Source organism: Heptranchias perlo, unplaced genomic scaffold (genome assembly GCF_035084215.1).
Source record: "Heptranchias perlo isolate sHepPer1 unplaced genomic scaffold, sHepPer1.hap1 HAP1_SCAFFOLD_90, whole genome shotgun sequence".
NCBI classification, from domain to species: Eukaryota; Metazoa; Chordata; class Chondrichthyes; order Hexanchiformes; family Hexanchidae; genus Heptranchias; species Heptranchias perlo.
Genome location: NW_027139940.1, coordinates 603,139 through 675,227, shown reverse-complemented (window position 1 = coordinate 675,227; position 72,089 = coordinate 603,139). Strand labels below are relative to the sequence as shown.

General features: G+C 44.5%; 3 protein-coding genes across 3 annotated transcripts in view; 1 reads left to right on the top strand and 2 right to left on the bottom strand.

The window, feature by feature from the left end:
* Positions 1-31,530: 31,530 nt before the first annotated feature.
* LOC137319821 (probable G-protein coupled receptor 139) lies at positions 31,531-36,220 on the bottom strand. The gene is made up of 2 exons (XM_067981742.1): positions 36,163-36,220; positions 31,531-32,429 (listed from the first exon to the last, which is right to left on the bottom strand). Exons 1-2 carry the CDS (start codon positions 36,218-36,220, stop codon positions 31,531-31,533), a joined length of 957 nt encoding a protein of 318 aa, XP_067837843.1.
* Positions 36,221-52,852: 16,632 nt separating this feature from the next.
* Positions 52,853-53,725, top strand: LOC137319820 (probable G-protein coupled receptor 139). Its single transcript, XM_067981741.1, has one exon. It carries the CDS (start codon positions 52,853-52,855, stop codon positions 53,723-53,725), a length of 873 nt encoding a protein of 290 aa, XP_067837842.1.
* Positions 53,726-68,382: 14,657 nt separating this feature from the next.
* Positions 68,383-72,089, bottom strand: part of LOC137319819 (probable G-protein coupled receptor 139) — a 3,722-nt gene continuing 15 nt past the window's right edge. The window contains exon 2 of the mRNA XM_067981740.1: positions 68,383-69,281. Coding sequence (XP_067837841.1) covers positions 68,383-69,281 — 899 coding nt within the window. The remainder of the gene's footprint in view (positions 69,282-72,089) is intronic.

Here is a 72,089-nt window from a genome sequence, read left to right as displayed (position 1 = left end):
TTGCTTTTACACAGATTGAGGCAAAGTTTATTGTTGTGATTGGAAACACGAATAATATCTGGGAGTCAATTCGATATTTTGGGCTGTTAGTAACTGAACAAAATTTAATCATCAGTGAGAAATAATCACACAAAATAATAATTTCAAAAGAACATTTCAATATGTGGCAGTAAATGAGACCAAATGGCCATTAAAAGTTAAATAGACACTTCCGTTCCGAGTGGGACACGTTTTCCCCAGTGTCTGAATCGACTGAGGCAGGACTCAAATCGGCAATCTTCTGATAACATCACGATTAACACCGAAAACAGACGCCTTATCCAATGGGACACATGAGCACTCTGCCGTTCCACACACTGATGATCCTTAATCTTAATAACCAGTGATTGAACAATGTGATTGGATTTGTTTCAGCTCCATTTTCTGCACGGTACATTTCTCAGCGGCTCGTTGGTCTCGGGCGATGATTCTCGCTTTGAGGGATTCCACTGATCGATCTCATTTCAGCGCTGCAGAAGGCACGATTGACTGAGATCCAGAGCATCTTTTCGTTCCAGAGAACGGGTTGCAGAGAGTTTGTCGTCGCAACACACGTAGAGAGGAGAAAATGTCTCAAGATAGTGCGCAGATTGAAGGTGAAAGCGAATTTATCCGAATTCAGGCGGTGTCATGGGGGCAGAAAGCAAAGTGGTTCTGCATTGGCGGGAATTGAACCCGGGTCTCCCGCATCGAAAAGGAGAAATGTCATTCACTTGACACAATGAAGGGAGTGACATTCATTGTGGGAACATGGAGACAGTCTGGTCCCACTCACTGCAGAAATCTCCATGTCACAGCGAACTGGTTCTCCTGCAACCAGTGCAGCCTCTCTTCGGGCTTTTACTGTCACCACTCGTCACATCCTGCCAATTGGATTACAGACCCATTTTCCCTGCAGCGCTTATCACGTTCCCCAAACCAGTGAAAGGTCTCCGGTCGGAACAGGGCGAGAACATTTTGAAAACGTTCTCCATTAAAATGAGTAAATATGAATAATGGAACAATTCTCTTTGTGATTAAATTTGAATAAAATCCAACCTCTCCCAGCCCCGGTATATTTGCTCTGACTCTATACGGTTCTGTACACTCAAATCCAAATCAGTGCAAAGGGATATAGACAGGTTAAGTGAGTGGGCAAGAAGGTGGCAGATGCAGTTTAATGTGGGGAAATATGAGGTTATTCACTATGGTAGGAAGAATAGAAAAAACAGAATATTTTGTAAATGGTGAGAAACTATTAAATGTTGGTGTTCACAGAGATTTGGGTGTCCTGGTACAAGAAACACAGAAAGTTAATATGCAGCTCCATCACACAATTAGATAGAGAGGTCCTGCAAGTACAGCAAGCAATGGAGAGGGTTAAATGCCCAATTTGAACTCCAGTCAGCAAAGTCTGAGAAAGTGCGAGATCCCGTGGGAAAGAAGCGAGAAAGGAGCGTCAAGCGGTGGCCAGACGCCAAAATATCTGGGGGAGAAATTATCTGCGTCAGTGATGGGTGAAGGTTTGGACATGAGAAACGTTTTCAGAGATAAGAGAGTCCAGACGGTGAGGCCAACTTGACGGGTCAAGTGTCTGGAACGTCCGGAGAACAATCAACAGATGAAGCTGGGATACGCATGCGCGAGAGAGGGAGGTGGCCTGCGTGACCACAGGCGTTCCCGCACTAAACACCAGAACGAAAATACACACTTCTTAACCTCGAGTGACGCAGGCGTGCTTATGTATTAACCCTATGTGAACCATATGAATTAATCAGTATAAAGGTGGCCTAGGAACGTAGGAACAAGAGTAGGCCATTCATCCATCGAGCCTGTTCCCCCATTCAATCAGTGTCATACCTTTGCCAAACCAAAATCTGTCAATCTCTGTTTCGAAATATTCGCCAGTTGTGGCTGGATCTATCCTTGACCCTCCTATTTCCCGTCTCTATGCGGACCCTCGGTGATATCATGCGAAAATACAATATCAGATTCCCTGTACATGGTGACGAAACCCACCTCAAAATCACCAGCACCTCTATCAAGCCCTCCACTTTCCGATTGGTCACACCGCTTGTCCGATATCAAATACTGGATGAGCAAAAATTTCATCCAACACAACATTGCGAAGACCGATGCCATTGTCTTTGGTCGGCGATGCAAACCCAGATCCCCAGCACCGACTCCATCCCTCTCTCTGGTCACTGTCTGAGGGTGAACCAGACCATTCACAGCCTCCATACCATAGTTCACACTGAGTTGAACATGCGAGCACATCTCAGCTCCTTCACCAAAACCACCTACTTCCACCTCGTCATCCTGCCACCTGTCTCAGCTCATCTGCTGCTGAAACCGTCATCAATGCCTTTTTTTACCTCTAGGCTTGACTATTACAATGCTCTCCTGGCCGGCCAACCGTCTTCCATCATCCACAAAGTTGAGCGCATCCAAACCTCTGCTCCCGATATCATAACTCGGGCCAAGTCCCATTCACCCATCACCCCCTGTGCTCGCTGACCAACATTGGTTGGCGGCCGGGAATGCATCGATTTTAAAATTCTCATTCAAATTTTCAAATCGCACCATGGCATCGCCCCTCCCTCCCTATCTGTGTAACTTCCTGCAACATTACAATCCTCCGAGACCTCTGCACTCCTCCAATTCTTGCCCCTTGCGCTCCCCGATTTTAATTATTCTAATTTTGGCTGCCGTGCCTTCAGCTGCCTCGGCTCTAAGATCTGGAATTCCCTCCCTAAACCTCTCTGCCTCTCTTTCCTCCTTTAAGACGCTCCTTAAAACCTACCTCTTTGATCAAGCTTTTGGTCACCTGTCCGAATATTTCCTTATGTGGCTTGGTGTTAAATATTGCTTGATAACGATCCTGTGAAGCAACTAAGGACATTTTTACGTTCAAATCGCTATCAAAATAAATATTGTTGTTGTTTTATCCTTCACAGTTCATGCATCAAACCGTAATGTCACACTTCATATATCAAACCGTGATGTCATATGCCACATATAATGCAGTGAGATCACAATTCATACATCATATGGTGATGTCACACCTCTTACATCATATGGTGAGATCACACTTCATACATCATATGGTGATGTCACACTTCATACATCATTCACTGTGACAAGTAAGGGCATCAAAAGTTGGAGCTCGCTGGATGACGAAAGAGACAGAGATTAAAATGAAACAGAAAAAAGTGGATTATAACGAATGAAAGGTTCATAATACAGTAGAGAACCAGGCTGAATACAGAAAGTACACATGAGATATAAAAAAAATGGCATAAGAGAGGCAAAGAGAGAGTATGAGAACAGATTTGCGACAAAAATAAAAGTTCTTTACAAACATACAAGAAGTGAAAGAATAGTCCCAGGAGTTTGGGACCGATCAGAGACCAAAGTGAAGATCTTCCAATGAAGACAGAAAGGACGCGTACTAAATGAATAGAACGCATCCGTCTTCACTACAGAAGAGGATGCTGCCAATGTAGCGGTAAAGGAAGAGGTAGTAGAGAAATTGGATAGGATAATAAAAGATGAAGAGGAGATACTAAAAGGTTTGTCAGTCCTCAATGTAGAAAAGTCACCCGGTCTGGATGGGATGAATCCGAGGTTGCTGATGCAAGTTAGGTTGGAAATTGCGAAGGCTCTGACCACAGTTTTCCAATCCTCCTTAGATAGGGTAGTGGTGCCAGATCTCTGGAGAATTGGAAATGTGAAGCCCCTGTTCAAAATACAGGAGAAGGATAAACCCGGCAACTACAGGGCATTTAGTTTAACGTCGGTGGTGGGCACACTGAAAGCGACAGTAATTCACGACAAAATTCATTGGCAACTGGAAAATTTGGGTGAATAAGTGAATGTCAACACGGAGTTTCTAAAGACAAATCGTGTTCGACTAACTTGAGTTATTTGATGAAGTAAAGGAGACGGCTGATGAGGATTTGAAAAGAAACATACAATAGACTTGTTAGCGAAATTGAAGCACATAGGATTAAAGGAGCAATTTCTGCATTGATACGAATTTGAAACGGAACATAAAACAGATAGTATGAGTGGCCGGTTGTTTTTAATACTGCAGGGAAGTGTGCAGTGGTGCTTCCCTGGAACTGGTGTAGGGACAAGTGCAATTACTGATGCATATTAATGATCTGGACCCGGATACACAGGGCATAATTTCAAATGTTCAGAAAGTCGGAAATGTAGTAAACAGTGAGGAGGATAGTAACAGACTTCAGGAGGACATAGATAGAAAGGTGACATGGTGAAAACTCATAAGACTTTGCAGGACAAGTTGAGAAGTGTGTTAAGGAGACATGCAGGATCCTTGGATTTATGAATAGATGCAAAGAGTATAAAAAAAAGAAAGTTTTGCTAAACCTTTATAAAACCAGCCTTTAGGACTCAACTGGAGTATTGTGGTATATTCTGGGCAACACACTTTAGGAAGGATGTCAAGGCCTCAGAGCGGGTAGAGAGGAGATTTGCAAGAATGATACCAGGGATGTAATACTTCAGTTCCGTGGTGAAACTGGAGAAGCTGAGGTCGTTCTCCATAGAGCAGGGAAGGTTAAACAGACCGTTGATAGAGGTGTTCAATATCATGAAGGGTTTTGATAGAGTGAATAATGAGAAACTGTTTCCAGTAACAGAATGGTTGGTCAGCAGAGCACTCAGATTTGAGGTAACTGCAAAAGAACAAGATGCATCATGAGGAAAATAAATACGCAATTTTTGTTATGATCCAAAATGGTGGAAGCAAATTCAATAATAACTTTCAAAAGGGAATTGGATGAATAATGGAACTGGACAATTTTGCTTGGCTATTTGGCAGGAGCAGAGGAGTGGGACGAATTGGATAGCTCTTTCAAAGAGCCGGCATCGGCACGACAGGCCGAATTGCCTCCTTCTGTGCCGTGTCATTCTGCGATTCTATGATTCTTCGCTAAATAACAATCATGGAAAATGAAAGAGATCTGTCGGATTGACAATAAATTGCAGCAGTCGCAACAATGCCCGGTGACCGTGAATGGAGTAAATATGTTGGGATGAATTAAATGGTCAATATTGAGATGATATATTGAGGTCACCCTGTCACTTCATAAATTATTGCTGCGACCGCACTTAGAATACTGTGTACAGTACTGGTCACTACTGTGGGAAAGTGATACTCCAGCTATTGATTGGATACAGAAGAGGGCAACTGGAACGAGTGAGCGGATGGAGGGATTGGGTTATGAGAAGCGCTTAAGTAAATTGGACATGTTCTCAGTGGGAAAGAGAAGGTTGAGAGCTGATATGATTTCCATTTTTAGATCTTAAAGGGACCAGATAATGTGGACCATGATCAGCTATTTCACCTTGTCCAGACCAATAGTACCAGAGGACATGGCCTGCGCTTGAAGGGTGGGAAATTCAAAACTAATCTGCAGAAATTATATTGCGGTGTGCGAGACGTATATCTATTGAACAGACGGTGGAAGCAGTCAGTATTGATTCATTCAAATGCAAATTAAACAGATGTCGTTCAGAAAATAGTATTTCGTTGTACAGTATGGGAATACTTCGAGACGTCACATGCGGTAAGTGCAGCACATTTAGGGTGAAAACGTAACTTTGGACCGACAGTTCCCAAATCTCCGCACCACGAGGGTTTTCCCCGTGTCATTTCTGGGTCTGCTGGAAACTAATTGATAGAGATTGATTGCACAAATCCTTTATTATTGTATCAGGATGGTAGAAGGGCAAGTGATGGACCTTGCTCTCTTGTCTTCCTGTAATTCTTAGTGTCATTTGGTATCACGCTGCAAGCCCGCGACTTTCACATTTATTTTCCATTCTTTCCAAAGTTACTGAGATTATATTCTGGTCATTGTATCGTTAGATTATACCTTTCTGCCGTGCCTGCGAACATTGTTGGTGTCGCAGCTGTAAATATAATCTGTTTGTTCAATGATCTGTTTGATGTCAGTCACCATGGAATACAATTCTCCCAGGAGAGGTTTACTCCACAATAAAAAAGGCGTTTAATTCACCACCTCAGCTCAAAGTGTGAGGAGAGCATCGCCTCCAGCATCAACTGGAATCATCAGTCCATCAACAAACTAAACTAATGGATTCGTTCCTGATAATAAAATACCTGATACTCTGGACACTTTACGATTTCCAAAAGATTTACTATCCCGTCCTCGCTGCTATTGGTGTTCCAGGTAAGTCCCTTTATCCAGCTATTAATTCTGTAAACAACGTTTTACTGTTCTTGTTATTTACTATCCCCTCGTCGCAGCATTTGTTCTCCCTGGTAAGGCTTCATATCCAGCAATTAACTCCAGAATCCATGTTTCATTGTATTTCTGTTCGTGTTATTTAATAACACCTCCTCGCTGCTGTTGGTGTCCCTGGTAAGTCTCGACAATCTGTGACTGATTCTGTGACCGATGAACAACTGTATTACTCGTCATGTTATGTACATCATGACATCCAGAGAAACGGTTAAATTAAGTGTCCTTCTCCCACTGTGATTGGCATAATACCGCGCTCCTCTTACTGTGATTGGTAGAATACCGCGCTCCTCTTACTCTGATTGGTATAATATCGCGCTCCTCTTACTGTGATTGGTATAATGTCGAGCTCCCCTTACTGTGTTTAGTAAAATACCGCGCTCCTCTTATTGTGTTTGGGATAATGCCGGGCTCCTCTTCCTGTGATTGGGATAATACAGCGCTCCTCTTACTGTGATTGATATAAAACCGCGCTCCTCTTACTGTGTTTGATATAATACCGCGCTCCTCTTACTGTGTTTGATATAATACCGGGCACCTCTTACTGTGTTTCGGATAATACCGCGCTCCTCTTCCTGTGTTTGGTATTACACCGCGCTCGTCTTGCTGTGTTTGGTGCAATACTCGAGCTTCCTCGCTGCGATTTTTGGACAGTCTCACATTCATTGTTCTCAGCTGAATGAATAGTCCTCCCTTATTTCCCGCTGTTTGCTCCACGTGATTCAAAAACTCTTTGAGGTTCTGAAATCAGCAATTTCATGAACGATTCCCTGCCTTCATCAAATTACTGTCTTTGGTCTCCACTGAAACCTGTGTCAGTTCACAAATTCTCAGCATGAGTTTGCCAGGGTCTTTAACTCCAGCTCCATGTTGTTCGGGTTGTGGGAGGAATGATTCAGTTCCCGTCAGCTGCCTCACTTCTCCCCATCTCCCTCACTGCACCAGTGTCACTGCCCCAGGATACCGAGGGAAGAAATGCAAGTGCAACATGTATCAGGATCAATTCTTAATTTTATTATATTGCAGTGGATCTATCTCCAATCATTGCTGTGAAATAACCATTTAGTCCCAGACCAGTCTGACACGGTTCAAAGGATCTATCAGCGAGTCTCACGCTGATTTTAGTCACAGAGTCATAGAGTTATACACAGAACGGATAGAGGCCCTTTGGCCCATCGTGTCCGCGCCGGCCATCAAGCCCTGTCTACTCTTATCCCATATTCCAGCATTTGGTCTGTAGCCTTGTATGCTATGGCATTTCAAGTGCTCATCCAAATGCTTCTTGAATGTTGTGAGGGTTCCTGCCTCCACAACCCTTTCAGGCAGTGAGTTCCAGACTCCAACCACCCTCTGGGTGAAAAAGGTCTTCCTCAAATCCCCTCTGAACCTCCCGCCTTTTACCTTGAATCTATGCCCCCTTGTTATAGAACCCTCAACGAAGGGAAAAAGCTCCTTAGCATCCATCCTATCTGTGCCCCTCATAATTTTGTACACCTCAATCATGTCCCCCCTCAGCCTCCTCTGCACCAAGGAAAACAAACCCAATCTTCCCAGTCTCTCTTCATAGCTGAAGCGCTCCAGCCCTGGTAACATCCTAGTGAATCTCCTCTGCACCTTCTCCAAAGCGATCACATCCCTCCTGTAGTGTGGCGACCAGAACTGCACACAGCACTCCAGCTGTGGCCGAACCAATGATTTATGCAGCTCCATCACAACCTGCTTGCTCTTATATTCTATGTCTCGGCCAATAAAGGCAAGCATCCCATATGCCTTCTCCACCACCCTATCCACCTGTTCCGCCGCCCTCAGGGATCTGTGAACTTGCACACCAAGATCCCTCTGACCCTCTGTCTTGCCTAGGGTCCTCCCATTCATTGTGTATTCCCTTGCCTTGTTGGTCCCTCCAAAGTGCATAACCTCGCACTTTTCCGGGTTAAATTCCATTTGCCACTGTTCCGACCTTCTGACCAACCCATCTATATCGTCCTGCAGACTGAGGCTATCCTCCTCGCTATTTACCACCCTACTAATTTTTGTATCATCAGCGAACTTACTGATCATACCTTTTACATTCATATCCAAGTCATTAATGTAGACCACAAAAAGCAAGGGACCCAGCACCGATCCCTGTGGTACCCCATTGGCCACAGGCTTCCAGTCACAAAAACAACCTTCGACCATCACCCTCTGCCTTCTGCCACTAAGCTAGTTTTGTATCCAAATTGCCAAGGCACCCTGGATTCCATGGGCTCGTACCTTCTTGACCAGTCTCCTGTGCGGGACTTTATCGAAGGCCTTACTGAAATCCATGTATACCACAACCACTGCGTTACCCTCATCCACACGCCTAGTCACCACCTCAAAAAATTCAATCAAATTAGTCAGACATGATCTTCCCTTGACAAAGCCATGTTGACTATCCCTGATTAATCCTTGCTTCTCCAAGTGGAGACTAATTTTGTCCTTCAGAATTTTTTCCAATAATTTTCCTACCACTGATGTTAGGCTCACTGGCCTGTCGTTCCCCGATTTTTCCCTACTCCCCTTCTTGAATAATGGTACTACATTAGCGGTTCTCCAGTCCTCTGGCACATCCCCTGTGGCCAGAGAGGTTCTGAATATATGTGTTAGAGCACCCGCAATCTCCTCCTTTGCCTCACACAGTAGCCTGGGATACATTTCTTCCGGGCCTGGGGATTTATCCATTTTTCGGCCTGCTAAAACCGCCAATACCTCCTCCCGCTCGATGTTAATATGTTCGAGTATATCACAGTCCCCCTGCCGTATTTCTATGTCTACATCGTCCTTCTCCATAGTGACAACAGATGCAAAAAAATCATTTAGAACCCCTCCGACATCTGCAGGCTCCACACACAGATTGCCATTTTTGTCCCTAATGGGCGCTATTTTTTCCCTAGTCATCCTCTTACCCTTAATATACTTATAAAACATCTCAGGATTTTCCTTTATTTTGCTCGCCAGTGTTATTTCATGGCCCCTCCTTGATCTCCTAATTTCTTTTTTAGTTATCCCCCTGCACTTTTTGTACTCCTCTAGGGCTTCCTCCGTCTTTAGCCTTTTGTATCTGCCAAAAGCCCTCCTTTTTTTCCTAATCTATTCTCGTATATCCCCTGACAGCCAAGGTTCCCTGGAGTTCTTGGAACCACCCTTGACATTTACGGGAACATGTTGCCATTGTATGGTCTCAATCTCCCTTCTGAAATACTCCTATTGCTCCGATGCGGATTTTCCTACAAGCAGCTGATCCCAGTCCATTTTGGCCACATCCTGCCTTATCCTATTAAAATCGGCCTTCCCCCAATTTAGAACCTTTATTTCCGGCCCCTCCCTATCCTTTTCCATGACCACCTTAAATCTCACCGAATTATGGTCACTGTCACCAAAGTGCTCACCTACTAGCACTTCTTCCACTTGGCCGGCCACATTCCCTAGAATTAGGTCCAGTACCGCCCCCTCTCTTGTCGGACTTTCTATATGCTGGCTCAAAAAGCTCTCCTGGATGCACGTTAAGAATTTTTTACCCTCTAAGCCTTTTACACTCTGAGTATCCCAGTTAATATTGGGGAAGTTGAAATCCCCCACTATTATTACCCTATTATTTGCACAATTTTCTGAGATTTGCCTATATATCTGTTCCTCTATCTCCCGCTGACTGTTTGGGGTTCTATAGTACACTCCCATCAAAGTGCTTGCCCCCTTTTTGTTTTTAAGCTCCACCCATATGGCCTCATTAGAGGAACCTGCTAATATATCATCCCTCCTTATGGCAGTAATTGATTCTTTAATTAATATTGCGACCCCCCTCCTCTTATACCTCCCCCTCTGTCTCGCCTGAAGATTCTGTAACCCGGAATATTTTCTACCATCTCCTGCTAATCCTCAATACAAATGATTTCATTTCATTTTTTTCCTGTTTATTATGTGGATATGTAACCACACGATTCTTACTGGACTGCGATGAATCATAAATTAATTCCCTAATTTATTCTCCCACATTCCCTGTTTCAATTCGTGAAACTATTTGATGATCACCAACAGGTGAAACCCAGAATCCCAGCGCTGCTCCTGTGTTCAGATCTTTAATGTTTTAATGTTGTCAGACTGTTTGAAATCACTGATCATTCTTACAAACGTTATTTGCAATATAACTGGACAGTCGGTCTTTGAAATTAATTCCAACTTGCACATTGCCCACACTGGATGTGAAGGTTCTGATTTTACGAATTATTCCATTACTGGTTGAAGTTACTGTAAACGATCAACTTAAAGTCCTTAATAATTTCTCTCCTGTCCTTGCCTCATGCCCACTGTCACTTTACAAAGCAACCGTTCCACACCCCATACTTGGTTTAAGGAACAGTGACTGTCCTATTCTGTTTAAAGAATATTTTTTGGTACATTTTCTATACCGGTGATTATATGTTATCCAATAGCCCCTGGTTCTGTGGTGTGACAAACGGTGCTCTATTCTCGCAGATATGGACAGGCATTGAATTCCTTCATTATCTTCTGAGTCCGGGTGTCCCATTTGTCCTGATTCTGTTGCTCAATGCTTTAACTGTCAGACACATTTTAGTGGCCAGCAGAGCCCGCAGGAGACTCCGGGGTCACAGCAATAGGGAGAGTCCCAGTGACCCAGAGATGGAGAATCGAAGGAAATCCATCATTTTACTGTTTGTTGTCTCGGGGAATTTTATCCTGTTATGGGCGCTGTTTCTGGTGTTTGTCGTTTCTCTGCGAATGTGGTTTATGGGGTATTCCTCTGAATATCTCCCTACATTCGTACAAGAAATGGGATTCATTCTTCAGCTTCTGAGCTGTTGTACAAACGCCTGTATTTATGCAATAACACAGACTAAATTCAGAGAGCAATTGAAGAATGTGGTGAAATATCCATTTATTGTAATTGTCAGGTTAATTAAATAATTTACAGAATGGAAGACTTCCTGACATTAGATACTTACTTGGGCGCTTTACGATCCATCCTCTCCCCTGAATATCTATTCTCCCAAAATGACGCACTGTGGTTACTGCATACACAACCCACAAGATGTCCACTTTCATATTCCCAAGTAACTAGGCGTGGACAATAAAGGAGCCTTTTCATCTTCATCCATATTCTGCAGAATTTTTCTTTCAAATGTGGTCTGGGATTAACATGGAATCAACAAATGTGTACAGTACATAAGCATACCATTCGGCCCATCCTGCCCCTGCCGGCTCTTTATAAGAGCAATCCAGTTCGTCGCATTTCCCCACACTTTCCCTGTCGCCCTGCAAATGTTTTCCCATTAATTATTTACCAAATTCCACTTTGAAAGCCACGGTTGAATCTACTTCCACCACCCTTTCACGCAACGTATTCCAGTTCACAATTACTCGCTGTGTAAAGACGTTTTCCCTCATGTCGTCGGTGGTTCTTTTGCCAATCACCTTAATTCTGTGTCCCCGGATTCTCAACTCGTCCACCAATGGGAACAATTTCTCTTCATTTACTTCATCTATAACCTTCATGATTTTGAATACTTGTGTCAAATCTCCTCTTAGCCTTCTCTGCTCGAAGGAGAACAACCTCAGCTTCTCCAGTCTATCCGCATAACTGTAGTCCCTCATCCCTGGAACCATTGTATTAAATCTTTTCTGCACCCTCTCCAAAGCCTTCACATCCTCCCTAAAGTACGGTGCCCATAATTGGACACAATTCTAAAGTTGTGGCCGAACCAGTGTTTTATAAATGTTCAACATAACTCACTTGCTGTTGTACACTATGCCTCTATTTTTAAGCCCAAGGTCCAGTATGATTTTTTAAACACTTTCACAACCTGTCCTGCTACCTTCAAAGATTTGTGTACATGTACCCCCAGGTCTCTCTGTTCCTGCACCCCCTTTCGAATTGTAACATTTAGTTTATATTGCCTCTCCTCATTCTTCCTGCCAAAATGTAATCACCTCGCATATCTCTGCGTTCAATTTCAGGTGCCATGTGTCCGCCATTGCAGCAGCCTGTCTATATCTTCCTGAATTCTATTACGATCCTCCTCACTGTTTGTTACACTTCCAAGTTTGTGTCTTCTGCAATTTGAAATTGTGCCTGTACACCCAAGTTCAAATCATTGATATATGTCAACAAATCAGTGGTCCTAGTGCTAACCCCGGGGGAATATCGCCACATTCCTTCCTCCAGTCCGAAAAACAACCGTTCACCACAACTCTCCGTTGCCTGTCACTGAGCCAAGTTAGTATCCATGCTGCCTCCGCTCTTTTATTCCGTGGGCTTCAATTTTGCAATTTTCAAAAGTTGACCAAAGTTTATAATGAGTTCAGGAGAGACACTAACAGAGAGAAATGTAAGATGGAGCTCACAGTCCTTGTGATACTCGGATGAAGACGTCATTTCGGACAGTTCTCTGCCATGCGTTTCATATCATCAGTGAGTGTGGTTTGCAGGGTAGAAAACTCACGAGTTTCAGTAACAAAGGCACTGTCATCAGCAGAAAGTAATTTCCATAATCTGGTCTCGGGGAGTTTATGTACAGATTGAAAAGGATAGATGCTGGGACTGATCCCTGAGGGAAACCATTGATTTGGTATCTCCGTGGCATGGTGCAGTCGGCCATGTGCACTCTGAAACTTCGGCAGGGGGTCTAATTGGTTCGTCCGAACACGGAGACAGATTGAGAACTGTGGCGTTGCAACATGTGAGGAAACCGGAATAGATGCAGGACAGAGGAGAAAAGAGAGAACGAGGAACCGAGCCAAACTAGATAATAACAAGCAATCACGGAACTGAGCTCGAAAACCTGGAAAGCAGAGGATGGGACACAAATATCTTAATGTCCTGGGGCTCAGATGATGGCGTTTGATTGTGTCTATCTTTAAACTCGCTGTCTCACTGTGCAGGTATTTAAAGTGTATTATAGGATGGTGTGAGTGTGACGAGGGTCTGAGACGATGTGTACCGAGTGGGAGTAGCACCCTGTGCGGGGTGAGCATTGCACTCTTTATTTTCTCTCTCCCCTCTTTCTTTCATTCTTTCTCCACTTTCTCTTCTCTTCATTTCACTGTCTTTTCATACATCTTTCGTGTTTCTTGACCTTACTTTCTGTCTCCAGCTCCGTTCTCAGTATTCTGTTTTACTGCTTCCATTCCTCCCCATCCTATTTCCCTCGCCTTGCCACTCTCTTTTCATCTATCTCTCTCTTTACACTTTTTCGCTCTTTCCTTTATGTCCTCAACTCTCCCATTTTTCTCTCTTTAATTTTCTCTCTTTGCACTCTGTCTCTCTCTCTGACTCTGTTTTTCTCTCTCTGTCTCTCTCTGTCTCTCTATCTCTGTCTCTTTCTCTCTGCCTGTCTCTATCTATCTATCTATCTATGTCTCTCTCAATCGATCTCTATCTCTGTTTCTCTCCGTGTCTCTCACTCCCGGTGTCCCTCTCTCTCGCTGTATGTCTGTATTTCTCTGTATCTTTGTCTTTCTCTCTCTCCCGTTCTCACTCTGTGCATCTCTCTCTCTCTCTGACTCTGTTTTCTATGTGTCTCTCTCTCCATCTCTGTCTCTCTCTCTCTGTCTCACTCTGTCTCTGTCTTTGTGCCTCTCTCACACTCTCTCTCTATCTGTTTCCGACCCTCTATCTGACTCTCTGCATTTCCCTCTCTGTCTCACCGTGCCTCTCTCTGCCTCTCTGCCTTTGGCTCTCTCTCTCTCTCTCTCTCTGTGCCTCTCTCTGTGCCACTCGCTCTGTGCCTCTTTCTCTGTACCTCTCTCTCTGTCTCTCTGTCTCTTTCTCTATCTGTGTGTCTCTCTCTCACACTATCTGACTCTTTCTCTATCTCTCTCCCTGTCTCTGTGCGTGTGCCTCTCTCTGTGGGTCTCTGTGCCGATTTGTTTCTCTCTCTCTCATTCTCTGTGTCTAGCTCTCTCTCCCTCTTTTTCTCTGTCTACCTCTCTCTCCCCGTATGTATCTCTCTCGCGCTATGTCCCTCTCAATCTATGCCTATCTTTCTCTCTGACACTGTCTCTCACTGCCTGCCTCCGCTTCTGTCTATCGGTCTCTCTCTCTGTCTCCCTATCTCCCTTTCTCTGTTTCTCTCTCAGTTTCTCTCTGTGATTCTTCCCCTTTCTCTCCCTCTCTCTCCCTCCCCCTCTCTCTCTAACTGTCTCTGTGTGATTCTCTATCCGCCTTTCTCTCTCTTTCTCTCTCTCTCTCTCACTCTGTCTCTGTGTGATTCTCTATCCGCCTTTCTCTCTGTGTCTCTCTCTCATTGTCTCTGTGTGATTCTCTATCCGTCTTTCTCTCTCTGTCTCTCTGTCATTGTCTCTGTGTGATTCTTTATCCGCCTTTCTCTCCCTGTCTGTCTCTCTCTCTCACTGTATCTGTGTGATTCTATATCCGTCTTTCTCACTCTGTCTCTGTCTCTCTCTCACTATCTCTGTGTGATTCTCTATCTGCCTTTCTCTCTTTGCCTCTGTGTCTCTCTTTCTCCGTGTCACTCTGTTTTTTCTCACACTCTCTCTCTGACCCACAATCTGTCTCGCTCTCTGCTTCTCTCTGCATATGCCTCTATCTCTCTCTGTCTCCGTCTCTCTCTATATCTGTGTGTGTATGTCCGTGTGTCCCCGTGTCTGTCTGTCTCTCTCTCTCTCTTTCTCCCTCTCTCTGTCTCTCTCTCCGTGTCACTTTGCCTTGCCTCCCTAGCTCTCTCTCTCTTTGTCTTTCTTTCTCTCCCTATCTTTCTCTCTCTATGATTCTCTGCCACTCTCTCCACCTCTCTCTCTCTCCCTGTCTCTCATTCTATTTCCCTCTCACTTTCTCTTCCTCCTTCAACCAGGGAACAGGTTATTCTAGATTGAGCATTAGCAATGAAAAGGCGTTGATTAATAATCTTGTTGTGCAGGTTCCTTTAGGGAAGAGTGGCCATAACATGATTGAAGTCTTCATTCAAATGGAAAGTGAAGTAGTGCAATCCGAAACAAGGCTCTTAAATCTAAAGAAAGGAAACTACGAAGGTATGAGGAGTGAGTTGGCTATGATGGATTGGGAAGATTCATTAAAAGACATGACGGTGGATAGGCAATGGCTGATGTTTAAGGAATGAATGCATGAATTGCAACAATTATACATTCCTTTCTGGCGCAAAAACACGAAATGAAATGTAGGCCAACCATGGCTAACAACAGAAATTAAGGATAGCATTAGATCCAAAGAGGAGTCATATAAAGTTGCCAGAAAAAGTAGCAAGCCTGAGGATTGGGAGCAGTTTAGAATTCAGCAAAAAAGGACCAAGAGATTGATTAAGAAGGGAAATTAGAGTATGAGATTAAACTTGCAAGGAACATAAAAGTGGACTGTAAAAGCTTCAACGTGTATACAAAAAGAAAATGATTAGTGAAGACAAATGTAGTTCCCTTACAGTCAGAAATGGGAGAATTTATAATGGGGGACAGGGAAATGGCACAGCAATTAAACACATACTTTGGTTCTGTCTTCGTGGAATACGACACAAAAAACTTCCCAGAAATGCCAGGGAACCAAGGGAATAGTGAGAGGGAGGAAATAAAGGAAATTGGTATTCGTGAAGAAATAGTGCTGCAGGAATTAATTGGACTGAAAGCAAATAAATCTCCAGGGTCTGATAATCTGAATCCCGAGTGCTAAAAAAGGTAGCCATGGAAATAGCGGATGCATTGGAATCATAGGATCATAGAAAACAGGGGCAAGAGGAGTCCATTCGGCCCTTCGGGCCTGCTCCGCCATTCATAATGATCATAGCTGATCGTCTAACTCAGTAACTTGTTCCCGCTTTTTCCCCTTATCCCCTGATCCCTTTAGCATTAAGAAATATATCTATCTCCTTCTTGAATATATTTAATGACTTGGCGTCCACTTCCTTCTGTGGTAGAGAATTCCACAGGTTCACCACCATCTGAGTGAAGAAATTTCTCCTCATCTCGGTTCTAAATGTCATCTCCCAAAATTCTATGGATTATGGAACAGTTCCTGCAGATTGGAGGGTGGAAAATGCAATCCCACAATTAAAAAAAGGAGGGAAAGAAAAAACAGGGAACTACAAATCGGTTAGCCTAACATAAGTACTATGGAACATGCATGAGTCTATTCCGACGGATATGATAACAGGACGTTTAGAAAATATCAACGGGATTAGACAAAGTCAACATGGATTTATGAAAGGGAAGTCATGTTTGACAAAGCTACTCGAGTTTTTTGAGGATTTAACTGGTAGAATAGATAAGGGAGAATCAGTGGATGTTGTTTATTTGGATTTGCAGAAGGCCGTTGATAAATTCCTACATAAGAGGTTAGTGTGCAAAATTAAAGCACATGGGATTGGTGGTAATATACTGGCATGGATTGAAAATTGGTGCACAGACAGGAAACAGTGAGTAGGAACAAATGAGTCTTTTTCGGCGTGGCAGGCAGTGACTGGTGGGGTACCGCAGGGATCAGTGCTTGGGCCCCAGCTATTCACAAGATATAACAATGATTTGAATGAGGGAACGAAATGTAATATTTCCAAGTTTGCTGACGACACAAAACTAGGTGGGATCGTGAGTTGTGAGGAGGATGCAAAGAGGCTTCAAGGCGATTTACATAAGTTGAATGAGTGGGCAAAAACATGGCAGATACAGTATAATGTGGATAAATGTGAAGTTATCCACTTCGGAAGGAAAAACAGAAAGGCAGAGTATTATTTAAATGGTGATAGATTCGGAAATGTTGATAAACAATGAGATCTGGGTGTCCTTATACACCAGTCACTGAAAGCAAACATGCACGTGCACAAGCACTTAGGAAGGCAAATGGTAATGTTGGCCTTCATTGCAAGAGGATTTGAGTAAAGGAGCACGGATGTCTTACTGCAGTTTTACAGGGCCTTGGTGAGACCACACCTGGAGTATTGTGTGCAGTTTTGGTCTCCTTACCTAAGAAAGGATATACTTGCCATGGAGGGAGTGCAGCAAAGGTTCACCAGACTGATCCCTGGGATGGCAGGACTGTCATCTGTGGAGGGATTGGGTCGACTCGACCTCTAGTCACTCGAGTTTAGGAGGATGAGAGGGGATCTCATTGAAACACAAAATTCTGACAGGGCTTGACAGACTGGATGCAGGGAGGATGTTTCCCCTGGCTGGGCCGTCCAGAACAAGGGGTCACAGTGTCACGATACGGCGTAGGAGATTTAGGACTGAAATGAGGAGAAATTTCTTCGTTCAGAGAGTGGTGAACCGATGGAATTCTTTACCACAGAAGGCTTTGAAGGCCAAGTTACTGAATATATTTAAGAAGGAGCTAGATAGATTTGTCGACACAAAGGGCAACAAGGGGCATGGAGAGAGAGCGGAAATATGGCATTGAGATAAAGGATCAGCCATGATCATATTGAATGGCGGAGCAGGCTCGAAGGGCCGAATGGTCCACTTCTGCTCATATTTTCTATTTTCTATGTTTCCTTTGTGCCTCTCTTTTGTGCCTATCCCTCTTTCTCTCTCTCTCTCTTTGTCTCTCTCTGCCTCTGTCTGTCTCTCTCTTTGTCTCTCCATCTCTGTATCTCTTTCTCTGACCCTCCCTCTGTCTCTCTCTCTCTGTGTCTCCATCTCTCTGTTTATGACTCTCTCTGTCGATCTCTCTGCGTTTCCTTTTTTCCTGCCGATCACTCTCTCCTTGTCTATCTCTCGGTCCCTTGCTCTGCGTCTCTTTCTCCCTCTCTCCCTCTCTCTGTCTCTCTTTCTTTCTCTCAGTCTCTCTGTCTATGTCTGCCTTTCTCTGACTGTCTCCTTCTGTCTCTCTCTCTCTCTCTCTCTTCCTCCCTCCCCCCGTTTCTCGCCCTCTCAGTGCCTCTCTCTTTTTCTTTGTGTGTCTCTCTCCCTGTTTCTCTCGCCTTGTGTGTATCTCTCAATGTCTGACTGTCTCTCTATTTTTCTCTCTAATATCTGACTGTCTCTCTATTTCTCTCTCTCTCTTGAACTGTGTCTCTCTCCCTCTCTCTGTCTCCCTCTTTCCTTCTCTCTATCTGAATCTCTTTGTCTCTCTCTCTGCCTCTTTCTGTCTCTGTGCCTCTCTCTTTCTCTTTCTCTCTCTCGCTCTCTCTATCTCCGTCCCTCTGCCTCTCTCTCGCTCACTGTGCCTCTTTCTCTCTCACCGTCTCTCTCTCTTTCTCTATCTCTCTTTCTCTCACTGCGCCTCTCTCTATCTCTGTCTGTCTCTCTCCCCCTCTTTTCCCTGCCTCTATACCTCTGCGTCATTCTCTCTCTGTGTCTCTCTCTGTCTCTCTCTCTACCTCTCTCTGTATCTGTGTGCCGTATTTCTGCGACTCTATGTGTGCCTCTCTCTGTTCCCGCTCTCTCTGTCTCTGTGCGTGTCTTCCTTTCTGTGTATCTCTCTCTTTGCGTCTCTCTCTGTGTCTCTCCCTCTCATTGTTTCCATCTCTCTATCTCTAACTCTCTTCCCCATCGATCTCTCCCTCTATCCCTGACTTTCTCTCTTTACATCTCTCTCTGTGTTTCTCTCCATCTGTATTTGTGTCTATCAATGTGTCTGTCTTTCTCTGCCTTACTCTCCCTGTCTCTCTACCTCTCTTTCTCTGTATTTCTCTCTGTTTCTCTCTGTGTTTCTCTCTCTTTCTCTGTGTCTATCTCTCTGTCTCTCTGTCTCTCTCTCTCACTGTCTCTGCGTGATTCTCTCTCCGCCTTTCTGTCTGTATCTCCTTTTCTTTCCACGTGTCACTCTCTGTTCTTCTGGCACTCTCTCTCTGTCTTTCGCCGTGTCTCTCTGTCTCTCTCTCTCTGTCTCTCACTCTGTCTCTCTCTCTGCCTCTCTCTCTGTCCCACTCCCCCTCTGTCTCTCTCTCCGCCTCTCTGTCTCTTTCTCTCTCTCTGTTTCCCTCGATATGTCTGTGTATGTGTGTCTCTGTCTGTCCCCGTTTTTCTAAGGGTTTGTGTGTGCCTCTCTCTTTCAACTCTCTCTCTCTGCCTTTCTGTCTCTCGTTATCTTTTACTCTCTATGACTCTCTGTCACTCTCTCTTTCTCCCACTCTCTCTCTCTTTCTCTATCTCTCTCACTCTCTCTTTCTCATTCTCTGTGCCTCTTTCTCTGTTCCTATTTCAGACAGTTCTCTGCCATGCGTTTCATACCATCACTGAGTGTGGTTTACAGGGTAGAAAACTCAGTAGTTTCAGTGACAAAGGCACGTTATCAGCAGAAATTAATTTCCGCAATCTGGTCTCAGGGAGTTCATGAACAGATTAAAAAGGATAAATGCTGGCACTGATCCAAGAGGGAGGCCATTGATTTGGTATCTCCAAAGCGTTCTGCAGTAGGCCATGTGTACTCTGAAACTTCGGCAGAGGGCCCAGTTTGCAAGTATAAACAAAGAGAGAGCGAATCAGCACGTTCGGGGATTGAACATGTGAGGAAACCGGAATAGATGCAGTTCATACGGGAAAAGAGAGAACGAGGAACCGAGCCAAATTAGATAATAAGAAGCATTCAGTGAACTGTGCTGGAAAACCTGTAAAGTAGAGGAAGGGGTCTGAATATCATAGTTTCATAGTATCACAGCACGGTACAGCACAGAAGGAGTCCGTTCGACCCATCACGCCTGTGCCAGCTCACTGAAAGTGCTAGCCAAATAGTTCCAATCTCCTGCTCTTTCCGCATAGCTCTGTGCATGAATTGCCCTCAAGTGTTTATCAAATTCACTTTGGAAGTTATTATTAAATCTGCTTCTACCGCCCCTTCAGACACTGCATTCTGGATCATAACAACACTCTGCATAAAAACATGTTTCCTAATATCGCCTTTGGTTCTCCAACCACTGTGTCCTCTGGTTACCGACACTTCTGCCACTGGAAACGGTTTCTCCTTATTTACTTTATCAAAACCTTTCATGATTTTGAACAACTCCATCAAATCTCCTCTTTACCTTCTCTTCTCGAAGGAGAACAATTCCAGCCTCTCCAGGTGTCGACGCGTTTTTTTTTTATTCGTTCATGGGATGTGGGCGTCGCTGGAAAGGCAAACATTTATTGCCCATCCCGAATTGCCCTTGAGAACGTGGTGGTGAGCCACCTTTTGAACCGCTGCAGTCCGTGTGGTGACGGTTCTCCCACAGTGCTGTTAGGAAGGGAGTTCCAGGATTTTGACCCAGCGACGATGAAGGAATGGCGATATATTTCCAAGTCGGGATGGTGTATGACTTGGAGGGGGACGTGCAGTTGATGTTGTTCCCATGAGCCTGCTGCCCTTCTCCTTCTCGATGGTAGAGGACGCGGGTTTGGGAGGTGCTGTCGAAGAAGTCTTGGCGAGTTGCTGCAGTGCATCTTGAAAATGGCACAAACAGCATCCACAGTGCGTCAGTGGTGGAGGGAGTGAATGTTTAGGGTGGTGGATGGGGAGCCAATCAAGCGGACTGCTTTGTCCTGGATGGTGTCGTGCTTCTTGAGTTTTGTTGGAGCTGCACTCATCCAGGCAAGTGGAGAGTATTCCATCACACTCCTGACTTGTGCCTCGTAAATGGTGGAAAAGCTTTGGGGAGTCAGGAGGTGAGTCACTCTCCGCAGAATACCCAGCCTTTCACCTGTTCTTGTCGCCACAGTATTTATATGGCTGGTCCAGTTAAGTTTCTGCTCAATGGTGACACCCAGGATGTTAATGGTGAGGATTCGGCGATGGTAATGCCGTTCAGTGTCAAGGGAAGGTGATTAGACGGTCTCCTGCTGGAGAGTGTCATTGACTTGCAATTGTCTGGTGCGAATATTACTTGCCACTTATCAGACCAAGGCTGGATGTTGTGCAGGTCTTGTTGCATGCGGGCACGGACTGCTTCATTATCTGAGGGGTTGCGAATGGAACTGAACAGAGTGCAATCATCAGCAAACATCCCCTCTACTGATCTTATGATGGAGGGAAGTTCATTCATGAAGCAACTGATGATGTTTGGGCCGAGGACACTACCATGAGGGACTCCTGCAGCGTTGTCCTGGGGCTGAGATGAAGGTGTGTGTTTGTGTCAGTATGTTTAAACTCGTTGTCTCACTGCAGGTGTTTAAAGTGTATTGGAGAATGATGTGTGATTGTGTGTATCTTTAAACTCTCTGTCTCCCTGTGCAGGCATTTAAAGTGTATTGCAGGATGGTGTGAGTATCTCTGTATCTTGAAACGCCCTATCTCACTGCCCTGGTATTTAAAGTTGATTGGAGGACCGTGTGAGTGTCTCTGTATCTTCAAACTCTCTTTCTCACTGTGCAGGTATTTCAAGTGAATTGGAGGATGGTGTTACTGTCTCTGTATCATTAAACTCTCTGTCTCACTGTGCAAGTATTTGAAGTGTATAAGAGGACAGTATGAGTGCCTCTGTGTCATTAAACTCTCTTTCTCAATGTGCAGATATTTCAAGTGTATTGGAGGACGTGGTGACTGTCTCTGTATCTTTAAACTCTCTCTTTCACTGTGCAGGTATTTCAAGTGTATTGGAGGAAGGGGTGACTATCTCTGTATCTTGAAACTCTCTCTTTCACTGTGTAGGTATTTCAAGTGTATTGGAGGACAGGGTGACTGTCTCTGTATCTTTAAACTCTCTGTCTCGCTGTGCAGATATTTAAAGTGTTTTGGAGGACCGTGTGAGTGTCTCTGTATTTTTTCAACGCCCTGACTCACTGTGCAGGTATTTAAAGTGTATTGGAGAATGATGTATGAGTGTGTGCATCATTAAAGGCACTGTCTCACTGCCCTGGTATTTAAAATGTGTTTGAGGATGTTTTGGTTGTCATTGTATCTTTAAACGCTCTGTTTCACTGTGCAGGTATTTCAAGTGTATTGGAGGATGATGTGATTGTCCCTGTATGTTTGACATCACTGTCTATATGTGTAGGTATTTCAAGTGTATTGGAGGATGATGTGTGATTGTGCGTATCTTTAATTGCCCTGTCTCACTGCCATGGTATTTAAAGTGTATTGGAGAACTGTGTGAGTGTCTCTGTAGCATTAAATTCTGTGTCTCACTGTGCAGGTGTTCCGAATGTATTGTAAGATGGTGTGTGAGTGTCTCTGTACCTTTAAACTCGCTGTCTCACATTGAAGATAGTTTAAGTGAATTGTAGAATGATGTGTGATTGGGTGTATCTTTAAACTCTCTGTCTCACTGTACAGGTATTTAAAGCGTATTGGAGGATGAAGTGTGATTGTGTGTATCTTTAAACATTCTGTATCAATGTACATTTATTTGAAGTGTATTGGAGGATGATGTGTAATTGTGTGTATCTTTTAACTCTCTGTCGCACTGTGAAGATAATAACAGTGTTTTGGAGGACGGTGTGAGTGCCTCTGTATGTTTGAACTCTCTGTCACACTGTTCAGGTATTTAAAGTGTATTGGAGGATGATGTGAGTGTCCCTGAATGTTTGACCTCTCTGTCTCAATGTGCAGGTATTTCAAGTGTATCGGAGGATGATGTGTGAATGTATGTATCTTTATAATCTCTGTCTCACCGTGCAGGTATTTATAGCGTGTTGGAGGATGATGTGAGTGTCCATGTATGTTTAACCTCTATGTTTCAATGTGCAGGTATTTAAATTGTATTGGGGGATGATCTGTGATTGTGCTTATCTTTAATGGCCCCATCTCGCTGCCATGGTATTGAAAGTGTATTGGAGGACTGTGTGAGTGTCTCTGCAGCATTAAACTCTCTGTCTCACTGTGCAGAGAGTTGAAGTGAATTGTAGAATGATGTGTGATTGTGTGTATCTTTAAACTCTCTGTCTCACTTTGCAGGTATTTAAAGTGTATTGGAGGATGATGTGGCTTGAGAGTTGGTGTACGAGGGAGGGGTTTTATTTCGTGAGTCACTGGGACCGATTCTGGGAAAGGCGGGGCCTGTAGAAGCTGGACGGGTTGCACCCAAGCAGAACCGGGACCAATATCCTCGCGGCGGCATTTGCTAGTTGTGTTGGGGAGGGTTTAAACTAGTATGGCAAAAGGTTTGGGAACCAAAGGGCAGGTACAGATAGGAGAAATTCAGACCAGGAGAAGGGAAATCGAAAAGCAGTTCGTGACGTTTTTTTTAGCGACACGGAAAGGCAAAAGAAGCAATGGTTAAATAGTGTTCAGCACAGGTATTTGACGGGGTTACAGGGTATATACTTCAATGCAAGGAGTATTACAAACAAAGCTGATGAGCTAACGGCACAGATAAGCACATGGCAGCATTGTATCTTTGCTATAACGGAAACTTGGCTTAAAGAGGGTGATAATTGGAAGCTCAATATCCCTGGATATAGAGTTTTTCAGGCAGGATAGAGTGGGTGATAAAAATGGAGGGGTGGGTTTACAATATTGGTTAATGAATCAATTCCAGTTGTGAGAAGTGATGATATGCTAAATGGATCATCAATCCATGCCATGTGGGTTGAGCTAAGAAATCAAGAAGTTGCAGTCACCCTCCCAGGAGTGTACTATAGACCCACCAATAGCGAAAGGGAGGTGGAAGAACAAATATGTAAGCAAATTTCTAATAAGAGGGCAATAATAGTAGGGGACTTCAACTACCCTAACATCAACTGGAATTCAAAGAGTGTGAGGGGCACAGAGGGCCCAAAATTCATAATCGGTGTCGAGGAATATTTTTTAGCCAGTACGTGACAAGCCCAACAAGATGGGATGCAATTCTAGATTTAGTCCTGGGAAATGAAGATGGGCAAGTGGGTGAAGTGACAGTGTGTGACCATATTGGGGAACGTTACCACAATTCAGTTCGTTTTAGCATTATTATGGAAAGGGGCAGAGTTAAATCAGGAGTAAACGTTTTAAATTGTGGGAAGGCAAATTTACAGAACTAAGGTGATTTGGCAGAAGTGGACTGGACACAATTACTTGAGTTGTAATCAGTGGCAAGCCAGTGGGAGGCACTAAATGCGAAATTCTACGGGTACAATGCAGGCATGTCCCCTCAAACAAAAATTGTGGCACTGCCAAATTTAGAGCCACCTGGGTGTCTTGAAGTATACAGGGCAAGATAAAGCAGAAATGCATGGTTTAATCAGGGATAGTCAGCATGGGTTTGTTCAGGGAAATTCATGTCTTCCAAATCTGCTTGAATTCTTTGAGGAAGTGACAAGGAGGATTGATGAGAGCAGTGCAGTGGATGTTGTCTCCATGGATTTTAGTAAGGCATTTGACAAGGTCCCACATGGCAGACTGGTCAGAAAGGAAAAGAGCCCATGGGATACAGGGAAATGTGGCGAATTGGATCCAAAATTGGCTCCGTAACAGGAAGCAAAAGGTAAAATTCGAAGGATGTCTTTGCGAATGGAAATCCGTTTCCAGTGGTGTGCCACAGTGCTCAGTGTTTGGTCCCTTGCTGATTGTGGTATATATTAATGATTTAGACTTGAATGTAGGGGGCATGATTGGAAAATTTGCAGATGACACAAAAATTGGCCGTGCAGTTGGTCGTGAAGAGGATAACTGTAGACTCCAATATGATATCAATGAGTTGGTGGAGCGGGCAGAAAAGTGGCAAATGGAGTTCAACCCGGAGAAGTGTGAGGGAATGCACTTAGGGAGGACAAACAGTAAAAGGGAACACGCTGTAAAAGGGAATATATTGAGAGAGGTAGAGAAAGTGAGATACCTTGGAGTGCATGTGCACAGGTCCCTGAAGGTGGCAGAATAGGTAAATAAGGTTGTGAAAAGGCATACGGAATGCGCTCCATTATTAGCCGAGGTATAGAATACAAAAGCAGGGTTGTAATGATGGAACTGTATAAAACGCTGGTAAGGCCACAGCTGGAGTATTGTGCGCAGTTCTGGTCACCACATGACAGGAAGGACGTAATTGCTCTGGAGAGAGTGCAGAGAAGATTTACAGGAATGTTGCCAGGGCTTGAAAATTGCAGCTCCGAGGAGAGATTCGATAGGCTGGAATTGTTTTTCCTGGAGCAGAGGAGGCTGAGGGGAGACTTGATTGAGGCGTACAAAGTTATGAAGGACCAAAATAGAGTTGACAGGACGTACCTGTTTCCACCAGCGGAGAGTTCAAGAACTGGAGGTCATAGATTTAAGCTGATTGGCGGAAGGATTGGAGGGGACCTGAGGAAAAACTATTTTACCCAGAGGGTGGTGGGTGCATGGAATTCGCTGTCCGAATTGGTGGTCGAGGCAGGGACCCTCAACTCTTCAAAAATACCTGGACATGCACCTAAAGTGCTGTCAGCTGCAGGGCGAAGGAACGGATGCTGGAAGGAGGAATGAAAATGGGCATCTGGTTGTTCTTTGAGCCCTCACGGACACGATGGGCCGAATGGCCCCCTTCTGTGCTGTATTTTTCTATGGTTCTATGGTTCTATGGAAATGACGGAAGGAGGGTGGGTCGCTGAAGAATTTGGGAACGGTGGGTTGGGTGTAATACACTTTCACTTTGGCCGATGTTGTCTTATTGTGCGGAGTGGACGGATGGAGGAGATCTGTTCACCTCAGACAGCTGGAACAGCCCAGGCTCAGTACTCCACAGGATGGGTTTTGCAGCAAAACTTCGGCCAAGCAATGGGGGTTTTGATTAAATATGATTCACGCTCCCTTTTTAGGCCTTGTTGTGTCTTATTTCCTCCCCCTACCCCTCTTCAAACTCTTCCTAGTTCTTTTCTTTTCAATGCTAAGCAAAAAAGTCCAAGAGAAGATACAGAATATTGCCCAAAACGCAGACCTCTTCTTCCACTTCCTGTGATGTGTATATAGATACATCCACCCCCATGCAATCGAGGTTGGGATGAATCAGAATGAGTCAAGTCAATCTAATTCCTTCCAGGTGGATGTATTTTCCTTCGTCCTTTCCCTTCCCTCTCCTCCAATCTTGAGAGCAAAAAGCCCACTCTCCTTAAACCCATCTCTTTGACCGAGCTTTTGGTCACCTCTCCTAACATCTCCTTCCTTGGCTTATCTTTTCCCTCGCCCCACCCTGAAGCCCCTCAGGATGTTTTTTTTCCACATTTAAGGCGTTGTATTATACAAGTTGTTGTTGCTGTTATAATAACTAGGCCTGAATGGCTGCACACAGTATTTGGGCAGGTGGTGGGAACAGAATCTGGTTGAATTTTGACTGATATCTACGTGTCAAGGTGCCTTTCACCCTTTTAATGACAACATCCCTGCTCTGGCCAACTGTTTAACATTTCAACTCACACGCTAAATCTCAAGAAATACTTAATATTAAAAATGGTCCTGGGAAATTCGGAGTTGCTTCAGTCCTCTAATATTAATAGAATATAGTTCATCGATTTAAATATAGTTCTAAAATATTACTTGGCCTCCTCCTCAGCTTTCTTCCATACTCGAATTTATCTATTTATCTCTTTAATCTTGTTTTTAATTGTGTCTGTTCCATCCATTTTAGGCCACATTCCTTTCAATCTCTCCCGAGCTGGTTGCGTCAGCTGAGCAATCAATGAGCTGATTGGCAGCTTTCTAAAAGAGCTGAGATTGGTGTGGATGTTTTCTTTGATTGATATCAGAATGGGTTGCCGTGTGGATAGAGCGCTCGCAGAACTGCGAGGGTAAAGAAGGGTTATTCCAGGGAAGGAGAGTTGTGCAGGATGTGTAAAGCTGATATAAGCCGAGAATAAGTACTGGGAAAATTTGCTCAATTTCGGTTTGGGTGTTGAAGAAAAAAGTTTCAGGCCTCTTACTCCCCCCTCAAAATAATACCATTGAGATTAGGTGTTGGAGCAACTTCAATGCTTTTGTATTAATAAAGCCCATATTAATATGGCAAAGTTCCATATGCTTTTTTAACAGACTTCTCAACTTGTCCTTCCACCTTCAAAGATTGGTCTACATACTGCTCCAGGTATCTCTGTTCCTGCACCAACATTAAAATTGACCCATTTCGTTGATATTGCCTCTCCTCATTGCCCCGACCAAAAGTCATCACTTCACACTTCTCTATGTCAAATTTCAGCTGGAATCTGTCTGCCCATTTCCCCAGTCTGTCGATGTCTTCCTGAATCTGTTACGATCCTCGATATTATTTACTATATTTCCGAGTTTCGTATTCTGCAAACTTTGAACAGTTTCGTAAAATAGAAGTGCATGGGATTAAAGGGACGTGGTTACTTTAGCACATTATTGGCTGATGGATAGGTGCAGAGAGTAACATTGAACGGATGTTGATCTGACTGGAGAGAAGCAGTGGGGTCCCCCAAGTATCGGTATTGGTAAAATTGCTTTCCTTGTCATATGGAAATAACTTGCACTTGTGTTTCAGTTGTACAATTCCCAAGGCTGCGGGTAATACAAAACTTGGCAACGTAGTAAATGGTGTGGACGATAGTAGCAGACATCATGTGGACACAGACAGACTGGTGAAATGGGCAGACACATGGCAGATGCAATGTAATGAGTGTGAAGTGATGCACTTTGGGATTATTTTGAGGCGGGAGCAAGAGCAGCGGGACCGGGAGGGGAGGGGAATTCCAAATCTTTGAATGTGGGAGGCAAGTTGAAAAGGCAGTTCAGAAAGCGTATGGGATTTTTGGCTTTGTCACTAGAGGTATACAGTAAAAAACAAGGAAGTCAAGCTCAACCTTTATAAATCACTGGTTAGGCCTCTGTTGGAGTATTGTGTCCAATTCTGGGCACCTCACTTTAGGAACGATGTCAAGGCCTTGGAGAGAGTACAGAGGAGTACAGAGTAGAGAAGCTGGGGTTGTTCTCCTTAGAGCAGAGAAGGTTAAAGGGGAGACAAAACAAAGGCATTCAATATGATGAAGGGTCTAGATAGAGCAAGTAGGTAGGAGCTGTTTCCTGTGGCAAGTGGGTCAGTAACAAAAGGTCACAGATTTCAAATAATTGGCAAAAGAACGAGAGGAGAAATGAGGAGAATTTTGTCACCAGCTGAAAGGGCGTTGGAAACTGGTGCCGGAGGATGTTTGAAAAGGCAATCGGACATGTAGTCGAAGCCAACTAAATTGCTGGGTTCGGTTGTGGGACTAAATTAGACGGCTCTTTCAATGAACAGGCACAGGCACGAACACGCTGAATGGCCCACAGCTCTGCTGTTAGAATCTGAGATTCCATTATTGTCTGATCACCAAGACAGCCGCCCCATTAACACACTGATCACCGACACCGACAATCCCAGGTTCTCCTCCACCTCATGCCCCATTAACACACTGATTCCTGACACCTGAAGTCCTGATCTCTCCACGACCACCGCCCCCCACCCCCCACAAGCCCCGTTAACATATTGATCACAGTATGTAAAAATGAAAAGATTCGTGAAGACAAATGTAGATCCCTTACAGTCAGAAACAGGAGAATTTATATTGGGGAGCAAGGAAATGGCAGAGTAATTAAGCATATACTTTCGTTCTGTCTTCACGGAAGAGGACACCAATAACTTCCCAGAAATGCTAGGGAACCAAGGGACTGGTGAAAAGAAGGAATTAAAGGAAATTAGTATTCTTTTTTAAAAATAGTGCTGGTGAAATTAATGGGACTGAAAGCAGACAAATCCCCATGGCCTGATAACCTGCGTCCCAGAGTACGAAAAGAATTAGCCATGGAAATAATGAATGCATTAGTTGTCATCTTCCAAAATTCTATAGATTATGGAACAGTTCCTGCGGATTGGAGGGTGGCAAATTTAACCCCACTATTTAAAAAAGGAGGGAGAGAGAAAACAGGGAAGTACAGACCGGTGAATCTAACGTCAGTAGCAGGGAAAATGCTGCAGTCTGTTATAAAGGATGTGATAACAGCACAGTTAAAAAATGTTAACGGGATTAGACGAAGTCAACATAGATTTATGAAAGGGAATTCACGATAGACAAAACTACTGGAGTTTTTTGAGGTAGAACAGAAAAGAGAGAACCAATGAATGTGCTTTATTTGGATTTTCAGAAGGCCTTTGATAAAGTCCGAAATAAGAGATCAGTGTCCAAAATTAAAGCACATGGGATTGGTGGTAATATACTGGCATGGATTGATAATTGGTTAACAGACAGGAAGCAGTGAGCATGAATATATGGGTCTTTTTCGGGGTGGCAGGCAGTGACTAATGGGGTACCGCAGGAATCAATGCTTGGACCACAGTTATTCTCAATATATATCAATGATTTGGACGAGGGAATATTTCCAAGTTTGCTAACGACACAAAACTAGGTGGGATCGTGAGTTGTGAGGAGGATGCAAAGAGGCTTCCAGGCGATTTAGGCAAGTTGATTGAGTGGGCAAATGCATGGCAGATGCAGTATAATGTGGATAAATGTGAAGGAAGTAAAAACAGAAAGGCAGAGTATTATTGAAATGGTGATAGATTGGGAAATATTGATGTACAAAGGGACCTGGGTGTCCTTGTACAACAGTCACTGAGAGCAAACATGCAGTTTCAGCAAGCGGTTCGGAAGGCAAATGGGATGTTGGCCTTCATTGCAAAAGGATTTGAGTTCAGGAGCGAGGATGTCTTACTGCAGTTATACCGGGCCTTGGTGAGACCACACCTGGAGTATAGTGTGCAGTTTTGTTCTCCTTACCTAAGAAAGTATACACTTGCCAGAGAGGGGGTTCAGCGAAGGTTCACCAGACTGATGACTGGGATGGCAGGGCTGTCGAATGAGGAGAGAATGAGTCGACTTGGCTTGTATTCATTCGAGTTCAGAAGAATGAGAGGGGATCTCATTGAAACATATAAAATTCTGAGAGGGCTAGACAGACTGGATGCAGGGAGGATGTTTCCCCTTGCTGGTGGGTCCTGAACTAGGGGTCACAGTCTCAGGATACGGGGTTGGACATTTAGGACTGAGATGAGGAGACATTTCTTCAATGTGAGGGTGGTGAACCTGTGGAGTTATCAACCGCAGAAGGTTGTTGAGGCCAATTCACTGAATAGATTTAAGAAGGAGCTAAATAGATTTCTGGACAGAAAAGGCATCAAGGGGGACGGAGAGAGAGAGTGGGAAAATGGTATTGAAATAGATATTCAGATCAGCCATTATTATATTGAATGGCGGAGCAGGCTCGAAGTGCCGAAAGGCCTTCACCTGCTCCTGTTTTCTCTGTTTCTATGTTTCTCCCGCCCCATTCACACACTGATCACCGGGACCTACAGTCCCGGGATCTCGTGTATTTCCCGCCCCATTAACAGACTGACCACCGGCACCAACAGTACCGGGGTCTCCTCTACCTCTCACCCCATTAACACATTGATCACCGACAAATACAGTCGTGTAATCTCCTCGACCTCCCGCCCATTCACACTCTGGTCACCGTCAGCGTGTGTTGCTGTTTACTTAATTACCTTTTAATTAATCCCATATGGACAAACGTTTTTTTGCGATAGATGACCACATGTTATTTTACAACTTGTCCTTGCATGTGACACACACTTTGACAAGATCTGTACAATGAGTCTATCAATAGCCTCAGGATACAAACGTTTCAGCACTTACATTGTTGGCTTTTATTGCTAGGGGGATAGAATATAAAAACAGGGAGGTATTGCTGCAGTTACATAAGGTATTGGTGAGACCGCACCTGGAATACTGCATACATTTGTGGTCTCCTTACTTAAGAAAAGACATACTTGCTCTCGAGGCAGTACAACGAAGGTTCACTCGGTCAATCCCGGGGATGAGGGGGCGGACATATGAGGAGAGGTTGAGTAGATTGGGACTCGACTCATTGGAGTTCAGAAGAATGAGAGGCGATCTTATTGAAACATTTCAAATTGTGAAGGGGCTTGATCGGGTGGATGCGGTAAGGATGTTCCCAAGGATGGGTGAAACTAGAGCGAGGGGGCATAATCTTAGCTCTTTCAAAACTGAGATGAGGAGAAACTTCTTCACTCAGAGAATAGTAGATCTGTGGAATTTGCTGCCCCAGGAAGCTGTGGAAGCTACATCATTAAATAAATTTAAAACAGAAATCGACAGTTTCCTGGAAGTAAAGGGAATTAGGGGTTACGGGGAGCGGGCACGAAATTGGACATGAATTTAGATTTGAGGTTAGGATCAGATCAACCATGATTTTATTGAATGGCGGAGCAGGCTCGAGGGGCCGATTGGCCTACTCCTGCTCCTATTTCTTATGTACTTATGTTCTTATGTACATAAATACCCAGTGTTTGCAGCACCGCAGCCTGTCGGAATGACACAGATCTCACTCTGAAGTCTTCAGATCTTCGCACTATTTAATTAATTTAACAATTGCAGTAAAGGGATATTTCACCACGTTCTTCAATTGCTCTCTGAATTTCGCCTGGGTCACGGCATAAATACAGGTGTTTGTGCAGCAACTCAGGAGCTGGAGCATAAATCCCACTTCTTGAAAAAGTGGATGTAGAATTACAGACGTTCGCGCCAAATACAACAATCGTCGATTGATAGAATATAACATAAACACCACCCACAACACGATAAAGTTTCCTGATATAACAAACAGTAAAATCATTGATTTCCTGCGACTCTCCATCTCTGGGTCTCTGGGACCGTCCCCACTGTTGTGACCCCGGAGTCTCCTGCGGGCTCTGCTGGCCACTAAAATGTGTCTGACTGTTAAAACATTGAGGAACAGAATCAGAATAAATGGGACACACGGGTTGAGGATATAATGAAGGAGTTCGATTACTGCCCATATCGGTGACGTTGAAACACCCGTTACATCAATACAAAACCAAGGGTTATTGGAAAGCAAATATCGACCTTCGAACATAAAGTACCAGAAAATATTCTTTGAACAGCTCAGCACACTCACTGTTCCCAGAACCACATTTGCCGTTTTCTCGGTGCAATATTTAGTTTTCAGCTTCTGGCAACAAATGGCCACAAATCGATCAAAGGTAAAAGTGACGGTGAACCAGACAGAACAGTCCGTGACTGCATAAAGCAGGGCGGCGTGGATATTACACACGGGAAAGTGACGTAGAAATGCGAACAGTTTACGATAAATAATGGGAATCTGCCTCAATATCAGATCGATGATAACGACCAGTAGATCCGCCGCTGCCATGGACACCAGGTAGCGAGTGACACATTTGGAGAGACCGCATTTTCCACGAGATAGGATCACCATTGTCAATAAATTAACTGTAATAAGGGAAATAAAGATGGAAATTTTAGATCAAGTTGGGACCCTCTGTAAACAATAATAACATCTCTGGAACCACCTATAAATACTAGTACAGTCTCTGGATCCCCTGTAAATATTAGTGCAGTCTCCGGATCCCCTGTAAATATTAGTACAGTCTATGGATCCCATATAATTAATAGTACAGTCTCTAGATGCGCTGTAAATAATAGTACAGCCCGTGGATCCGCTGTAAATATTACTACAATCTCTGGATCCCCTGCAACTATTATCAGTCTCTGGATCCCCTGTAGCTGTTAGCACCATCGCTGGAACCCCTGAAAATATTAGTACCATCTCTGGAACCACTGTAAATATTGGTACCGTCTTTGGATCCTCTGTAAATATTAGTACCGACTCTGAATCCCATGTAATTATTTGTACAGTCTCCGGATTGTCCGAAATAATAGTATGGGTTGTGGAGCCCTTGTAAACATTTGTCCCATCTCAGGACGCCTGTAAATATTAGTGACATCTCTCGCACACTTTAAATATTAGTACCGTCTCGGGAACACTTGTAAAAAAAAGTACAGCCTAAAAAAACACGTGTTAATATTAGCACCGTCTCTGGGTCACGTGTACATATTAGCCGCGTCTCTGAAACATGTGTAAATATTAGCCCCGTCTCTGGACCACGTGTAAATATTAGCACCGTCTCTGAAACATGTGTAAATATTAGCCGCGTCTCTGAAATATGTGTAAATATTAGCACCGTCTCTCAAATATGTGTAAATATTAGCCCCATCTCTGAAACATGTGTAAATATTAGCACCGTCTCTGGAACATGTGTAATATTAGCCCCGTCTCTGGAACATGTGTAAATATTAGCCCCGTCTCTGAAACATGTGTAAATATTAGCACCGTCTCTGGAACATGTGTAAATAGTAGCACCGTCTCTGGAACATGTGTAAATATTAGCCCCGTCTCTGGAACATGTGTAAATATTAGCACCGTCTCTGGAACATGTGTAATTATTAGTACTGTCTCGGGAACATGTGAAAATATTAGTACCTCCTCTGAATCCCTTGTAAACATTAATACAGTCTCTGGAATTTCTGTAATTTTAGTATAGTCTCTGGGACCCATGTAAATATTTGAACATTCTCTGGATCCCATGTAAATATTAGTACAGTCTCTGGATCTTCTGTAATTATTAGTACAGTTACTGGATCCCATGTAAATATAAGTACAGTCTCTGGATCCCTTGTATTTATTAGTACAGTCTTTGGGTCGCCTGTAAATATTACTACAGTCTCTGGGTCCCCTGTAATTATTAGTACAGTCTTTGGATCCCCTTTCAATATGAGTGCAGTCTCTGGGTCCCCTGTACATATTAATACCAACTCTGGATCCCCTGTAAATATTAGTACCATCTCCGGATCCTCTCGAACTGATAACACAGTCTATGGTCCAGCTGCAAAATTGGTATAGTCTCTGGATCACCTGGAAAGAATAGTACCACATCTGAATGCTCTATCAGGACTGTTCCCGGACCCCTGTAAATATTGTACCGTCTCTGGACGACTTGTAATTAGTAGCAAATCTAGACCCCTTCCAAATATTAGTACCGTCTCTTGGCCCCCTGTAAATATTAATACCGTCTTGAATAAATGGCAAGTATTGGTACCGAATTTGTGTCCCCTGTAATTATTAGTACCATCGCTGGACCTCCTCTAAATATTAGTACCATCGCTGGAATCCCATGTAAATATTAATACCGTCTCTGGATCCCCTGTAATTATTTGTACAGTCTCTGGACCCCCTGTAAATGTTAATACCACCTCTGGATCCCCACGAAATATTACTACCGTCTCTGAATCCACTGTAAATATTAGTATTGTCTCTGGATCCCCTGTAAATATTACTTTCGTCTCACGAATCCCCTGTTATTAATTGTGCTGTCTCTGGATCCCCTGTAAACATTAGTACAGTCTCTGGACCCCCTGTAAATATTAGTAAAGACTTTGGATCCCCGGTAATTCTTAGTACAATCTCTGGATCTCCTGTAAATATTAATACAGTCTCTGGATCCACTGTAAATAGCAGTACAGTCCCTCTACGCCTTGTAAATATTAATACAGTATCTGGATCCCCTTTCAATATTGGCACCGTCTCTGGATCCCCTGTAAATATTGTACAGTCCCTGGATCACCTGTTAATATGTGTATAGTCTCTGGATCCCATGTAAATATTAATACAGTCTCTGGATCCCCTGTAAATATTAGCACTGTCTCTGGGTCCCCTGTAAATATCCATACCGTCTCTGGATCCCTGTAATTATTAGCACAATCTTGGATCCCCTGTAAATATTAGTACAGTCTCTGGATCCCCTATAAGTCTTGACAACGTATCTGGATCCCCTGTAAGTAATAATACCATCTCTGCTTCCACTGTAAATATGATCAACGTCATTCCATTCCCTATAAATATTAGCAACACATCTGGAATCTCCTTGTAAATATTTGTACCGTCTCTGGATCCTCTGTAGATATTAGAAACGTCTATGAATCCCCTGTAAATATTAGCACGTTCTCTGGAATCCTTCAAAATATTTGTACCATCTCCGGATCCCCTGTAAATATTAGCAGGTACTCTGGAATCCTTCAAATATTAGTACCATCTCTGGATCGCCTGTAAATATTAGTACTGTCTCTGGACCGCCCTGTAAATATTTGTACCATCACTATATCCCTTGTAAATATTAGTACCATCTCTGAATCCCTTGTGCTTATTAGCACCAACTCCTGATCCCCTTAAATAATAGCACCATCTCAGGAATCCAGTGTAAATATTAAAACTGTCACCGGAACCCTTTAGATTATTAGTGCAGTCTGTGGATCCCGTGTAAATAGTAGTACCATCCCTGGACCCCCCTGTAAATAATGGTACCATTTCTAGATGCCCTGTAAATATTAGTACATTCTCTGGATCCCTCTGTAAATATTAATACCAGCTCTGGATACCCCTGTAAATATTAGTACATTCTCTGGATCCCTCTGTAAATATTAATACCAGCTCTGGATACCCCTGTAAATATTAGTACATTCTCTGGATCTCTCTGTAAATATTAATACCAGCTCTGGATACCCCTGTAAATGTTAGTACAATCTCAGGATCCTCTGTGACTGTTAGCACAGTCTCTGGATCCCCTGAAAATATTAGTACTGCCTCTGGATACCCCTGTAAATATTCGTTCAGTCTCTGGATCCCCCTGTAAATATTAGTACTGTTTCTGGATCCCCCTGTAAAAATTAGTACTATCTCTGGTTCCCCTGTAATTATTAGTTGACTCCCTGGATCATCCTGTAAATATTAGTGCCATCTCTGGATCCACTGTAAATTTTACTATCGTCACTGGACTCACTGCAAATATTAGTAGCATCTCTGGGCTCCCCTGTAAATACTGACACACCCTAAGGGCCCTGTAAAAACATGCTCATGCTAGGGCTCCCTGAACATACAAACTCACTCCCAGGGACCCATTATAAATTAACCCTCACACCGAGCAAATCCCCGTAAATATTTTCCTATCCATGTTCCCCTGATCGCTATATTTCCCATACCACGTTCATCCTTTAATTATAAAGGCTTACCGGAAACTCGAACAGAAGAGATTATTACACAGGGAATGACAAGAAGAGTAATACAGTGGAACACGGTTTATAGAATTAATAGCTGCATATACAGACTTACCAGGAACACCGACAGCAGCGAGGAGCGGATAGTATATTAATTGTATACTCAGAAGCATAACATGTGTCCGCCCCTCTAATGACATTGAACCATAATATACATGCAGGTATTGAAATACCCAGAATGGACTGTCCCAATCTATTGTTCTAAGATTCCGACCCATTGCTGTAACATTCCAATCTGTTGTTCTAAGATTCCGACCCATTGTTTAACATTCCAATCTATTGTTCCCAGGTTCTGATCTATTCTCTCCCACTCTGTGGAGCCCTGATCCCTGCCTGTTAGTGCCGGAGGTGATGCTCCCATTGACACTATGGGATAACACATTGAAAGTAGTCGCTTATTTATAGCACAGGAAAACATTCCAGTGAGACAATTAGGACCCATGGAGACTGACATTAATTCCAGTCGCTGAACAAACAGATTTGGTTAAAACTTTAAACTCAAGGAATATGACATCAAAACATATATTTAATCAAATATTAGACAGATGGAAAGCCCAAAGCCCAGTATATTATTTTAATAAATAGTTGGAACAACAGAAACTATGAGACCCGCAATCTGACAGCATTGAAGCTAGATTATTGCTTCTGGCTGCTGGTACAATTGTACTTGTTTCTTGAAGCTTCCGATACTTGGATAGAATTGCTACAGCGTATAAAGAGCGGGTTGGCAGGTCTTACATTGTTGGTGTCGTTTACAACAGTGCGCTGAACAATATTCCTGTTAGCCATGGGTGGCCTGCTGGGGCTCCCGATGGGCATTGAAGACAACTCGGAGCACGCAGAGAGGTCACGCAGAGCAGATCAAGCTGCGAGGAGAGGGAGGAGGAGGAGGTGCAGGGCACTAAGCAGGAGGCCGTATCTCATAAGGGCCATCAGGGAACAATACTCTTACCTCAACATAAGCGGAGATCAATGCATCCGATGGCTGCAGTTCAAGAAAGAGTTTGTGACGGAGATTTGTCAACTGCTGCAGCCACAATTGAAGCCTCAGGGCAGGGTAAGGACCGCATGGCCTGTGGTTGTCAAGGTAACCGTGGCGCTGAACTTTTACGGCGCTGGATCCTTTCAGGCCTTTGCTGGCGATGTGAGCAACATCTCACAGTTTGCTGTACACTGCTGTATAAGGGAGGTCACTGAGGCACTGTCGGAGCTGAATAAAAGGTTCATCACATTCCCTCTTGATAGAGAGAAGCTAAATGAGCGAGAGCGAGGCATTGCTCACATTGCTTCCCCATGGTGCCATTGACTGCAAGCATATTGCCATGTGTGCTCCAAATATCAACTCGGCCATCTTCATGAACAGAAAGTGGTTCCACTCCTTCAATATACACCAGATGTGCGACCACACGCAATGCATCATACAGATCAATGCCCGGTACCCTGGCAGCAGTCATGACGCGGTAGTCCTACCAGCATGGCAGGTTAAAGTCTAGCTATTGGGCGACCAGATCTATCCCTTCATGAAGTGGCTCACGACTCCGGTCAGGAACGCACGCATGCACGCAGAGAAGGCCGACAGAGTGAGCCATGCAGCCACACAACACGTCATGGAGCACACCGTAGCTGTCCAAAAGCAAAGCTTCCGCTCCGTGGTCCATACTGGAGCAGCACTCCGTTGATTGGGTGTCAAGATTCTGCGTTGTATGCTGCACAACCTCGCCCTTATAAGGGAACAGCCCTGGCCACTGCCGATTCGGCGAGAATCTGAGCAGCAGGCAGAGGAAGAGGAGAGAGAGGAGGAAGTGGAGGTAATGGAGAAAGGGCCCAAGAGGCAATAAGGTGAACAGGCCATATCTGCCAGGACTCTGCGTGCTCACCTTATTAATGAGTGACATCAGTAACCTCAACAACACCGCCCAAGCCATCAACAAAAGTCATACACTCCCCACCTGTTCTCTCACAATCATCCTCCTCATGATTACGCATCGCTTCCACCCGCAGCGCATAAAGCTTGGGCTGATAAGTGGCAAGTAACATTCGCTCCTTACAAGTGCCAGACAATGACCATCTCCAACAAGAGAGGGTCCAACCACCTCGCCTTGACATTCAACGGCATTACCATCGCCAAATCCCCACCATCAGCATTCTGGGGATCACCACTGAACAGAAAGTTAACTGAGCCGTTCACATAAGTACTGTGGCTACAAGAGCGGGTCAGAGGCTGGTTATAATGCCGTGAATGACTCACCTCCTGACTCCCCAAAGCCTTTCCACCATCAACAAGGGACAAGTCAGGAGTGTGATGGAATACTCTCCACTTGAATGGATGAGTACAGCTCCAAAAACACTCAAGAAGCTCAACACAATCCAGGAAAAAACAGTCCGCTTGATTGGTACCCCATCCACCACCCTAAACATTCACTCCCTTCACCACCGGCGCACTGTGGCTGCAGTGTGTACCATCCCAGGATACACTGCAGCAACTCGCCAAGGCTTCTTCGACAGCACTGCCCAAACCCGCGACCTCTTCCACCGAGAAGGACAAGGGCAGCAGGCACATGGGAACAACACCAGCTGCACGTTCCCCTCCAAGTCACACACCATCCCGACTTCGAAATATATCGCCGTTCCTTCGTCGTCGCTGGGTCAAAATCTGGAACTCCATACCTAACAGCACTGTGGGAGAACCTTCACCACACGGACTGCAGCGGTTCAAAAAGGCGGCTCAACAGCACCTTCTCAAGGGTAGTTAGGGATGGGCGATAAATGCTCGCCTTGCCAGCGACGCCCACATCCCATGACAGAATAAAAAAATACTGCGACTTCAAACACAAATTTATAAACGAACACATGATATCATGTAAACAACATTACCCATGTGCATTATTTCAGTGCCTGACACTCGTATGCCTTCACCGATCCTATTGCTCCTACAAGGTGCATCCCTAGAAGCTGGAGCATGGTTGGTGGGAGGCTGCTGACCTTCAATGGAGGAGAGTGCAGATGGCCTTGGAGATCGACCTTGAGCATTTCTGGGTGAGAGGGCCGGGCTTCAGACTGCACCATCCCGGCATGGGCTGCAGCATTCTGGCCTGGTTGGCTGACAGGCAACGGCAAGGGCATTGGCAGAGTGGCAGGGGTGGGAGCAGGAATGCTGTCGCCCGGAGAGCGGACAGCAGTCCTCGTTGGAGAACAGATTATTGGAGTGCTGTAACGCCCTGGAAGTCCTGTTCCACGATTGTACCCAGAGCCTCGATAAGAGCAGTCTGAGCCTTGAACGCTGCAGTCTGGGCTTCTAAAGCAGCAATCTGAGCTCCAATGCAGACATCCAGCACCGCCAGTTTCCATGGCCGCAGCAACGGCCCATCCAATGATGGCCAGCACTGGCTCCTCCATGGGGGTAAGGACCTGTCGGCGTGCTTGTCCTCCTCCAGTTCTTTTTGCTGCCTCCCGAAATGCGCCACCTTCTCCTTCAAGATTGAGGGAAGTGTCTCAGTGAGTGTCCTGCAAAATGTTTGGATAATGTGGCTGTTGTGGTTGAATAGTTGGCAAGTGTGTGTGACCTGTGAGTTGGGGGTGTGCGGCTTGCAGCAGTGATCATGTGTGAGGGTGAGAGGAGGATTGGAAGAGTTGACTGCTACTTGAAAGAATGTGTTGGAATGTGGGTGATGGGGGTTTTAGTGTGTTGAACAGTGGATGAGGCGAATGGTACAGTTCATAGAATCATATAAAATTACGGCACAGAAGGAGGCCATTCGGCCAATGCTGTTGGGAGCTGAAGTTGGGTGAAATGATGGGCAGACTCGTTCCTTGTCTTGCCTTTATTTCAGTGTTACAGTGCGATAAGCAGGATACAGTCAAGCCGAGGCACGAGCTCTTTAGACAGTACCCCCCAAATCAGCCAATGCGTGGCCCTGGTCCCTTTATGCTACCTTTGCTCACACCTTGGACAGGCCCACCGAAACCCACTTAATACACACAGACTGGGTATCTTTGTCAGCCACTCAACGCCACTTAAAAACAACTGGCTTTGGAACAGTCATTTCCCCCACAAAGACCAGTTTGTCTTTGTTCACCTCAATTAGGTATGAGTTTTCTCCCATCAAACTCAATCTTGCTCCAATTGCTGTGTCCTGTTTAGAGTAACGTGTGCCTTCCCTGAATTTGACTGTTCTTTTTTTTCCGAGACTGGTTGTCTCCGTTCATCATTCAACAGGCAGCAACTTTAATCTTATGTATATTTTCCCCAGGCTTTGAGTTATATCAATTTGCATCTGTACAACAGGAAGTCAATTGTTAGGCAAGGACATGGTCCCGACTTGACTTTCGTTGGATGGCTGTTCAACCCTCTCAGTCTTCATTGTATCTCTTTCCCTCATTCATGTCTCAACAGTAGGAGACGCCACTTGACAGTTGTCCTCACTCACCTTGACTAGTCGTGTCAAATCATTTAACTTCTTCCTGCACTGCATCCATGTTCTTGGTGCTTCACTCCTGGCATTGACCTCGTTCACTGCTTCCTCCGACTGCCACTTGAGCATATGCCTGGAGGGCCTCTTGACCAACCTCCCACCAACCCAGCGGATACAGGATGACCCTCCTCCTCTTCACCTCTTCCATCAGAGAACCTTGGAACACACTCTCACAGGCGCAGCCATTCACAGTGTCAGCTGGGGCTCAGTGGGTCGCCCTCTCATGAGTCAGAAGGTCGTGGGTTCAAGACCCACTCCAGAAACTTTAGCACCAAATCTAGGCTGACACTCCAGTGCAGTACTGAGGGAGAGCAACATTGTTCGAAGAGCCGTCTTTCGGATGAGACGTAAAACCATGTCCCCGATCTGCCCTCTCAGGTGGACATAAAAGGTTCCATGGCACTATATCGAAGAAGAGCAGAGGAGTTCTCCCCGGTATCCTGGGGCCAATATTTATCCCTCAACCAGCATCACTAAAACATAGATTATGTGGTCATTATCAAATTGCTGCTTGTGGGAGCGTGCTGTGCGCAAATTGGTTGCCAGGTTACCTACATTACAATAGTGACACTTCATTGGCTGTAAAGCGATTTGGTCTATCCTGAGGTTGTGAAAAGCGCTATATAAATGCAAGTCTTTTTTTTCCTTCAATATATTCCAGCATAGATTTACTTCCCAATGGGCTTCCACCAATTCCTGCTACCACATTGCACCTCTCCTTTAAGAGGTGCAGGCTGCCTTCAAGTCGAACGAGCCACTCCCGGGATCTGGACACCCTGCTGGTGCCTGCAGCTAATCAACGTAGCAATCATTGAAATCAGAAGGCACCAAGAATGTTAGGTGCTGCCTGCATCGCCACCAACGGGTGCGGATTAATCGCGCACCGCGTCCGTTTTTGATGGTTATCCAACAAAGGCACCTCTGTGTTTATAAACACCTCAGTGTATTTCACCCAGTGTCCAGAACTGTGAGGTCTCCGCCGATGTGACAGCTTTCTGTGTTTTCTAAACTTCTGTAGCAATGGCGAGGCCGACGTGCACCAACTTTCTCAGACTACGCACTGGAGGCCTCGGTGTAGGAGATGGACGCATAGAGGGGCTTCCAGCATCCGCAGAGCCGGTGGGGTGGGGGTGGAGGGGGCGGCAAGAGGCCCACCAGACAAATACTGCGCTAGAATTCAATGCCAGGAGCATTGCACCACACACATGGATGCAGTGCAGGAATAAATTCAACGATTTGACACGAATGGTCAACGTGAGTGAATTCAACTGTCAAATGTCGTCTCCTACCAACTGCACCATTAAACAAGACCATGACAGTCACATCACCCAAACAACTTGCAGGACACTCACTGGACGAGACAGTGCTGGCCATCATTGGACGGGCCGTCGCTGCGGACCTGGTCACTGGGGGTGCTAGAGGCCTCGACGAAGGGGGTCTCGACAATCCATACCTCATGCTCCTTCTCGTTTCCCACTTCTCCCTCACCTCACAAGCTGTTCTGGCTCACGTGCTGCAGATGATGCAAGCACTCACATCTTACTGTCTCCTCTCCCCGCACCACAACTCAACCCGTGTCCCGTTGGCATTGTAGATACCCAAGAACCGGAACCTGCCCAGTCGGAGGAGGAAGAGGAAGATGACAGTGATGATGTAGACACATCGTCACTCGATCTTATATTCCCAGCCACCAACTCAAGGACTCACTCTGCGCGTAGCTTAGGGGAGGCATCGGCACATGGTGAGACACCGGGCACAAGTGCGCAGGAGCCAGGGCAGGGGGAACGGAGACCACAGGTGCCAGATCGCCTGAGGGCACTAGTTCTGCTGCCGAGGAGTCAAATGAGGACTTCAATGGGCCCGGCTACAGAAGGCGGCTGATGGGCGTACAAAACCTATTGCTCGGTGCACTGGAAAGAATGAACACAATATCAAGGGGCATCGAGGAGTCCACTGGAACTTGGAACAGGGCTTTACACAGATCTTGGAGCCCATCCTTTCCTGCAGAGAACGGGTGATCACCTCCAGCAGCACACCTGTGGAACCAACCATGACGCAGAGCCTGTTGACCAATGTCACAGCTTCCACTGCAGCACAAACCAATGTCAAAGGTGTGTTTGCTTCATTTGGAAGCTGAGACTGCTGCGTTACAGGTTATATTCTCCAGCAGATCTCCAGGATTGCTGAGGCGCTTTCAGCATTCGGTGCGCCGGACGCCATCTTGGTAAAGGGTTTCGCGTGCCCGCAGATAACGAAAGCCTGTGACATGTAAAGTAGGGACAATATGCGTTAGATCAGTGTGCAACGCGGATTTAAAGTGATGGACAACATTTTGGGACTTAACGCTCAACTCAAAGACCAGACTTAACCCCAACCATCAGCACGTATCTTAGAGTGACTGAAGGACCCCCACCAGCCCTATTTAAAGGGACCATGCAGGATTTAAAGTTTAGTTGCTGGATTATTGCTTCTGGCCACTGATGCATTTGGAGGTCTCCTATAATTGAATACTCGGACATGGGGACATAGCCTAACATTTAGAGAAAGAACATGCAGGAGTGAAGTTAGGAATCGCTTCTACACGCAAAGGTTGGGAGAAGTTTGGAAAGCTCTTCCGCAAACTGCAGTTGATGCTCGCTCAATTGTGAATTGTCAGTCTGAGATTGATAGATTTCTGTGAACCAAGGATATTAAGGGATATGGGACTAAGACGGATACATGGAGTTAGGTCAGAGGTCCACCATGATCTCGTTGAATGGCGCAACAGGCTCGAGGAGCTAAATGTCACTGCCACTCGCTATCTCCTGTTATGCATCACCTCCTCTTGCAAGAACGCGAGAATTGTGTCGGTGAGTGTCCTGCAGGATGTCTGGGTGATGTGCCTGTCATGGTTGAATGGCTGCCAGTGTGTTTGACCTTGCAGCAGTGGTAATGTGTGATCGTGAGTGGAAGCATCTGGTAGGAAGAGTTGAATATTGCTTGAAAGAGTTTGTTGGTAGGTGGTTGATGGGGGGTGTAGTGCGTGGAGCAGTGGAAGCGGCGAGTGGTGCAGTTGGTAGGAGGAGCCAGTTGACAGTTGACCTCACTCACCTTGGCCACTCATGCCAAAGCATTGAACTTTTTCCTGCATTGCATCCATGTTCATGGTGCTATGCTCCTGGCATTGACTTCGTCCCCGTTGCCTCCGACTGCCTTGGGAGCATTTGCCTGCAGGGCCTCTTGCCCCTCTGCGGATACAGGATGCCCCTCATTCTGTCCACATCTTGCACCAAGGCTTTAGTGCATCATCAGAGAACCTTGGTGCACGCTCTCTCGCAGGCCTGGTACTAATTCAGATCGGCAGATTGGTGAGGTCTGGCGTGCAGCTTGAAGGATGTGTGATTTAGTGGTGTGCAACCTTTATTTAATGATTTAACATAACTAATCAGTTTGTAAACAGGGACGGTACCTTCATCTATGTATCACGTGTGTGATTTCTGATCTCCGTTCAGATTCTCTGCAAATAAGAGATGCAGAATGTCACGAAGAGGTGCAGCCTGGCTTTAAGAGGTGGGAGTAAATCATGCCATTCGGGCTATATTCAATTTCACTCCCATTCTCCTCACTTTCCATGATGCCGGTGTTTGTTATCCACACGTGCGCAAACGTCTTTGTCAAAATAGCGTCCAGCGCACGTCACACGAGATGCGTGCATTGCGGACTCCATTTTGAGAACTTAAGAGGCAGCAGAGTGGCTGAAAATTGGGCGCTGCACGGGCCAATTCCTGGATGCATTATGTATATCGCATAGAATACAGCTCGGCACAGATAATAGCCATTCGGCCCATCTGGGTACAAAGTTCCCCTGAAACCGTTATTTAACTACAACAACAACTTGACTAAAGTGGCAGAAAACCTCAACTCATTTGAAAAGTACCTGGATGTGCACTTTTGGTTCCGGAACCGACAGGGCTACCGACCAAGTGCTGGAAAGTGGGATTAAGCTGGACAGCTCTCTTTCGGCCAGCACAGACACGATGGGCCGAATGGCCTCCTTCTGTGCCGTTACTGTCTATGACAAATATGTAATTCTATTATATTTTGTATATTTTGCATCGAATGCACACTACAACACAGAGGCCATTCGGCCCAACTGCTATTTCTATTTTACAACTTCTTGTCCACAGAATATCCCTTTTTATATTGTCAGAGTCCGACCATCTCATAACCTTCCTCATACAAACTACCATCGAGTTGGACTAATTCAGACTTCAGACCACGTTTCTTTTTTTTCTCTCACCAAACAAATTCACACTACAGTCCCTTTGGCGACGTCATTACACTTTTCAATACTACGTACCTTTGCTGATGCCAAGTCCATTTTCCCCAATTCACCGTCCCTTTGGCGACGACTGGCATAATTTCCAATACACCGTCCCATTGACGACACCGAGTACACTTTCCCCAGTACACCGTCCCATTGGCGACACCGAGTACACTTTCCCCAGTACACCGTCCCATTGGTGACACCGAGTACACTTTCCCCAGTACACCGTCCTTTTGGCGACACCGAGTACACTTTCCCCAATACACCGTCCCTTTGGTGATGCCTAGTACACTTTTCTGTACTCCGTGCCAACCCCAGATACTTTCCAGCGTCCTCTCTGGGCTGTTTTCAGGGAGCTGTGTCTCAGCAAGAGCAGCAGCCTTCTTCCTCTTGTGTCTCACCCTTTTAACTCTCAGCTGACTGGGGAAGGTCTTCACCCACTCCAGACTTAATTACTTCCTAAAGGTGAGGTCCATTAAAAGAACCATACCTCTCCTCTTCAAGTGGAGGTTTCTTAAACGGGCCACACACTTACTCGGGGATCTGGACCCTCAGATACCGTGCTACAAGGGGCATACAGGACTGAGTGCGGAATGAGAGGGAGCCTTATAGAGGGGTATAATGGACTGAGTGGGGAATGAGAGGGAGCCTTATAGAGGGGTATAATGGACTGAGTGGGGAATGAGAGGGAGCCTTACAGAGGGGTATGAGGGACTGAGTGGGATATGAGAGGGAGCCTTATAGAGGGGTATAACGGACTGAGTGGTGAATGAGTGGAGTCCTTATAGAGGGGTATACGGGAGTTAGTGAGGAATGAGAGGGGCCCTGACAAATATCTGTTCCACCCCATCCCTAATAGAGACTTACACCCTCCACCCCTATTGCTCGCACCCACATGAACCCTGCCCCTTTCCTTCCCTCCATGTCCTAGTTTGGGTATCAGTGCTCAGGTGCTGCTGAGATCAGTCTGCTCCCTGTTATAGTGCGTGAGTTTGAGTGTGTTTGTGAGTGTCAGTGTCTGTGTGTGTGTCGGTGAATGTAAATGTGAGTGTGTGAGTGTGTCTGTGAGTTTTTTCTGTGAGTGTGTGAATGTAGCTGTGATTGTGTCTGTGATTGTTTCTGAAATTGTGACTATGATGGTGTCTGTGAGCGTCTCTGTGAGTGTGATTGCAATTGTGTCTGTTAGCGCCGCAGTGATTGTGTCTGTGAGTGCGGCTGTGTGTGTGTCTGCAAGTGTGGCTTTTGTGTGTAACTGTTTGTTGCTGTGAGTGTGTCTGTGAGTGTGGCTTTGAGTGTGTCTGTGCGTGTGACTGTGATTGTGTCTGTTTGTGAATGTGATTGTGTCTGTGAGTCTGGCTGTGTCTGTGGCTGTGTGTGGCTGTGAGTGTGTCTGTGAGTGTGGCTTTGAGTGTGTCTGTGCGTGTGACTGTGATTGTGTCTGTGTGTGACTGTGATGGTGTCTGTGTGTGTCTGCGAGTGTGTCTGTGAGTGTGGCTGTGTGACTGTGATTATGTCTGCGAGTGTATCTGTGTGTGTGCCTGTGTGTGGCTGTTTGTGGCTGTATGTCTGGCTGTTTGTTGCTTCAAGTGTGACTGTGATTGTGACTGCGAGTGTGTCTTTGAGTGTGACTCTGTGTGGCTGTGAGTGTGAGTGTGATTGTGTCTGTGTGTGACGGTGATTGTGTCTGTTAGTGTGTCTGTGTATGTGTCTGCGAGTGTGTCTGTGAGTGTGGCTGTGTGTGTGGCTGTACGTGTGGTTGTGCGTGGCTTTGAGTGTTGCTGTGGTTGTGACAGTGAGTGTGTCTGTGAGTTTGTCTGCGAGTGTTTCTGTGAGTGTGGCTGTGAGTGTTTCTGTGATTGTGTATGTGAGTCAAAAAACAGCCATGGAGAACTAAAGAGGTAAGGGACTGTATAAGACATAAGGAAAGGGCAAACAAAAAGGCAAAAAATGGCACCGATCCTGGCGAATGGGAAAGATACAAAGAGCAACAAAGGGTCACAAAACAGATAGCAAGAGCTACAAAAACAGAATGTGAAAAGAAACTTGCAAGGGATATCAAAACCAATACGAAGAACTTTTATAGTTATATTAGGAAAAAGAGAGTGGTCAGGAGCAGTGTTGGCCCCTTAAAAACTGAAAATGGGGAAATGGCGGACATGTTGAATAATTACTTTGCTTCAGTATTTAAATTCGAAAAAGAGGATAGCATGCCGGAAATCCCAAGAAAACTAATATTGAATCGGAGACAGGGATTCAATATAATTAACATCAGTAAAGCAACAGTAATGAAGAAAATAATAGCACTAAAGAGTGACAAATCCCCAGGGCCAGATGATTTCCATCCCAAGGTTCTAAAGGTGACCAGATTGCAGATGCCCTAACTATAATCTTTCAAAGTTCTCTAGATTCAGGAACTGTCCCTCTAGATTGGAAACTTGCACGTCACTCCGATTTTTAAGAAAGGAGAGAGAGGGAAACCAGGGAATTATAGACCAGTTAGCCTAACATCTGTTGTGGGGAAAATGCTGGAGTCTATAATAAGGATAGGGTGACTGAACACATCGAGAATTTTCAGTTGATCAGAGAGAGCCAGCATGGATTTGTGAAAGGTAGGTCGTGCCTGACAAACCTGATTGAATTTTTTGAAGAGGTGACTAAAGTAGTGGACAGGGGAATGTCAATGGATGTTATTTATATGGACTTCCAGAAGGCATTTGATAAAGTCCCATATAAGAGACTGTTAGCTAAGATAGAAGGCCATGGAATCGAGGGAATAGTATGGACTTGGATAGGAAGTTGGCTGAGCGAAAGGGGACAGAGAGTAGAGATAATGGGTTGGTACTCACATTGGCAGGATATGACGAGTGGAGTCCCGCAGGGATCTGTCTTGGGGCTTCAATTATTCACAATATTTATTAATGACTTAGATGAAAGCATAGAACGTCTCACATCTAAATTTGCCGATGACACAAAGATTGGTGGCATTGTAAGCAGTGTAGTTGAAAACATAAAATTACAACGGGATCATAGAATCATAGAATCATAGAAGTTACAACATGGAAACAGGCCCTTCGGCCCAACATGTCCATGTCGCCCAGTTTATACCACTAAGCTAGTCCCAATTGCCTGCACTTGGCCCATATCCCTCGATACCCATCTTCCCCATGTAACTGTCCAAATGCTTTTTAAAAGACAAAATTGTACCCGCCTCTACTACTGCCTCTGGCAGCTCGTTCCAGACACTCACCACCCTTTGAGTGAAAAAATTGCCCCTCTGGATCCTTTTGTATCTCTCCCCTCTCACCTTAAATCTGTGCCCCCTCGTTATAGACTCCCCTACCTTTGGGAAAAGATTTTGACTATCGACCTTATCTATGCCCCTCATTATTTTATAGACTTCTATAAGATCACCCCTTAACCTCCTACTCTCCAGGGAATAAAGTCCCAGTCTGTCTAACCTCTCCCTGAAAGATTAGGTGAATGGGCAAAACTGTAGCAAATGACACCGGGGAGAACTTCCCCTGCTCTTGTTCGAAATAGTGTCATTGGATCTTTAATGTCCACCTGAGAGGGCAGATGGAGCCACGGTTTCATGTCTCATCCGAAAGACGGCTCCTCCAACAATGCTGCACTCCCTCAGTACTGCACTGGAGTGTCAGCCTAGATTTTGTGCTGAAGTTTCTGGAGTGGGTCTTGAACCCACTACCTTCTGACTCATGAGAGGTCGACCCACTGAGGCCCTGCTGACACTGTGAATGGCTGCGCCTGTGAGAGCGTGCACCAAGGTTCTCTGGTGGAAGAGGTGGAGAGGAGGAGGGGGATCATATATCCGTGCGGCGGGGCGGAGGTGGTGGGTGGGCAAGAGGCCTTCCAGACATATGCTCAAGTGGCAGTGGGAGGAAGTTATTAATGAGGTCAATGACAGGAATGTAGCACCAAGAACATGAATGCAGTGCAGGAAGAAGTTCAATGATTTGACACGACTAGTCAAGGTGAGTGAGGTCAACTTTCAAGTGGCGTCTCCTGCTGTTGAGACATGAATGAGGGAAAGAGAAACAATGAAGACTGAGAGGGTTGAACAGCCACCCAGCCAAAGTCAAGTCGAGACCATGGTCTTGCCTAAAAATTGACTTCCTGTCATACCGATGCAAATTGTGTATTATTCAAAGCTCGGGGGAAATATACATAAGATTGAACTTGCTGCCTGGTGAACAATGAACGGAGACAACCAGTCTCGGAAACAAAGACCAGTCAAATACAGGGGAGTCACACGTTACTCTAAACAGGACACAGCAATCGGGGCAAGATTGAGTTTGATGGGAGAAAACTCACACTTAATTGAGGTGAATAAAAACAGACTAGTCTTTGTGGGGGAAATGACTGTTCCAAAGCCAGTTGGTGTTAAGTATTGTTTGATTGGCAGACAAAGATATCCATTTTTTTTGTATTAATTGCTCGAGGTCGACCTCTATGGCCATCCGCACTCTCCTCCATTGAAGGTCAGCAGCCTCCCACCACCCGTGCTCCAGCCACTGGAGATGAACCTTGTCGGAGCACGAGGATAGTTAAAGGCACACGAGTGACAGGCACTAAAATAGTTCACAAGGGTAAGTAGGGTAATGCTGTTTACATGATTTCATGTGTTAGTTTATAAATTGGTATTTGAAGTGTTTGATGTTGGATTTATTAACGTGCTGCGGGAGGAAGCAATGTTTAATCATGAGGAGGAAGATTGGGATGTGGGAGAGGACAGGTGGGGAATGCAAGTGTGTTGGTGACTTGGGAGGTGTTGTTGAGGTTACTGATATCACTCATTATTAATGTGAGTAGGCAGAGCCCTAGCAGACAGGGTCTGTGCAACTTATTGCCTCCTTGCCTCCTCCTCCAGTTCCTCCTGGCCCTCCTCTTCCTCCGCTCCCTCCTTTTACTCTGCCTGTAGCTCAGGATCACGCCAGAGAGACAGTGGCCAGGGCTGTTCCGTTATGAGGGCGAGGTTGTGCAGCATACACCGACGAATCTTGACACCCGCTAATCAGAGTGCTGCAGTGCTGCACCAGAATGGACCAGCCAGCGGAAGCGGATCTTTAGGACACCGACAGTGTGCTTGATGACGTTTTGTGTGGCTGCATGGCTCCCTCTGCAGGCCTGCTCTGCGTATGTGTGTGTGTTCCTGACCGGAGTCGTGAGCCACCTCATGGTGGGATAGATCTGGTCGCCCAATAGCCAGCCGTTGACCTGCCATGCTGACAGGACTGACTGGGAATGAAGGTGTCTTACTGCTGACAAGGAAGCGGGCATTGACCTGTATGATGCGTTGCATGTGGTCGCATACCATGTGTATATTGAAGGAGTGGAGCCCCTTTCTGTTAATGAAGATGGCCGAGTTGATATTTGCAGCACACATGGCAATATGCTTGCAGTCAATGGCACCACGGAGAAACAATGCGAGCAAAGCCCCGCTCTCGCTCATTCAGCTTATCTCGGTCAAGAGGGAATGTGATGAACCTTTTACACAGCTCGTGCCGTGCCTCAGTGACCTCCCTTCTGCAGCAGTGCGCTGCAAACTGTGGGATGTTGCTCACACCGCCAGCAGAGGCCTGAAAGGATCCAGAGCCATAAAAGTTCAGCGCCATGGTTACCTTGACAGCCACAGGCCATGCTGTCCTTGCCCTTCTCTGAGGCTCAGTTGTGGCTGCAGCAGTTGAAAATCTATGTTGGGAACTCTTTCCTCAACTTCAGCAATCGGATGCACTGACCTCCGCTTATGTTGAGGTAAGAGTATTGTTCCCTGAAGGCCTTCATGAGATACAGCCTCCTGCTCAGTGCCCTACACCTCCTCCTCCTCCTCCCTCTACTTACAGCTTGATCTCTCTGCGTGCTCCCAGTCGTCTTCAATGCCCAGCGGGAGCCTCAGCAGGCCACCCATGGTTGCCAGGAATCTTGTGCAGCGCACTGTTGTAAATGACACCAACAATGTAAGACCTGCCAAACCGCTCTTTATACACTGGAGCAAATCTATCCAAATATAGGAAGCATGAAGAAACACGTACAAATGTACCAGCAGCCAGAAGCAATAATCCAGCTTCAATGCTGACAGACCGCGGGTCTCATAGTTTTTGTTGTTCCAAATATTTATTAAAATAATATACTGGGCTTTGGGCTTTCCATCTGTGTTATATTTGATTAAATATATGTTTTGATGTCATATTCGTTGAGGTTAACGTTGTTAACCGAATCTGTTTGTTCAGTGACCGGAATTAATGTCAGTCTCCATGGGCCGTAATTGTCTCACTGGAATTTTTTCGTGTGCTGTAAATAAGCGAATACATTCAATGTGTTATCCAATAGTGTCAGTGGGAGCATCCCCTCCGGCACTAACAGGGATCAATGGCTCTACAGAGTAGGAGAGAATAGATCGGAACCTGGGAACAATAAATTGGAATGTAAAACAATGGGTCAGAATATCAGAACAATAGATTGGAATGTTACAGCAATGGGTCGGAAGCTCAGAACAATAGATTGGGACAGTCCATTCTGGGTATTTCAATATCTGTATGTATATTATGGTTCAATGTCATTCGAGGGGCGGACATATTATATGCTTCGGAGCATACAGCTAATTTACAATCCCCTCCTCGCTGCTGTTGGTGTTCCTGGTAAGTCTCTATATCCAAATATTAATTATATACACCATGTTCCACAGTATTACTGTTCTTATTATTTACTAGCCCCTCCTCGCTGCTGTCGGTGTTCCTGGTGAGTCTTTATATCCATCGTAAAAATTATAGTGCTAACGTGGAATGGGAACAATAGCGATAGGGGGAACATGGATGGGAAATATATTTAAAACGGCTTTCTATGTGTGAGGATTAATTTACAATGGGTCCCTGGGAGTGAGTTTGTATGTTCAGGGAGCCCTAGCATGAGCCGGTTTTTACGGGGCCTTGGGTTTTGTCAGTATTTACAGGGTGGTCCAGAGATGATACTAATATTTGCCGGGAGTCCATGGCCGATAGTAAAATTTGGAGGTGATCCAGAGACAGTAATGATATTTACAGTGGATCCGGAGGTGGTACTAATATTTACAGTGCAATACAGGGAGGCAACTAGTATTTACAGGGGAACCAGAGATGGAACTAAGATTTTAAGGGGGACCCAGAAACAGTACTGATATATACAGTGGATCCAGAGACAGTACTAATATTTACAGGGGGACTCAGAGACTGTATTAATATTTACAGTTGATCCGCAGTTGGTACAATATTTACAGGAGGATACAGGGAGGCAACTATTGTTTGCAGGAGAACCAGAAATGGAACTTATATTTACAGGTGGATACAGATACAGTACTAATATACACTGGAAATCCAGATATTGCACTAGTAATAACAGGGGATCCAGAGAATGTATTAATATTCACAGGGGATCCGGAGACTGTACGAATATTCACAGGGGATCCGGAGACTCGATCAATATTTACAGGGGATCCAGAGAATGTACTAATATTTACAGGGGATACAGATAGTGTACTAATATTTACAGGGGATACAGAGACTGTACTAATTGTTACAAGGGGTACAGAGACTGTACTAATATTTGCAGGGAATCCAGAGTCTGTACTAATATTTATAGGGGATCAAGAGAGTTTACTAATGTTTACATGTGATCCAGAGACTGGACTTATATTTGTATGGGGTCCAGAGACTGTACTAATATTTGCAGGGGATGCAGACACTGTATTAATATTTACAGAGGATCCCGAGACTGTACTAATATTTACGGATGATCCAGAGACTGTACAAATATTTACAGGGGATCCAGAGGCTGTACTAATAATTACAGAGAATCCAGCGATTTCACCAGTATATATATGTGGTTCCAGAGACTTTATTATTGTTAACAGTGAGTCCCAGCTTGAACTAAAATTTCCATCTTTATTTCCCTTCCTTACAGTTAATTTATTGACAATGGTGATCCGATCTCGTGGAAAGTGCGGTCTCTCCAAATGTGTCACTCGCTACCTGGAGGCCATGGCAGCGGCGGATCTACTGGTCGTTATCACTGATCTGACATTGAGGCAGATTCCCAATATTTATCGTTCACAGTTGACTTTTCTTGACCACTTTCCCGTGTGTAATATCCACGCCGTCCTGCTTTCTGCAGTCACGGACTGTTCTGTCTGGTTCACCGTCACTTTAGCCTTTGATCGATTTGTGGCCATTTGTTGCCAGAAGCTGAAAACTAATTATTGCAGCAAGAAAACGGCAGATGTGGTTCTGGGAACAGTGAGTGTGCTGAGCTGTTTCAAGAACATTTTCTGGTACTTTATGTTCAAAGGTCAATATCTGCCTTGGTTTTGTTTTGATGCAGCGGGTGTTTCAACGTCACCGGTATGGTCAGTAATCGAACTCCTTCATTATATCCTCACCCCGTGTGTCCCATTTATTCTGATTGTGTTCCTCAATGTTTTAACAGTCAGACACATTTTCGTGGCCAGCAGAGCCCACAGGAGACTCCGGGGTCACAGCAGTGGGGAAAGTCCAATAGACCCAGAGATGGAAAGTCGCAGGAAATCAATGATTTTACTGTTCGTTATATCAGGAAACTTTATCGTGTTATGGGTGGTGTTTATGTTGACTTCTATAAATCGACGATTGTTGTATTTGGCGCGAACGTCTGTAATTCTACATCCACTTGTACAAGAACTGAGATTTGTGCTCCAGCTCCTGAGTTGCTGCACAAACATCTGTATTTATGCCGTGACCCAGGCGAAATTCAGAGAGCAGTTGAAGAACGTGGTGAAATATCCCTTTGCTGTAATTGTTAAATTAATTAAATAGTGCGAAGATCTGAAGACGGCAGAGTGAGATCTGTGTCATTCCGATCGGCTGCGGTGCTGCAAACACTGGGTGTTTATGTAAGTGCTGAAACGTTTGTATCCTGAGGCTATTGATAGACTCATTGTACAGATCTTGTCAAAGTGCGTATCACATGCAAGGGCAAGTTGTAAAATAATATGTGGTCATCTATCGCAAAAAATGTTTGTCCATATGGGATAAATTAAAAGGTAATTAAGTAAACAGCAACACACGCTGACGGTGACCAGAGTGTGAATGGGGCGGGGGGCAGAGGAGATCCCATGACTGTTGGTGTCGGTGATCAATGTGGTAATAGGGTGAGAGGTAAAGCAGATCCCGGTACTGTTGGTGTCGGTGGTCAGTCTGTTAATGGGGCGGGAGATACACGAGATCCCGAGGCTGTCGGTCCCGGTGATCAGTGTGTTAATGGGGAGGGAGGTAGAGGAGATCCCAGGGCCGCAGGTGCAGGTGTTCAGAGTGTGAATGGGGCGGGAGAAACATAGAAACAGAGAAAATAGGAGCAGGGGTATGCCTTTCGGCCCTTCGAGCCTGCTCCGCCATTCAATATGATCATGGCTGATCTGAATATCTATTTCAATACCATTTCCACACTCTCTCTCTCCATACCCCTTGATGCCTTTTCTGTCTAGAAATCTATTTAGCTCCTTTTTAAATCTATTCAGTGAATTGGCCTCAACAACCTTCTGTGGTTGATAATTCCACAGGTTCACCACCCTCACATTGAAGAAATTTCTCCTCATCTCAGTCCGAAATGTCCTACCCCGTATCCTGAGACTGTGACCCCTCGTTCTGGACCCACCAGCCCGGGGAAACATCCTCCCTGCATCCAGTCTGTCGAGCCCTGTCAGAATGTTATACGTTTCAATGAGATCCTCTCTCATTCTTCTAAACTTGAATGAATACAGGCCAAGTCGACTCATTCTCTCCTCATTCGACAGCCCTCCCATCCCAGCAATCAGTCTGGTGAACCTTCGCTGAAACCCCTCTATGGCAAGTATATACTTTCTTAGGTAAGGAGAACAAAACTACACACTATATTCCAGGTGTGGTCTCACCAAGGCCCTGTATAACTGCAGTAAGACATCCTCGCTCCTTTTCTCAAATCCTGTTGCTATGAAGGCCAACATCCCATTTGCCTGCCTAACTGCTTGCTGAACCTACATGTTTGCTCTCAGTGACTGTTGTACAAGGACACCCAGGTCACTTTGTACATCAATATTTCCCAATCTATCACCATTTCAATAATACTCTGCCTTTCTGTTTTTACTTCCTTCACATTTATCCACATTATACTGCATCTGCCATGTATTTGCCCACTCACTCAACTTGTCTAAATCGCCTTGAAGCCTCATTGCATCCTCCTCACAACTCACGATCCCACCTAGTTTTGTGTCGTTAGCAAACTTGGAAATATTACATTTGGTTCCCTCGTCCAAATCATTGATATATATTGTGAATAGCTGGGGTCCAAGCATTGATTCCTGCGGTACCCCATTAGTCACTGCCTGCCACCCCGAATAAGACCCATACATTCATGCTCACTGTTTCCTGTCTGTTAACCAATTATCAATCCATGCCAGTATATTACCACCAATCCCATGTGCTTTAATTTTGGACACTAATCTCTTATTTCGGACTTTTTCAAAGGCCTTCTGAAAATCCAAATAAAGCACATTCACTGGTTCTCCTTTTTCTGTTCTGCCTCAAAAAACTCCAGTAGTTTTGACAAACATGATTTCCCTTTCATAAATCTGTGTTGACTTTGTCTAATCCCGTTAACATGTTTTAACTGTGCTGTTATCACATCCTTTATAACAGACTGTAGCATTTTCCCTACTACTGACGTTAGATTCACCGGTCTGTACTTCCCTGCTTTCTCTATCCCTCCTTTTTTAAATAGTGGGGTTACATTTGCCACCCTCCAATCCGCAGGAACTGTTCCATAATCTATAGAATTTTGGAAGATGACTAATAATGCATCCATTATTTCCATGGCTATCTCTTTTAGTACTCTGGGACGCAGCTTATCAGGCCCTGGGGATTTATCGGCTTTCAGTCCCATTAATTTCACCAGCACTATTTAAAAAAAAAAAAAATCCTTTAATTCCTTCTTTTCACTAGTCCCTTGGTTATTCTCGCATTTCTGGGAAGTTATTGGTGTCCTCTTCCGTGAAGACAGAACGAAAGTATATGCTCAATTACTCTGCCATTTCCTTGCTCCCCATCATAAATTCTTCTGTTTCTGACTGTAAGGGATCTACATTTCTCTTCACGAATCTTTTTATTTTTACATATTGTGATCAATGTGTTAACGGGGTGGTGGGGAGGTGGGGGTGTGGGGGGGGGGCGGTGGGTAGAGGAGATCCCGGGTCTGCAGGTGACAGTGATCAGTGTGTTAATGGGGCAGGATGTCGAGGAGATCCCGGGACTGCAGGTGTCAGTGATCAGTGTGTTAATGGGGCAGGAGGTAGAGGAGATCCCGGGACTGCAGGTGTCAGTGATCAGTGTGTTAATGGGGCAGGATGTCGAGGAGATCCCGGGACTGCAGGTGTCAGTGATCAGTGTGTTAATGGGGCAGGAGGTGGAGGAGAACCCAAGACTGTAGGTGTCAGTGATGAGTGTGTTAATGGGGCGGGTTGGGTTTTGGGGGGGGGGGGGTGTTGAGGAGATCCCGGAACTGTAGTTGTCTGTGATCAGTGTGTTAATGGGGCGGGAGGTAGAGGAGACCCCGTGTCTGCAGGTGTCAGTGATCAGTGTGTTAATGGGGCAGGATGTGGAGGAGATCCCGGGACTGCAGGTATCAGTGATCAGTGTGTTAATGGATCATGAGGTGGAGGAGAACCCAGGACTGTAGGTGTCGGTGATCAGTTGTTAAGGGGGCATGAGGTAGATCAGATCCCGGGACTGTCGGTGTCGGTGATCACTGTATTAATGGGGCGGCTGTCGAGGTGATCAAAGAATAATGGAATCTTAGATTCCAACAGCAGAGCTGTAGGCCATTCGGCGTCTCCGTGCCTGTGCCTGTTCATTGAAAGAGCCGTCTAATTTACTCCCACAACCCGAACCCAGCAATTTAGTTGGCTTCGACTACATGTCCGATTGCCTTTTCAAACATCCTCCGGTATCAGTTTCCGTCGCTCTTTCAGCTGGTGACAAAATTCTCCTCATTTCTCTTCTAGTTCGTTTGCCAATTATTTGAAATCTGAGACCTTTTGTTCCTGACCCACTTGCCACAGGAAACAGCTCCTACCTACTTGCTCTATCAAGACCCTTCATCATATTGAATGGCTTTGTTTTGTCTCCCCTTTAACCTTCTCTGCTCTAAGGAGAACAACCCCAGCTTCTCTACTCTGTACTCCTCTGTACTCTCTCCAAGGCCTTGACATCCTTCCTAAAGTGACGTGCTCAGAATTGGACACAATGCTCCAACTGAGGCCTAACCAGTGATTTATAAAGGTTGAGCTTGGCTTCCTTGTTTTTTACTGTATGCCTCGAGTTACAAAGCCAAAAATCCCATACGCTTTCTTAACTGCCGTTTCAACTTGCCCTCCCACCTTCAAAGATTTGGAATTCCCCTCCCCTCCCGGTCCCTCTGTTCTTGCTTCCTCCTCAAATTATTCCCATTTAGATTATACTGCCTCGCCATGTTGTTACTCCCAAAGTGCATCACTTCACACTCATTAAATTGCATCTGCCATGTGTCTGCCCATTTCACCAGTCTGTCTGTGTCCTCATGATGTCTGCTATTATCCTCCACACCATTAACTCCGTTGCCAAGTTTTGTTATTCCTGCAGGCTTAGGAATTGTGCGACTGAAACACAAGTGCAGATTATTTCCATACAACAAGAAAAGCAAATTTACTGACACCGATGCTTGGGGATCCCACTGCTTCTCTCCAGTCAGATCAACATTCGTTGAATGTTACTGTCTGTGAGAATACCTACGAGGTGCCCCTCTAATGAAATACATACGTAGTAAGCTTTCAGTAGCTCAATAAGATGCCTCCATAACAAAATGGCAGTATGGTAAACCAAGGGTTAATATAAGTGGCCCATTTTGCTAGCTAGAATTAGAACAATGAGCTTTTCAAATGAGTTTATCCTTGATCATTCGTTTATGTTATTAATTTCCTGTATGAAAATGTATGCTTTATTATGAATCAAGCAAAGCGATATGATAAGCTGAATTCTGGGGTAAGCAGGTGTTGGGAGTGTTGTTTTGCAGCTACCTAATGAATGGATCCTTATTTCGGACAAGGTCGAAAAACATCCCAGGCCTGAAATTAGTGAGACTCCCTTTCCTGTGACCTACGTATGAACAGGTATCACCTGTGAGTGGTCGGTCATTATGTCAGTGAGTATGGCTTGCCCAGACTCAGCTTATGATTGGTTTTAACCCCTTGCTACTCATGTCCCTCCCCACTCTGAAAATGTATAATTGTGTGAACTTTGACTGTGTAATTTGCCTGTTCTATGAGATTGACCAGACTCTGTCAAGAGTTGAAATCAATTCTATGGATAAGGTCAGCTGCAGCTAATAAAATTGTGTTAAAACTTTCAAGTGAATTCGCTTTCAGTTTTTGCTGAACCAGACTAAGAGTAAAGAATCCGGTATCGTCATCTGCACCCTATCTCTTTGCCAATAATGTGCTTAAGTAACCACGCCCCTTTAATCCCATGCACTTCTATTTTCCGAATCTGTTCAAAGTTTGCAGAATACGAAATTCGGAAATGTAGTAAATAATGTCGAGGATCGGAACCGATGCGACAGACTGTGGAAATGGGCAGATGGCAGCTGAAATTTAACAAAGAGAAGTGTGAAGTGATGACTTTTGGTCGGGGCAATGAGGAGAGGCAATATCAACTAAATGGGTCAATTTTAACGTGGGTGCAGGAACAGGGAGACCTGGAGCAGTATGTAGACCAATCTTTGAAGGTGGAAGGACAAGTTGAGAAGTCTGTTAAAAAAGCATATGGAACTTTGCCATATTAATATGGGCTTTATTAATACAAAAGCAAGGAAGTTGCTCCAACACCTAATCTCAATGGTATTATTTTGAGGGGGGAGCAAGAGGCCTGAAACTTTTTTCTTCAACACCCAAACCAAAATTGAGCAACTTTTCCCAGTACTTATTCTCGGCTTATGTCAGCTTTACACATCCTGCAATACTCTCCTTCCCTGCAATAACCCTTCTTTACCGTCGCAGTTCTGCGAGCGCTCTATCCACACGGCAACTCATTCTGATATCAATCAAAGAAACCATCCCCACCAATCTCAGCTCTTTTAGAAAGCTGCCAATCAGCTCATTGATTGCTCAGCTGAAGCAGCCAATTTGGTCGAGATTGAAAGCAACGTTGCCCAAAATGGATGGAACAGACACAAAGAAAAACAAGATTAAAGAGATAAATAGATAAATTAGAGAATATGGAAGAAAGCTGAGGAGGAGGCTAAGTAATATTTTAGAACTATATTTAAATCGATGAACCATATTCTATTAATATTATAGCACTCAGGCAACTCCGAATTTCCCAGTACCATTTTTAATATGAAGTGTTTCTTGAGATGTAGCGTGTGAGGTGAAATGTTAAACAGTTGGCCAGAGCAGGGATGCTGTCATTAGAAGGGTGAAAGGCACCTTGACACGTAGATATCAGCCAAAATTCAACCAGATTCTGTTCCCACCACCTGCCCAAATACTGTATGCAGCCATTCATGCCTAGTTATTATAACAGCAACAACAACTTGTATAATACAACGCCTTAAATGTGGAAAAAAACATCCTGAGGGGCTTCAGGGTGGGGCGAAGGAAACGATAAGCCAAGGAAGGAGATGTTAGGAGAGGTGACCAAAAGCTCGGTCAAAGAGATGGGTTTAAGGAGAGCGGCGTTTTGCTCTCAAGGTTGGAGGAGAGGGAAGGGAAAGGACAAAGGAAATCTACATCTACCTGGAAGGAATGAGATTGACTTGACTCATTCTGATTCATCCCAACCTCGATTGCATGGGGGTGGATATATCTATATACACATCACAGGAAGTGGAAGAAGAGGTCTGCGTTTCGGGCAATTTTCTGTATCTTCTCTTGGACTTTTTTGCTTAACATTGAAAAGAAAAGAACTAGGAAGAGTTTGAAGTGGGGTAGGGGGAGGAAATAAGACACAACAAGGCCTAAAAAGGGAGCGTGAATCATATTTAATCAAAACCCCCGTTGCCTGGCCGAAGTTTTACTGCAAAACCCATCCTGTGGAGTAGTGAGCCTGGGCTGTTCCAGCTGTCTGAGGTGACGAGATCTCCTCCACCCGTCCACTCCCCACAAGAAGACAACATCGGTAAACGGGAAAGTGTATTCCACCCAACCCACCGTTCCCTAATTATTCAGCGACCCACCCTCCTTCCCTTGTTTCCATAAGAACCATAGGACCGGCTCAAAGAACAAGCAGATGCCCATTTTCATCCTACCTTCCAGCATCCGGTCCTTAGCCCTGCAGCTTACAGCACTTTAGGTGCAGGTCCAGGTACTTTTAAAAGAGTTGAGGGTCCCTGCCTCGACCACCAATTCGGGCAACGAATTCCATACACCCACCACCCTCTGGGTAAAATAGTTTTTCCTCATGTCCCCTCTAATCCTTCCGCCAATCAGCTTAAATCTATGACCTCTAGTGCTTGAACTCTCCGCTAGTGGAAACAGGTACTTCCGGACTACTCTATTTCGGTCCTTCATAACTTTGTACGCCTCAATCAAGTCTCCCCTCAGCCTCCTCTGCTCTAGGAAAAACAATTCCAGCCTATCGAATCTCCCCTCGTAGCTGCAATTTTCAAGCCCTGGCAACATTCTTATAAATCTCCTCTGCACTCTCTCCAGAGCAATTACGTCCTTCCTGTAATGTGGTGACCAGAACTGCGCACAATACTCCAGCTGTGGCCGAACCAGCGTTTTACACAGTTCCATCATTACAACCCTACTTTTGTATTCTATACCGCGGCTAATAATGGAGCGCATTCCGTATACCTTCTTCACAACCTTATTTAACTATTCTGCCACCATCAGGGATCTGTGCACATGCACTCCAAGGTCTCTCACTTTCTCTACCCCTCTCAATATATTCCCTTTTACAGCATGTTCCCTTTTACTGTTTGCCCTCCCTAAGTGCATTATCTCACACTTCTCCGGGTTGAACTCCATTTGCCACTTTTCCGCCCGCTCCACCAACTTATTGATATCTTCTTGGAGTTTACAGTTATCCTCTTCACTACCAACTGCACGGCCAATTTTTGTGTCATCTGCAAATTTGCCAATCATGCCCCCTACATTCAAGTCTAAATCATTAATATATACCACAATCAGCAAGGGACCAAACACTGAGCACTGTGGCACACCACTGGAAACGGATTTCCATTCGCAAAGACATCCATCGAATTTTACCCTTTGCTTCCTGTTACTGAGCCAATTTTGGATCCAATTCGCCACATTTCCCTGTATCCCATGGGATTTTTTCCATCCTGACCAGTCTGCCATGTGGGACCTTTTCAAATGCCTTACTAAAATCCATGTAGACAACATCCACTGCACTACCCTCATCAATCCTCCTTGTCACTCCCTCAAAGAATTCAATCAGATTTGTAAGGCATGACCTTCCCTGAACAAACCCATGCTGACTATCCCTGATTAAACCATGCCTTTCTGCTATATCTTGCCCTGTATACTTCGAGACATCGAGGGGGCTCTAAATTTGGCAGTTCCACAATTTTTCTTTGAGGGGACATGCCTGCATTGTACCCGTAGAATTTCGCTTTTAGTGCCTCCCACTGGCTTGTTACTGATTACTACTCAAGTAATTGTGTCCAGTCCACTTCTACCAAATCACCTCTTAGTTCTGCAAATTTGCCTTCCCGCAATTTAAAACGTTTACTCCTGATTTAAATCTGTCCTTTTCCATAATAATGCTAAAACTAACTGAATTGTGGTAACATTCCCCAATATGGTCACACACTGTCACTTCACCCACTTGCCCATCTTCATTTCCCAGGACTAAATCTAGAATTGCATCCCATCTTGTTGGGCTTGTCACGTACTGGCTAAAAAATATTCCTCGACACCGATTAAGAATTTTGGGCCCTCTGTGCCCCTCACACTCTTTGAATCCCAGTTGATGTTAGGGTAGTTGAAGTCCCCTACTATTATTGCCCTCTTATTAGAAATTTGCTAACATATTTGTTCTTCCATCTCCCTTTCACTATTGGTTGGTCTATAGTACACTCCTAGTAGGGTGACTGCACCTTTTTGATTTCTTAGCTCAACCCGTATGGCATGGATTGATGATCCATTTCGCATATCATCACTTCTCACAACTGTAATTGATTCTTTAACCAATATTGTTACCCCCCCACCTCCCTTCATTTTTATCACCCACTCTATCCTGCCTGTAAAACTCTATATCCAGGGATATTGAGCTGCCAATTATCCCCCTCTTTAAGCCAAGTTTCCGCTATAGCAAAGATACCATGCTGCCATGTGCTTATCTGTGCCCTTAGCTTATCTGCTTTGTTTGAAATACTCCTTGCATTGAAGTATATACCCTGTAACCCCGTCAAATTCCTGTGCTGAACACTATTTAATCTTTGCTTCTTTTGACTTTCCGAGTCGCTAAAAAATGTCACTAACTGCTTTTCGACTTCCCGTCTCCTGGTCTGAATTTCTCCTATCTGTACCTGCCCTTTGGTTCCCAAACCTTTTTCCATACTAGTTTAAACTCTCCCCAACACAACGAGCAAATGCCGCCGCGAGGATATTGGTCCCGGTTCTGCTTGGCTGCAACTCGTCCAGCTTCTACAGGTCCCGCCTTTCCCAGAATCTGTGCCAGTGAATCAGGAATTTAAACCCCTCCCTCGTACACCAACTCTCAAGCCACATCATCCTCCAATACAATTTAAATATCTGCACAGTGAGACAGAGAGTTTGAAGAGACAGAGACACTCACATGCCATCTTACAATACATTTTGAATATCCGCACAGTGAGAAAGAGAGTTTAATGCAACTGAAACACTCATAGAGTCCTTCATTACACTTTGAAAACCACGGCAGTGAGAAGGGCCTTTAAAGATACAAACAATCACACTTCATCCTCCAATACACTTGAACTACCTGCACAGTGAGACAGAGAGTTTAAAGATAGACACAATCACACACCATCCTCCAATGCACTTTAAATGTCTGAACATTGAGACAGAGAGTTTAAAGATACAGAAGCACTCACACCGTCTTCCAATGCACTTTAAATACCTGAACAGTGAGACAGGGAGTTTAAAGGTACAGAGACACTCACACCATCATCCTCCAATACACTTTAAATGCCTGTAAAGTGAGACAGAGAGTTTAAAGATACACACAATCACACATCATTCTACAATTCACTTCAACTATCTTCACTGTGAGACAGCGAGTTTAAAGGTACAGAGACACTCACACACCGTCTTACAATACATTCAGAATACCTGCACAGTGAGACACAGAGTTTAATGCTACAGAGACACTCACACAGTCCTCCAATACACTTTAAATACCATGGCAGTGAGGTGGGGCCATTAAAGATACACACAATCACACATCATCCTCCAATACAATTTAAATACCTGCACATTGAGACATAAAGGTTAAACATACATGGACACTCACATCATCCTCCAATACACTTTAAATACCTGCACATTGAGACAGAGATTAAAAAGATACCCACAATTACACATCATCCTCCAATACACTTTATATAAGTGTACTTTGATACAGAATGTTTAAAGATACACACAATCACACTTCATCCTCCAACATACTTGAAATAGCTGTACAGTGAGACAGAGAGTTTAAAGATACACCCAATCACATTTCATTCTCCGATTCACTTCAACTATCCTCACTGTGAGACAACGAGTTTAAAGGTACAGAGACACTCACACACCGTCTTACAATACATTCAGAATACCTACACAGTGAGACACAGAGTTTAATGTTACAGAGACACTCACACAGTTCTCCAATACATTTTAATACCATGGCAGTGAGACAGGGCAATTAAAGATACGCACAATCACACATCATCCTCCAATACACTTGAAATACCTGCACATTTATACAGTGAGGTTAAACATACAGGGACATTCACATCATCCTCCAATACACTTGAAATGAGTGAGACAGAGCGTTTAAAGATACAGAGACAACCAAAACATCCTCAAACACACTTTAAATACCAGGGCAGTGAGACAGTGCCTTTAATGATGCACACACTCATACATTATTCTCCAATACACTTTAAATACCTGCACAATGAGTCAGGGCGTTTAAAATACAGAGACACTCACACGGTCCTCCAAAATACTTTAAATATCTGCACAGTGAGACAGAGAGTTTAAAGACACACAATTACACATCATTGTCCAATACACTTGAAATACCTGCACAGTGAGAGAGAGAGTTTAAAGATACAGAGACAACCAAAACATCCTCAAACACACTTTAAATACCAGGGCAGTGAGACAGTGCCTTCAATGATGCACACACTCATACATCATTCTCCAATACACTTTAAATATCTGCACAGTGAGACAGAGAGTTTAAAGACACACAATTACACATCATTGTCCAATACACTTTAAATACCTGCACAGTGAGTGAGAGAATTTAAAGATACAGAGACAGTCACCCCATTCTCCAATACACTTGAAATATCTGCACTGTGAGAAAGAGAGTTTAATGACACAGAGGCTCTCATACTGTCCTCTAATACACTTCAAATACCTGCACATTTAGAGACAGAGTTTAAAGATACACGCAATCACACACCATCCTCCAAACCGCTTTAAATGCCTGCCCAGTGAGACAGGGCGTCTCAGGATAAACACAATCACACACCATCGTACAATATATTTTAAATACCTGCAGAATGAGACAGAGAGTTTAAAGATACACACAATCACACATCATTCTCCAATACACTTTAAACACCTGCACAGTGAGACAACGAGTTTAAACATACTGACACAAACACACACCATCATCTCAGCCCCAGGACAACGCTGCAGGAGTCCCTCATAGCAGTGTCCTAGGCCCAAACATCATCAGTTGCTTCATTAATGAACTTCCCTCCATCATAAGATCAGTAGTGGGGATGTTTGCTGAAGATTGCACTCTGTTCAGTTCCATTCGCAACCCCTCAGATAATGAAGCAGTCCGTGCCCGCATGCAACAAGACCTGCACAGCATCCAGACTTGGTCTGATAAGTGGCAAGTAATATTCGCACCAGACAATTGCAGGTCAATGACACTCTCCAGCAGGAGACCGTCGAATCACCTCCCCTTGACACTGAACGGCATTACCATCGCCGAATCCTCACCATTAACATCCTGGGTGTCACCATTGACCAGAAACTTATCTAGGCACGCCACATATATATTGTGGCTACAAGAACAGGTGAAAGGCTGGGTATTCTGCGGAGAGTGACTCACCTCCTGACTCCCCAAAGCATTTCCACCATTTACGAGGCACAAGTCAGGAGTGTGATGGAATACTCTCCACTTGCCTTGATGAGTGCAGCTCCAACAAAACTCAAGAAGCTCGACACCATCCAGGACAAAGCAGTCCGCTTGATTGGCACCCCATCCACTGTGTCCTCTGGTTGCCGACACTTCTGCCACTGTAAACGGTTTCTCCTTATTTACTTTATCAAAACCTTTCATGATTTTGAACAACTCCATCAAATCTCCTCTTTACCTTCTCTTCTCTAAGGAGAACAATACCCTAAACATTCACTCCCTCCACCACCGACGCACTCTGGCTGCTGAGTGTGCCATTTACAAGATGCGCTGCAACAACTCTCGAAGGCTTCTTCGACAGCACCTCCCAAACCCGCGTTCTCTACCTTCGAGAAGGACAAGGGCAGCAGGCACATGGGAACAACATCACCTGCACGATCCCCTCCAAGTCACACACCATCCCGACTTGGAAATATATCACCGTTCCTTCATCGTCGCTGGGTCATGACCCTGGAACTCCCTTCCTAACAGCACTGTGGGAGAACCTTCACCACACGGACTGCAGCGGTTCAAGAAGGCGGCTCGCCACCACCTTCTCAAGGGCAATTCGGGATGGACAATAAATGTTGGCCTTTCCAGCGACGCCCACATCCCATGAATATATAAAAAAAACGCGTCGACACCTGGAGAGGCTGGGATTGTCCTCCTTCGAGAAGAGAAGGTAAAGAGGAGATTTGATGGAGTTGTTCAAAATCATGAAAGGTTTTGATAAAGTAAATAAGGAGAAACCGTTTCCAGTGGCAGAAGTGTCGGTCACCAGAGGACACAGTGGTTGGTAAAAGAACCAAAGGCGATATTAGGAAACATGTTTTTATGCAGAGTGTTGTTATGATCCAGAATGCAGTGTCTGAAGGGGTGGTAGAAGCAGATTTAATAATAACTTCCGAAGTGAATTTGATAAACATTTGAGGGCAATTCATGCACAGAGCTATGGGGAAAGAACAGGGGATTGGAACTGTTTGGATAGCACTTTCAGTGAGCTGGCACAGGCGTGATGGGTCGAAGGGACTCCTTCTGTGCTGTACCGTGCTGTGATCCTATGAAACTATGATATTCAGACCCCTTCCTTTACTTTACAGGTTTTCCAGCTCAGTTCACTGACTGCTTCTTATTACCTAATTTCGCTCGGTTCCTCGTTCTCTCTTTTCCCGTATGAACTGCATCTATTCCGGTTTACTCACATGTTCAATCCCCGAACGTGCTCAATCACTCTCTTTTTGTCTATACTTGCAAACTGGGCCCTCTGCCGAAGTTTCAGAGTACACATGGCCTACTGCAGCACGCTTTGGAGATATCAAATCAATGGTTTCCATCTTGGATCAGTGCCAGCATTTATCCTTTTTAATCTGGACATAACCTCCCTGAGACCAGATTGCGGAAATTAATTTCTGCTGATAACGTGCCTTGTCACTGAAACTAGTGAGTATTCTACCCTGTAAACTGCACTCGGTGATGGTATGAAACGCATGGCAGAGAACTGTCTGAAATGACGTGCTCGTCCGAGTATTCCAAGGACTGTGAGCTCGAACTTACATTTGCTCTCTGCTCTCCTCTCTTCTGAACTCATTATGAACTTTGGTCAACGTTTGAAAATTGCAAAATTGAAGCCCACGGAATAAAAGAGCGGAGGCAGCATTGATACTAAATTGGCGAAGTGACAGGAAACAGAGAGTTGTGGTGAACTGTTGTTTTTCCTGGAGGAAGGTATATGGGGATGTTCCCCAGGGGTTAGTACTCGGACCACTGATCTTTTGATATATATTAATAACTTGAACTTGGGCACAATTTCAAATTGCAGATGACACAAAACTTGGACGTGTAGTAAACATTGAGGAAGATAGTGATACACTTCAAGAGGACGCACACATGGCAGATGAAATTGAACGCACACATGGCATTGAACGCAGAGATATGCGAGGTGATTACTTTTTGGCAGGAAGAATGAGGAGAGGCAATACAAACTAAATGTTACAATTCTAAAGGGGTGCAGGAGCAGAGACCTGGGGTTATATGCACACAAATCTTTGAAGGTGGCAGGAAAGGCTGTGAAAGTATTTAATAAAGCATACTTGGCTTTATAAATCGAGGTATAGAGTATAGAGTATAAAAGCAAGTAACTTATGCTAAACCTCTATTAAACACTTGTTCGGCCACAACTTGAGTATTGTTTCCAATTCTGGGCACTGTACTTTAGGGAGGATGTGAAGGCCTGAGAGAGGGTGCAGAAACGATTTCCTAGAATAGTTCCATGGATGAGCGACTTCAGTTATGTGGATGGACTGGAGAAGCTGAGGTTGTTCGCCTTAGAGCAGGGAAGGTTAAGAGGAGATTCGATAGAAAGCGTTCAAAATCATGAAGTTTCTCGACAACGGAAATAATAAGAAACTGTTCCCATTGGTGACGGGTCGAGAACCAGACTCCACAGATATAGGGTGTTTGGCAAAAGAACGAAAGACGTCATGAGTAAGAACTTTTTAACACAGCGAGTAATTGTGAACTAGATTACACTGCCTGGAAGGTTGTTGAAAGCAGATTCAATCGTGACTTTCAAAAAGGAATCTGGAAAATAATTGAAGGGAAAACACTTGAACGGCCTCAGGGAAATAGCGGGGCAATGGGACGAACTGGATTGGTCTTACAAAGAGCTGGCACCGGCTCGAAGGGCCAAATGCCCTCCTCCTGTGCTGTAACCATTCCACGAGTCTATGAATCTATGACTCCCGGATAATTACAAACTTCTTCCTGGAATATCGAACATTGTTCATTTGTAATCGCAGAGAGCGCAGTGATTGGGTTGGACAAACTAACAGACCAGATTTCAAAGAAAAATTCTGCAGAATATGGATGAAGATGAAAAAGGCTCCTTCATTGTCCACGCCCAGTTACCTGGGAAGATGAAGGTGGACATTTTGTGGCTTGTATATACAGTAACCACAGTGCGTCATTTTGGGAGAATGGATGTTCAAGGGAGAAGATGAATCGAATAGCGTCCAAGAAAGAATCTAATATCAGGAATTCTTCCGTTCTGTAAATTATTTAATTAATCTGACAATTACAATGAATGGATATTTCACCACATTCTTCAACTGCTCTCTGAATTTAGTCTGTGTTATTGCATAAATACAGGTGTTTGTACAACAGCTCAGAAGCTGAAGCATGAATCCCATTTCTTCTACGAATGTAGGGAGATATACAGAGGAATACCCCATCAAAAACATTCGCTCAGAAACTACAAACACCAGAAACAGCGCCCATAACAGGATAAAATTCCCCGAGATAACAAACAGTAGAATGATGGATTTCCTGCGGTTCTCCATCTCTGGGTCACTGGCAATCTGCCTATTGCTGTGATCCCGGAGTCTCCTGCGGGCTCTGCTGGCCACTAAAATGTGTCTGACAGTTAGAGTGTTGAGCAGCAAAATCAGAACAAATGGGATACCCGGAGTGAGAAGATAATGAAGGAATTCAATGCCTATCCACATTTGCGAATATAGACCACCGCTTGTCACAGCACAGAACCAGGGGCTATTGTATAAAATATAATCACCGGTATAGAAAAAGTACCAAAAAATGTTCTTTGAACAGAACAGCACAGTCACTGTTCCTAAAACCACAGCTGCCGTTTTCTCGGTGCAATATTTGGTTTTCAGCTTCTGGCTACAAATGGCCACAAATCGATCGAAGGTGAAAGTGACGGTGAACCAGACAGAACAGTCCGTGGCTGCATAAAGCAGGACGGCGTGAATATTGCACACGTCAATGTGGTATAGAAAAGTGAATTCTGAACGATAAGTAATGGGGATCTGCCTCGATATCAGATCAGTGATAACGACCAGTAGATCCGCCGCTGCCATGGCCACCAGGTAGCGAGTGACACATTTGGAGAGTCCGCACTTTCCACGAGACAGGACAATGATCGTCACTAAGTTAACTGCAATTCAGCGGAAGACAAGCAAATTATCGTAAATTCTCAGAAGAAAGGCGCCCGTTTGACAGAAATAATCATAGAATCACAGTATTATAGAATCATAGAATCAGTGAATCACATAATCACAATGTCATAAAATCAGAGAATCAGAGAATCACAGTATGATAGAATCATAAAATCATAGCGTCTCAGGAACACTGAATTATCGAATGAGGATCTGAATCATCGATTCCTGAAGCACAGAATGAGGCACTTCGGCCCATCGTGCTCCTGCCAGCTCTCTGAATGAGCAATCCTGTAAGACAGCTCTTCACTTTCCCCATAATTCTGCATTTTTTTCTTTTCAGGTATATTTCCAATTGACTATTGTATCTTAATTAAATGTGATTAATATACGTTCTCTCATTGCACCAGTAATATGTTTGTTAAATAGTGAAAACCAAGTCAATGTCCAGTCTAGTCTGATTCCATGCAGGATCATTTGACAGTGCTGATGAAATCAATAGCAGCAACATTCTAAGGAAGCTCTTTATTAGTTTGATGGGCGTGCTCAGACTTGGACTGTGATATTTGGGCAAGCGACAACTTTCTATGGGAGAAACAGACCACAGGGTCAAAGATATATCGATGTGAAACAGACAAGATAAATATTTCCAGAATTAAAAGGAGCGACGAAGTTGGAAACACATCGCAACCACACCCAGAGGTAAGTACGGAATGTGGAACGGTTGCTATGTAAAGTGACAGTGGACATGAGGCAAGGACAGGAGAGGAAATATTAAGGACTTTAAGTTGACCGTTTACAATAACTTCAACCAGTAATGGAATAATTAGTAAAATCAGAACCTTCACATCCAGTGTGGGCAATGTGCAAATTTTAATTAATTTCAAAGACCGACTGTCCAGTTATATTTCAACTAACGTTTACAAGAATGATCAGTTATTTCAAACAGTCTGACAACATTAAAACATTAAAGATCTGAACACAGGAGCAGCGCTGGGCTTCTGGGTTTTATCTGTTGGTGATCATCAAATAGTTTCACGAATTGAAACAGGGAATGTGGGAGAATAATTTATGAAATTAATTTATGATTCATCGCAGTCCAGTAAGAATCGTGTGGTTACATATCCACAAAATAAACAGGAAACAAATGAAATTAACTCATTTGTATTGCGGAATAGCAGGAGATGGGAGAAAATCAGCGTGAGACTCGCTGAAAGATCCTTTGAACTGTGTCAGACTGGACTGGGACCAGATGGTTATTTCACAGCAATGATTGGAGATAGATCCACTGCAATATGATAAAATGAAGAATTGACTCTGAAACATGTTGCACTTGTATTTCTGTCCTCAGCATCCGGGGGCAGTGACACTGGTGCAGTGAGGGAGATGGGGAGAAGTGAGGCAGCTGACGGGAACTGAATCATTCCTCCCACAACCTGAACCACATGGAGCTGGAGTTAAAGGTCCCTGGCAAATTCATGCTGAGAATTTGTGAACTGACACAGGTTTCAGTGGAGACCGAAGACAGTAATCTGATGAAGGCAGGGAATCGTTCAGTGAAGTTGCTGATTTTAGAACCTCAAAGTGTTATTGAACCACTGGAGAAAACAGGAGCAAATAAGGGCGGAGTATTCATTCAGCTGATTCCAGTGAATGGGTGACTGTCGAACAAACGCAGCGAGGAAGCTCGAGTATTGTATCAAACACAGGAAGAGGAGCGCGGTATTATTCCAAACACTGAAAGAGGAGCGCGGTAATATACTAAAAACCCAAAAGGAGCTCATAATTGTACCAAATACAGTAAGAGGAGCACGGTATCTTACCAAAGACAGTAGGAGGCACGCAATGTTATACCAAACACAGTAAGAGGAGCGCGGTGTGATAACAAACACAGTAAGAGGAGCGCGGTGTTATACCAATCATCGCAAAGAGGAGCGTCATATTATGTCTAACACAGTAAGATGAGTGTTCTGAATGTAACAGTTCGCTGGATGTAATGATGTACATTACACGACCAGTGTTACAGTGTTACATTGGTCACAGAATCAATAACTGGAAATAAAGGCTTACCATGAACCCCAAAAGCGGCGACGAGGGGATAGTAAATAAAAAGATCATTAATACAGTGGAACATGGTTTTTAGAATCAATAACTGGATACAAAAACTTACCAGGAACACCAACAGCAGCGAGGATGGGATAGTAAATCTTTTGGAGATCGTAAAGTGTCCAGAGTATCAGATATTTTATCATCAAGAACGAACCCATTCGTTCAGTTTGTTTGTAGACTGATGATTCCAGTTGATGCTGGAGGCGATGCTCTCCTCACACATTGAGATACGATGATGAATTAAGCGCCGTATTTATTGTGGAGAAAACCTCTCCTGGGAGAATTGTATTCCATAGTGACGGATTTTAATCATGTCATTGAACAAACAGGTTACACTAACCACTGTTACACTAACAATTTTCACAGGCATTGCAGAAAGGTATAACCCAGCGCTATGATGATCAGAATATAATCTTGGTAACTTTTAAAAGAACAGAACGTGAATGTGAAAGTCACGGTCTTGCAGCAATTATACCAAGTGACACGTTGGAATTACGAGTTGATAAACGACCAAGGTCCATCTAGTTCACCTTCTACCATCCCGATACAACGATAATGGTGTTGTTTACCAATCATAACAATTAACCTCCATCAATTAGACAACAACAGACCCAGAAATAACACAACGAAAACCCCAGTGGTGGAGAGCTTTGGGACCCATCGGTCCAAAGTCACCCTTTGAGCCTAAATATGCTACA

Excerpts from the sequence above, each read along its gene's own strand:
- LOC137319820 (XM_067981741.1), top strand. The coding sequence starts at position 52,853 with ATGGTGATCCGATCTCGTGGAAAGTGCGGTCTCTCCAAATGTGTCACT.
- LOC137319821 (XM_067981742.1), bottom strand. The coding sequence starts at position 36,220 with ATGCTTCTGAGTATACAATTAATATACTATCCGCTCCTCGCTGCTGTC. Across the intron at positions 32,430-36,162 it reads CGCTGCTGTCGGTGTTCCTG|TTAATTTATTGACAATGGTG; the intron begins GTAAGTCTGTAT and ends CCCTTATTACAG.